General features: G+C 34.3%; 5 protein-coding genes and 1 pseudogene across 6 annotated transcripts in view; 1 reads left to right on the top strand and 5 right to left on the bottom strand.

The window, feature by feature from the left end:
- Nucleotides 1–287, bottom strand: part of LOC111214010 (probable disease resistance protein At5g66900) — a 3,934-nt gene extending 3,647 nt beyond the window's left edge. For both annotated transcript variants that reach the window (XM_048762114.1, XM_048762115.1), the window contains exon 1: nucleotides 1–287. This exon is cut by the window's left edge and continues 615 nt beyond it. In XM_048762114.1, the coding sequence (XP_048618071.1) occupies nucleotides 1–127 (127 nt within the window). In that variant the 5' untranslated portion in view covers nucleotides 128–287.
- Nucleotides 288–6,474: 6,187 nt separating this feature from the next.
- Nucleotides 6,475–16,490, bottom strand: LOC125589750 (probable disease resistance protein At5g66910). Its single transcript, XM_048762113.1, has 3 exons — nucleotides 15,248–16,490; nucleotides 14,767–15,164; nucleotides 6,475–10,262 (listed from the first exon to the last, which is right to left on the bottom strand). Exons 1-3 carry the CDS (start codon nucleotides 15,972–15,974, stop codon nucleotides 9,387–9,389), a joined length of 2,001 nt encoding a protein of 666 aa, XP_048618070.1. The 5' UTR covers nucleotides 15,975–16,490; the 3' UTR covers nucleotides 6,475–9,386.
- Nucleotides 7,116–7,670, bottom strand: LOC125590616 (probable disease resistance protein At5g66910). The gene has a single exon (XM_048764245.1). It carries the CDS (start codon nucleotides 7,668–7,670, stop codon nucleotides 7,116–7,118), a length of 555 nt encoding a protein of 184 aa, XP_048620202.1.
- Nucleotides 16,491–22,334: 5,844 nt separating the features above from the next.
- On the top strand, nucleotides 22,335–23,155 carry LOC111211681. Its single transcript, XM_048764244.1, has 3 exons — nucleotides 22,335–22,824; nucleotides 22,936–23,049; nucleotides 23,133–23,155. Exons 1-3 carry the CDS (start codon nucleotides 22,335–22,337, stop codon nucleotides 23,153–23,155), a joined length of 627 nt encoding a protein of 208 aa, XP_048620201.1.
- An 18,434-nt stretch (nucleotides 23,156–41,589) lies between these two features.
- Nucleotides 41,590–43,718, bottom strand: LOC106410974 (probable disease resistance protein At5g66900). The gene is made up of 3 exons (XM_013851618.3): nucleotides 42,891–43,718; nucleotides 42,322–42,719; nucleotides 41,590–42,192 (listed from the first exon to the last, which is right to left on the bottom strand). Exons 1-3 carry the CDS (start codon nucleotides 43,606–43,608, stop codon nucleotides 42,025–42,027), a joined length of 1,284 nt encoding a protein of 427 aa, XP_013707072.2. The 5' UTR covers nucleotides 43,609–43,718; the 3' UTR covers nucleotides 41,590–42,024.
- A 4,452-nt stretch (nucleotides 43,719–48,170) lies between these two features.
- LOC125589749 lies at nucleotides 48,171–50,195 on the bottom strand (annotated as a pseudogene).
- Nucleotides 50,196–55,250: the final 5,055 nt, after the last annotated feature.

Raw genomic sequence — 55,250 nt, 5'->3', positions numbered from 1 at the left:
ATGCAAGCTCCATATACACAGATTTGAAAGTCAACACCATCTTAGCCTCTTCAATAACGACTTTCAGGAGCTCAGAGACCACAGCTCCTGCAACAGAACCTACCCCCAAACTAACCACATCGTTCATTTCTTCTCTCACAAGCCCCAAAAGCTTATAACTCTCAGATTTTGTCTGTAGAATCTGAATCTAGCTGAAAATTTATGATGTTAAGAGGGGATGATATGATGTTTTTGATAGAAACTTCAATCTACCAACCAAACGACTTCCATTTGCCCCCACCATTTGCCGGGCAGTTAAGATTATATTGATTGACTTTGATAATATAGAAAAAGGTAATAATGACAGGTTTTGTAAGGCAAATAATTATCAGCACAATTGCGAATGGTATATATAATAATATATAATTCTATTATTATTTATTTGTATTCATTACGTATTATATTATGTATATAATTAAATTAGCGTAAAGACATAAATCAAAAGAATACATCTTGTTTATTTACTATACTTTTTGGTAAATAAATAAAAAAAAATATGTTATTTATTTTATAAAGAAATTAGGTCTCATGTACCTAGAAAAAACGATAATTAAATAAATGCCCCAAGCACTATTGATAATTTTATAATCCGAAAGTATCCCTGCCCAAGATATCATCTTCTTTCTCTCCTGCTTCAAAGTCTCTTGCCCAGAAAACAATTTTCCTTCTCTATCTCTCGTATCTCCTTATCTAAACACATTTTTTTCTATTTCTTCTAATTGATTCTTCTTGTCCTTTTTTAAATTTTATTCTTGAGAATTTATTTTCATTTAAGTATTATTTCATTCAATACTATGTCTAGATCTAGTGAGTACTATCTATATATCAACGAGTTCTTATACCTGTCTTCTCCGTCAGTTTGTTCAATGTCAACCTCAATATATGAGAGAAATCTTCGATGCACGTGCTGATAAAAGTGCATGGCCGTGTGAATCAGCCGTATAGTTAAGAAAGAGTGATTTTTTTTCCAAGATTGACGGTAACGACTCGTGTTAGTATTTGTAGTTGCTATGTAACTAAGTTTCTGATAAATGTATGATTCAATGCTATAAATTAAGTCTTGTAAGCAGATATAAGTTTCGTTAGTTGTTATCAGTGAAAATGTGCCGCTAGTTGACATAGGTAGCAATAGCTGATACGTGGTTCTTTAGATGCTACCAAATAGGTTACAAGACCAAATAACTCATTATGTATTTAGATTATATAATCTTAACAGTTAATCATTATTATATCATATAAACTAATAAATCACATCTAATTTAATGTTTTACATAAAATATCATATTTGATCGAGGTCCTTACCTTTGTTACTTTATAAGTGTATTTTCTAATAAATCAATTATCTATTAAAATTTCATAACATTTTACGTTAAAACTTAGCTTTACACTCCTCTTGTTAGAAAAAAAATAGATGTGTTAGGTGTTAAACGGTTTCTTAGATGCTACAAAAAAAGTTATCAGGTTAATTAAATCATTATCTATTTAACTTTTAATTTTTTTAACGGTTAACAACTATTGTATCATATATAAACCGAAAATTTACATCTAATACTATATTTTCTATGGTAAATAACATATTAGATTGTTTTCGTTTCATGATAAAGTATATTTTCTACTAAACTAGTTATCCATTAATAATTCACGTAACAGTTAACATTAAAATTTAGCGTAGTACTGTAACCAATCACAATTCCTAATTTATCAATTTGAGATCCATAAATTAGGAAAAAAAAAATTTTCATTTTGTTTGAGATTGTTAGATGGTATGTTGTGGCAGATTTAGCTTTTGGAATTTATGATTCATTGACATATGGCTGGCGTATTCAACAACGAAGTGATGTGAAGGTAATGAAGACGAGTTGAAAAAGAGGAGTTTAATGTAAGATTTGTACAGGAAATGGAGTTGGAAAAAAATGGAAAATTTGATGAGAAAATTGACTATGTATTTGAGAAACAAAAAGATTTTACTAAGATTGAGAAGAGATCAATATCTTGTGAGAAAAAGTTGTTAAATTTTTTGAAAAGAAATGATCGGCAGTGATAGAGAAATCGGGAAAGAAAAAAGAAAGAAAGAGAAAGAAAATGGATGTTCTGGGCAGAGTTAGATGCAAGGGCAGAGACAAGAGCAGGGACAAAACCGTCAGTTTATGTACATTTGCTACAGATTTTGCTGGTTTATATGCTATTCAGGGTAGTTTCTTAATATTAGTCATCATGATGTATATACAGCAAATTATCTCTATTTTATATGGTATATAACTAAATTTCAATGACATGTACATAGATATATAGTATATTTTAATATAAATATTTATTATTGAGAATTCATACTCATATGATAAACACAAATCTAATGTGCGATTTTTTTAGTGCAAATTTAAAAATTAAAATATTAAGGTCTCAATATTTTTTTAATAGAAATTTAGAAATTATCATATTTAAATATTTTTCTATGTTGTATAGTTTAATTTTAAAGTATATTAATATATAATATGAATGTCTAGTAAATGAGACTTCATATTCATATTCATACGATTTATGATTATTTTTATCTTGTTATTACCAAAAAAAAGTTAAACCATTGATCATAAAATGTTAGTGTGAGACATTTAACGTTTTTAGTAATTTATAGTCGTTTTTAAAATTCAAAATGTAACATATAAGAATTTTTTTTATTATATGGTTAATGTGGTTGTTTAATATCTTTTAATAATATAAAATTAAACAAAAAGAGCTAAGATACAAGAATTATTATCAAATATTTTTTTTGATGACTCTGGTGTCCGGATGCCTCGTAAGGATCCGACTAGCACCTAATGACCGTCCACCGGAGCAAGCCGGGGAGCCCGCCGAAGGCATCCAGAGGAGCTGGGCAGCCTCATTTAATAGACCCAGTGGCCGCGCGCGTGTGAAGTGTCTGTATTGGGCCCGAAGACCCTCAAGAGCAACATCTGCCAGCGGTGGCCCTCGAACCCTTGACCTCCCGAGGAAGGGGTAGAGAGCGAGATTGTTCAACCACCACTGGTATTATCAAATATTTATTATTCATAATCATTAATTTTCATATCTACGTTAATCATATTAGGCAATTCCGTAGCTTTTATTTAAGGAAAGTGCGTAAATATTATTTTGTACACTATTTATCAATTTGATAGTTAGTTTAAAAAAATTATAATATAAGTTAAGAAGGATCAACATATTTTTCTAAGAATTATTAATTTCATTCTCATGGTGACACGTGACTACAAAACAATGTTATAATGTTTCTCAATTAATATATAAAGGATTACGAATATGTGAAATATTATAGAGGATTCTACCACCAACATTTCTATCTATTTTATAAGGATTCACGATTGATTGCACCAACTTCACATCTGATTGCATTACCAGAGCCATCATGTGTGATCCACATTTGATGGTTCCCACTGGCCCATAAACATTTTCTCTATTAATTTGTATAATTTCAATTTCTTCAGGATTTAAAACATAGACCTTCTGATGTAAAAACATTAATAAACACTTAGTTAGACAAGTTTAGAATGCACATTTTTAAAACAAATAATATAAATAGTATTTGACTGATAAAAATAATATTTTAAAATATTAAATAAATATTTGATTGCTAAAAACAGGTAACTATAAAAGTTTTTTGGGGAAAAATAATTATAAAAGTTAGGTCAATTTAAAATTAAGAATTTTCTTTTTAGTTTAATTTGAGTGGTAAACTGAAATAATCTAATATAAAAAAATGGTCTGTGAAAAATTTATTTACAGAAACATGCTTAAAAATATAAACCACTGTTGAAAATAATTGAATTTTCAATTAAATAACGTATTCGATGTAGAAATAGAATTGATGCATTTTTATTGTTTCTACTATTTTCCTACGTTGATTTCACCAAATATTCTTTTTACTTTTACATATGATGTTTTGTAGTTTTTAAATTGGTTTTTGTTTTCTATTTTCAAAAAAAAATTATTGTGTAGTCAGTATTTGTATAAAAATAACTCCCTAATAATTAGGAAAACTATTTTAAAACTTAGGTCAATTTAAATTTCAATTTTAGTTTGATTTAAGTGGTAAAAATGAAATAACCTAATACTTAAAAAGAATTGGTTTGTGAGAGAAGTTATTTTACAAAAGTTTCTTAAAATATAAATTACTAATAAGAATAATTGAATTTTCAATTAAAGAACATATTCAGCATAGAGTTTTTGACTTTTACACATGATTTTCCTATGTTGATTTTTGTCAAATATTCTAAGTTCAATTAAAGATCATTCTCATTATTCCAACTTTTCCAATGTTGAATTCGTCAAAAAATTTTTTTTTTACTTTTACACATTATTTTGTTTGCAGTTTTTAAATTGGTTTTTGTTTTCTCTTTCAAGAAAAGAAATTATTGTGTAATCAGTATTTGTATAAAAATAATTCCCTAATACTGAGGAAAACTATCTTAAAACTTAGGTAAATTTAAATTTAATTTTTAATTTTATTTTAAGTGGTAAAAATGAAATAATCTAATACTTAAAAAATAATTAGTTTGTGAAAAAGTTATTTTACTAAAAGTTTCTTAAAATAAAAATTACTAATAAGAATACTTGAATTTTCAGTCAAAGAACATGTTCAGCATAAAGTTTTTGACTTTTACTCATGATTATCCAATGTTGATCGAGTCGAATATTTTTAATTCAATTAAATAACATTTTCTCTATTGAAGGAAAAGTACTTTTTGAATTTAATTACTATCATGTCAGTACACACGAATGTGACTTCATTTTGCATGAAGTTTGTGATAATCTTCATACAAAGAAAACTTCATCCCTCAAACCCTCACCGATTCAACTATCTACTACGCAAGACGTTATCTGTTGTCTGTGTTGCCGACAAACCTTCAATGGTTTCGCATACTTGCATGAAGGTTTTATATTGATGTACAATGTGCTTTGATTCTTGAAGGATAATGAAAGATTTCTGGTATACGATATAAATGTTTAATATAATTGATTTGGTTACACATATCGTTAAAGTGCACTTATTTTTCAGGCACATATCCAAAAAAAAAAAATTCCGAGTTAAGCGAGTTAAAGAATGATTGACCTATTAGAAAATATTCGCGATACCGTACTAAAAGTCATGTGATGATCGTAAGGTCAGTGAAATTTAACGCACAAGCGACAAATTGATACCCACGGGCCGAGTGAGCATACATGGGAAACTGCTACAGAACATCGTACGGCTTTGGGCTTTATACTACAAGCACGTCCAATGGATTTTACAAGTTTGTGAAACAAGTAACTATTTAAATATTATCGTTAGGATTACCAAATACCAGCAATATCTAGTTAGCGTTGTATAAATATGAGGCTGTACAACTTTGTAAAGATAATTTTTGATTATTGAATATAAACCTTAGAACTTTTTAGTTCATCTTCCTTGTCTTAGGTATTCTTTGGAATCAACGTTTAGTAAGAATCTTTTTTTGAACAGCTATTCTTCGGAATCAACTGTCATCGAGTTCTCGTCGAGCAGCTAATCAAATAGTTCGAAGCTACGCCAGTTTGGTATTAGAGCAACTACATTCCTGCCGGATTTTTTTTTTCTTTTTCTTTTCTCAAGGAATTTAACAGCTTTCTCATCTCAATGGATCAAAGCAACAGCAAATCACTACAAGATCTGTTTTCTCGAAGTGTTGAAAATCTGTACATATCAGTTTCTCAGAGAGCTTCGCTTCTTTTGCCGTGGGTGTGATGCAGTACTCTTCGCTGCCACTGTAATGTTCTTCTTCAGCTTCCGTGTCTCTCTCGGTCCTTTTCAGTTTGGTCTTCACTGGCTTTAGTGAAGCCCGAATAGAGATTTCGGCGATGTCCCATTTTTTACCGTCGGTGTCTAATCCTCTACAGACTAGTGATTTCTTCGAAGTTTCCATAGTATGCGGAGGAAAAGAGACACGAAGATGAGGGGGAAATTAAATTGGAAGAAGATGTTTTGCTCGATTCGAGGAAGAAGAGGGAGTAAGTGGAAGGAAAGTAAGCGAAAATATTATTTCTTTTAGAGACACGGTTGGAATTTTACAAGTTGATTGCTAATAAGGTGTGTACGTCTATTTTTTTGGCGCTGAATCTTATATCATAGCGGTTCTTTTTCCAGCTGAATCTTATATCGTAACGGCGCTGAATCTTATATCATTGTAAGATCATCTTCATTAATTGAAATAATATTTTAAGTTACCCACTTCAAAAAAAATAATATTGTTCAAAAAAATTGAACGAATTACCAAAAGTTTGTAACGCAAAGTGCAAAAAGAAAACAGAACTAAATGCGTAAAACCTTCTATTGATTTGTGAAACACTTGAACAGTGAGACTTGGACAAAAGATTTTAAAACAGAGAGTAGAAGTGTGAAACATATTATTTTACAAAGATAACACAGACTTAAATAAACATCTTACATAACTGAACGTAACCGTCTGTAAGTTCTGGAGACTGAACAATGAAACATAACTACATTTTTACCAAAAAAAAACATAACCAAACTTAACCAACAAGTCATGTTTATAACAAACATCCCCGTGCACTTTTACATATGCACTTTTTTTTTTTTGATAACTCTGGTATCTGGGCAGCCACATTCCCAACTATCCCCCGTAGGGGGTCCAGCGCCCCAACGGAAGGGATGTTAAATCCGCTGTGGCCGGGGCTCGAAGTCGTGATGGCGGGCACCTCAGCCGAAGTTCCTTTACCACCAGACCACGAGGCCCGGTTTACATATGCACTTATTTATATAACTATATAGGATACTCGACTGGTTGAGTCTTTCAGTGGTTCAGCTTCTGAGTATTTCAGGTTATGTGGCTATTTTTCCATCATGATTCTCAAATTCCTCATTTCTGGCTCCAACCTTTCCCACAACAGTCCAGTTTCTTCATCACATTTTACCACCAAATTCTTTAAATTCCTCACTGAATCGGGTAATTCGCATACCGAACATCTCCTCATCGAGATTTGATCTAGCTTCCGCAACTTCCCAATCTCTAAAGGCAACTTTTTGAATGCTAAGCAATCAGTAATATCTAGAAACCGTAAATCGCTGAGCTCCTCAGTCGATATTCAGGCAACTCACAAAGATTAATGCAAGAACATAACCTCAGCACTTCAAGATTACTCAAGTTACCTATAGCCTTTGGAAGTACGGAGAGCTTGCCACAATTTGTGATGCTAAGTTTCTTCAGTGAAACAACTTCAGAGACCCAATCCGGTAACTGCTCAAGATCATAGCAACAATTTATGTCAATCTCCTGTAAACTTGGTAGAGCTTCAGGGATAGCAATCTCTTCTATGTTGTAGGAAACTTCACTGAAACTGCACATGAACAGAGATAGCTTCTCGAGACTGCCGAGCCGTGATAGGAGAATGTCCACCAAAGTGATTGAAATTTTCTCAAGTCTGATCCGTTTTAGGTTGGGTAACGAGCTGAGGCACGACAGGTTGGTCAACTTTGCTGGACCAATACCGTGATTTATGATAATCACAACCTTCAGTTCCTTCATTGTAGCAATGAAGTTCGGTAATGCATAGCTTGTTGAGGAGAGATTAAGAACTAAAGCCTCAACATTGGGGCAATCCATTGCAACCCAAGTCGATGAGAACAAATCATCTGTAACAAAGAAAAAACTGAGCAACGTTATGGGAAAGTCATATTTTTAGAAGCAGTATATATAAAAGGAATTACTAACTGATTCTATTCGAGTAAGCAGAGAAGTATAATATATACAGTTTAGCTATTGTAATTTATTTATTCACACAATCAATAAAAACTATACAAAATGAATCATGTTTTGTTTGGGTTTAGGTATAGTGTTTAGGTTTATAGTCTAGTTTTTGGGGTTTAGGGTATATAATTTGGGTTTAGGGTCTAGGATTAAGGTTTAGGGTATATGGTTTGGGTTTAGAATTTAGGGTGTAGGGTTTAGAATTTAAGATTTAGGGTTTAGGGTTTACCTGGAAGCGTTAGCGTCGTTAAAATTAGTGTTTTTATTTTTTGTAGCTATTTTTTATTTAATTTAATGTTTTTTAATTAATAATGTATATGTCACTTTGATTGGTTCTAAAGGGTGTGGTGAATTTAAAGGTTCACCCTAGTGGGTGAACCTAAGTTCTGTCCTCAAAATATCTACGTTCAGTTCTCATAAAAGAATTACCCGTCTGACTACCAAAAAAAAAGAATTACCCGTAGAGATAGACAAAAGACGAGCACTTAGACCATGTTTATCCCATAAAACCTTTACTGGGTTTCTTAATTTTTTTTTTTTGATTAAAAAAAAAGTGCACCAATCGCGGATCGCCACGTGTCAGTGGGGCCCGCAAACAGTGCAAAACCCCAACAATAGTCGATCCTTAACCTGGAATTTTTGTTACCGACTTTTGTGTTTTGTGGGACCCCTTCTCCTAAAAAACTCCCTAATCACCCCCGATAAACTTGCCCTTATGGACTGCGTTAGATCTAAACACCAATCTGGAAATTTATCCTCTCTTATCTCCAGGTTGAGCCTTTTTCTTTCATGGTGTTCCTCTGATTTGCTTTGGCAGATAGCCAAGTCCCTCAGAATACTATGTTGAGTGACTAAGAGTCTGTTGTAGAGACTGTCTTCGTCCTCATCATTTCTCTTGTTTTAAAGCAAATAAATAAGTTGCTCTGATGGTAGATGGCAACAAGGTGCGCAAAGAAGCAATATGTTGACATCATACCCGAGAAAAATACGTCTCATAAGCAGATAGTCAGGGTATCCTTAGGGGATAAGAACTCAGGGTATTTTCATGCGATCGCCAAGGGACGTCGAGCTCGAAACAGAATGACAGTTATCGAGGATGCAGCGGGTACAGCGTACTATGAAGAGGAACATATTGCGGGACAGATAAAAGAATATTTTTCGGGCATCTACTCCTCGGACTTCACGACCACCGGCTTAGCATCTACTGTCGAGATAGTAGGATCAGCCATCTCACCCTCTATCGCACCTGATACGAACGAAAGTATTTGTTCCATCCCTACATGAAGGACCCTAAGATCGGCTCACTCGAATGGATCAGATTTGGATATGAACTCCGGATGGAGAACTGAATGGATTGAAGGGTCGCACGAAGGTTGCGGAAAGGCCTTCGATATTCCCGACTCCAAATGGTGCTTGATATGACTCACAAGACCACCAAGTGAAGGATCTCTCGTTGTTGCTTGATATGACTCACAAGACCAACGATTTGAGGAAGTGTTTACTTGGATATGACTCACCAAGAAACTAAGAACAAGTTCTAAACGAAGAACAAAGAGTTTTAACTCAAAAGCTTTAGACAAAATTGATTTCTTCACCACCCAAGTCAAGTCTGGCATGATCCACGTCAAGTCTGGCATGATCCAAGTCAAGTCTGGCATGATCTTTCTCAAGTCTGGCATGATCTTTCTCAAGTCTGGCATGATCCAAGTCAAGTCTGGTACGGTGAAAAACATGAACCTCGGTTGAAATGTTCAGAACGTCCTGAACTCCATGCTGAGCTGGTTCCATGTAATGATCTGTGGACTGCGGCACATCATTCCCTTCCTCCTCAAAAAGATTTGTCCTCAAATCTGAAACATTAAAAGGAAAAGGATTATAAGCAAAAGAACCATAATCAGAACGTTGCTCACCTTGAGTTCGGTCCGGTTTGTGAATGGAAGAAGATCCTTCTTTATGACCACAATTTTGCTCTCCACCTGATCCTTCCTTCGGTTCATGTGCATAGTCATCGAAAATTGGTAAAGGGTCTTCCTTTTCTGGCTCGGTTTCAATTTTCTCCAAAGTCACCAACGATTTCTGTTTTTGGCACTTGTTGGCATAATGATCGATCCTATGGCATTTGAAGCACCTGGTAGAAAGAGCTTTGCTTGTGGTTTTCACAGCCTTGCTTTTATCAGAAGACAACACATTAGTTTTCAAATCAGAATTTGAAGGAGAAGAAGAATTACTTTGTTGTTTTGGTGCAGAAGAAGTGTTGGTGTTTCCCTTCTTTTTGAGTTGTCGGACAACATGAATCGCCTTATGCAACATCTTTTCCAAGCTGGCATAAGTCTGAAGCTCGTTCTGATCAGACACATCACGGTTGCTTCTCTTGGCTTTGGTGAAGGGACAATCACCACTCCTGATCCACTTCTCGTCATTGGACCTGTTTTGTCTCTTTCTTTGTTTCTGCACAAAATCAAATTCATTAGAAGCAAACTGTCTCTTGTCAAAAATCAATTGCTTCTTTTCAACAACAGTTTTAAAAGGAAAGTAGACATCATCTTGTAGTGGTTTTGATTTCTTGAGAAGTCCAAACATCCTGAAACACTTAACAAAGTTAGCAAATAAAAATCCTCACACTCTCAAAGTGTTTAGCTCATGATTTTTAGATGGTCACCCAGAGTTCTTTCACTGGTTCAAAGGATGATAGGCAGTCAAAATTCAACAATCAAAACCCAAAACAAACTTTTGTGAGAAAAAGAAAAGAAAAGGTAAGATGAAGAGATTTTTTTTTAATATGGATCCGCCTTAACTGTCCTAAGGCTGGATTTCTCTTCAGCCAGCAGGGTTTCTCTTCCACCACTCCCCCCGGATTTCTCTTCAGAAGTGATTCAAGCCAATTTTTTTTTTTTTTTTCGAATTTTTTTTTTTTTTTTATAATAGGCGATCACAAGGGAGTAAAGGAACAGCCCGGATCCAAAAATAAATAAGAAAATGATGAAGAGATGAGAAGATGAAAAGAATAATGAAAACAAACCAGCCAAAGTTGCTCTGATACCAACTGAAGAACCCTAAGATCGGCTCACTCGAATGGATCAGATTTGGATATGAACTCCGGATGGAGAACTGAATGGATTGAAGGGTCGCACGAAGGTTGCGGAAAGGCCTTCGATATTCCCGACTCCAAATGGTGCTTGATATGACTCACAAGACCACCAAGTGAAGGATCTCTCGTCGTTGCTTGATATGACTCACAAGACCAACGATTTGAGGAAGTGTTTACTTGGATATGACTCACCAAGAAACTAAGAACAAGTTCTAAACGAAGAACAAAGAGTTTTAACTCAAAAGCTTTAGACAAAATCGATTTCTTCACCACCCAAGTCAAGTCTGGCATGATCCACGTCAAGTCTGGCATGATCCAAGTCAAGTCTGGCATGATCTTTCTCAAGTCTGGCATGATCTTTCTCAAGTCTGGCATGATCCAAGTCAAGTCTAGTACGGTGAAAAACATGAACCTCGGTTGAAATGTTCAGAACGTCCTGAACTCCATGCTGAGCTGGTTCCATGTAATGATCTGTGGACTGCGGCACATCACTACAGCTGCAGAAATAAAAAATGCTCTCTTTCTCATCCATCCAGACAAGGCGCCAGGGCCGGATCTTCTTCCATTCTAATTGGAGCACTATTGGACCAGCTTTGATCTCAGAAGTACAAGCAGTCTTCCGGACAGGAAGCTTACCACCGGTTACCAACATCACGTACGTTCGTCTCATTCCGAAGATAACAGGAGCGAAGCAGGTATCCGACTATCGACCGATTGCGCTGTGCAACGTGTCCTAAAAAGTCATCACGAAGATACTCTCCCTGCGCCTAAAGCCTATACTACAGGACATCATCTCTGAAACGCAGTCAGCCTTTGTGCCCGGAAGAGCCATCTCGGACAACGTTCTCATCACACATGAGATTCTCCACACACTTAAGACGTCGGAAGCAGAAATTCATTGCTCGATGGCCGTCAAGACAGACACGAGTAAGGCCTATGATAGGCTAGAATGGCACTTCATTGAGACAGTCCTGAACCGGTTCGGATTTGCAGTACCGTTCGTCAACCTGATCATGCAATGTGTGCGATCCGTCTCATACTCCTTTCTCGTCAACGACTCGGTACACGGCAGGATTATCCCATCTAGAGGAATCCGACAAGGCGACCCCTTATCACCATACATCTTCATCCTATGTGGAGAAGTACTCTCGGGGCTTTGTCGAAGAGCACAACGGAGTGGGCATATGTCAGGCCTTAGAGTGGCAATGCCGGCGCCTCGACTAAATCATTTGTTATTCGCAGATGACACAATGTTCTTTTTAGACACTGATGAGAGGAGCTTCTCTGCCTTGTTAGACATCTTGCATCAGTATAGAATGTCGTCTGGTCAGCTGATAAATGCGGCCAAGTCCTCTATCTCCTTCTCGGCTAAGACCCCGCAGGCAATTCGACAACGTGTTAACAACACCTTGGGATTGAGCAGAAAGGAGGAGTAGGAAAGTACTTAGGACTACCATAACATTTCGGACGACGCAAGAAAGACCTCTTTACAAACATCGTAGATCGCATCAGACAAAAGGCGGTTAGCTGGGCCTCAAAGCACCTCTCAAGCGCAGGAAAACTTGTCATGCTGAAGGGCGTACTCACACTGATCCCATCCTATGCGATGACCTGTTTTGAGTTACCAGTGAGCTTATGTAACCGGATACAATCTGTGCTCACGAAGTTCTGGTGGGATGCTTCGCCAGACAAGAAGAAAATGTGTTGGGTGGCATGGGAAGTAATCACAACACCAAAAGCGGCAGGGGGGCTCGGCGTACGTGACATTCAAGCTTTTAACACTGCCCTACTAACGAAACAGGCGTGGCGGATTGTATCTAAACCGGACTGCCTACTCTCCAAAATCCTTCGCGCCAAATACTGCAGCAAAGCGTCGTTTCTTCAAGTGGAACCACCGAAAACAGCCTCTCCCGGGTGGCGAGGAATTCTAAAAGGAAGAAACTTGTTACTGACTAATCTGAGTAAAGTCATAGGCGATGGGGAGAGTACGAGAATCTGGAAAGACCTTTGGCTCAGTATGTCGACCCCGATGAGACCTCTAGGACCGGTATGTGAAGAGAACCAGGATCTTGTGGTCGCGGACCTTCTCTGCCGAGGCAGCTTAGAGTGGAATGTAACTAGAATAGAAAGCCTCCTGCCTCAGTATCTGCCTAACATCATGCGCATTAAACCAAGTGTGCTGGGAGCTCCAGATTCCTTTGGTTGGCTAGCATCAAAGTCGGGTACCTACACAGCTAAGTCGGGGTACTATGTTGCAATCACAATGGATCAAACAGAACCGATCCCTAACCAAAGCCTCTACCAAGCTATATGGAAAGCTAAAATATCCCCAAAACTTCAATTATTTCTCTGGAAAATAGCTAAAGGAGCTCTGGCCTTGGGGGAGAATTTAGCAAAGCGAGGACTTCTTTCCAACGTAACATGTAGACACTGTGGGGAATTTGAAACCATTGACCACATCTTCCTACACTGTAGCTTCACCAGGCAGATATGGACAGCACACTGTTGGAAACTGAATTTCAATCCATCAGACTGTGCATCCTTCAGCGAAGCCTTCATGGCCTCGACGAGTCAGATCAACCTCCCACCGTTGGGAGTGACAGGAAACTTATTCCCGTGGCTATGCTGGGGAATTTGGACGGCGCGAAACTACCATATTTTCGAGAGCAGAGCTTCTCTACCTGCGGACATCATCTCGAGATCAATCAAAAACGCAAGGGAATGGACGGAAGCCCAACCGAGCTTGCCTTCACCTCCACTTGGACAGACCCAAATGAATACTATACCAGCAGGAACGACATGTATGATTATTTGCTGTTCTGATGCTGCATGGCAGGCAACGACAAACAGGGCAGGCTGTGGTTGGATATTCACGGATCATCGCGGCGAACGTTTACTACAGGGGACTGCAACCTTTGATCACACAGCCTCTCCAATAATGGCGGAAGCCTTAGCTGTAAGATCAGCCCTCCTCCATGCCCTCGAAGCGGGGTTCTCAAGAATCTGCATAAAATCAGATTGTTAAGCCCTCGTGGCTATTATCACCTCGACACATCACCCGACGAACTCTACGGAATCACTCGGGACATCGAGCATCTATCCCTCTCCTTTGACTGCATCGCTTTTACTTTTATTCCTAGAAACCTTAATGTTATGGATGATTCACTTGCTAAATCAGTCTTGTATTTGGCCACAGCCAACTAAACTTTCTGCTGTTGGACTGCTTCTTTCGCATTTTTAATATTGGTGTTCAAAAGAAAAAAGCAGATAGTCAGAGACTGTCAAATCATTTAAACTAACACTGCTTTTTTCGTGCTCATTTCTCCTGTCAAGTAAATAAACAAGGTTATCAAATGGTGGATACCAAGAAGGCGCAAAGAAACAGTGTTGCCGCAGAAACAACATACCCGAGATTAACAAGCTTAAGAAGATTATGGTAAGCCAGGTCGTTGAGGTACTCGGCGTACACAGTACTACTTTCACTACCTTTACCGTATAATTCCATCCATATGTCAATTATACTGGAAACACGTATCTTTCCTTGTGTAATAAATGAGCCAATGTCCAAGAAACAGTCTTTAAGATGGGGTTTCAAGACATTGAAGCTAGGCTGCAGACATTCTAACACAGTAGGTTGAGGATTATGAAGAATTGTTTCCTCTTCGGACCAGCTTTCCTCTTCGGCCTTTCTTATAAGTTGAACGCCGATTACTTCAATCAAGAGTGGAAATCCAAAGCAACGTTTCAATGTTTGCAACCCCCATCAAGTGCAAAACAAATGAAGACCAAACTTCCCCAAACATGATAACTGAAGCTTTAAAAGGTGAAGGTAAATCTAGAATAAGAGAATTGTTGTTATTATACCTTTTGTAGATAATCTTCATGCTCATATGCAATCCTACCCAGATATTTCCGCTCCATGAGAAGGGACTTGGCATCTTCATCTCCCAACGGTTTCAAATGATAAGTGGGACCAAAACTCGGAAACTCAAACTGAGAAGTCACCAGAACATTGAAATCCTGTATGTTAATCTGAAATTTCTGAAGCAAGGATTCTGCTCCTTGCCACACGTCATCCAGCACCAATAATATAGGACCTTCTTCTTTAAGTTCCTCAAGCAGTTTTCTTAAGCCATCAACCGCTTGAGAATCGTTATCAAATGTTGGTGCTTCGTAACCGTTGTGCTGTAGTAAAGTCTGTACGATGGTCCTGAAGGTAGAAACCCTTGACACATCGCAAAAGAAGATATGCTCGAACTTTTCTGCCAATTGTTGGAAACTACATGAGAAACTAGAAACAGAAATTCAAGAGAGAAAATAATTAAAAAAAAAAAGACTCTAATACCTATGATCTCGTCATCATGGCAAAGCTGAGTAACCAATGTGGTTTTCCCACACCCAGGAGGAGCAGAAACTACGAGACTAACCACATCATCATCATCATCATCATCATCAAGGAGCTTCTTCTTTACCTCCATCAATGGCAAATCCAAGCCAACGACAACCTTATCAAGCTTGGGCACCGAACAAAGATCCATGTAAACAGGCCGAGAAACACTCCAGCCGTCGAGCTTCTTTTTGATGCTTTTGAGATGACTCTCAATGGCTTCCCTCGTATCCTCAGGCAGAATATAAGACAGCCCCGGCGGCACAGGAGACGGCATGGCAGAAAAATAGTGGATTCCCAGTTGATGCATAATCAGCCGTTGGTTCCGAAGCATAATAAGCTGAAGTTGAATCTGACAAAACTTGAGCATCTTCTTGTTGATTTCCTCTATTTTTCTTGTATATTTAACTTTCGAGGGTAGGTTCCACCGCTTGACTTGTGAACACTTCCGAACCAGTACACGAGCTTCATTGATTATATTATCGAGATCCTGTAATTCTTCAGCACGTTGCAACATTTCGATCTCCATGATTATCGGAAGCATTTTCTCCATCGTCGATGCGAGCTCCATATACACAGATTTCAACGACACCACCAACTTAGCCTCTTCAATCACGGCTTTCAGGAGCTCAGAGACCACAGCTCCTGCAACAGAACCTACTCCCACACTAACCACATCGCTCATTTCTTCTCTCTCACAAACCCCTTAGAATCTTATTAGTTATTATTACTCTCAGATTTTTGTCTAGCTACGATGTTAAGAAGGGGATCTCCATCAAGGTGGATGACTTGCCGATACTGATAAACAATAGTGCATATTGGATTGAAAAAAGTGAAATAGAAGAAAAAAAAGATCCATATTGCTGCTACAGTGGGGTTGTGGTAGGAGGAAAGAGAGAATAAAAAAAAGAAAAAGTAACATTTGAAAAAGTAAATTAGACGAGGTGAGAATAAATAAAGGGCAAGGAGAATGATTTATTTGCCAAAAAGACATACATTATTGAACAACTACGGTTGCTTTATTTTTTTTATCTTTGAATTGTATTGTTGCTTTTAGAATCTATACTATTAACAGAAAATAATTCCTTAAAAAATCTATCTTTTAAAGGTTGTTGCACATATTCATTAACTATTTATTATATTTTGGTCTTACATTTATTTTCTCTAACAATCGAAACAACAAATACATGTTATACTTTTTGAAAATATCGTCGGTTTGTTTTCAATATTATATTTTCTGCCATTATCATTTATTTATTCATCTAAAATTTATTAAATGTATTTTTGTTATAGTAATATCACACTACAAGAAAACAGCAAGGATACTGAGGGAAAAAATCGTCGGAATTTCGTCGGAATAACGTTATTCCGACGACATACCGACGAAACAAGTCCTCGGAAATAATTCATCGGAATTTCTTCTTTCCTCGGAAATCCCTCGGAATTTTCCGACGGCATTCCGAGGAAACAAATTTCCGAGAAAATTCCGAGGATCACTAGTTTGTCGGAAATCTCCTCAGAATATACCGAGGGAGAACTTCGTCGGGATATTTCCTCGGAAGTTCATCGATCGATGCGTTTTTGGACATATATCCATCGATCGATCCGTTTATAAAAACACGTTCGGAATATACCGAGTGACATCTTCCTCGGAATATTCCGAGGAAAGGTGTCCCTCGGTATATTCCGAGGAAAGGTGTCCCTCGGTATATTCCGAGGAAGGTGTCCCGCGGTATATTCCGAACGTTTTTTATAAACAGATCGATCGATGGATATATGTCCAAAAACGCATCGATCGATCGAGTAAAAAATATAATTAATTTCCTCGGAATGTAAAAAATATTAATTTTTTTAAAAAAATAAAATTTTTGAAATTTAAATTCGAAAATATAAAATTTAAATTAAAATTGAAATCATATTAATTAATATTCAAAGTTTCACAAATAAAAATAAAACATTCCGAGTTTTTGGAAAAAAAAAAACTACGGGTCTGGCACGTCTGGGAACACCTCGTTCGGGTACATCCTCTGCATCATCTCCATCATTTGCTGGTTCAACCTCCTCTGTGCCTCATAGCCCGCCTGTTGAGCCGCCATCTGGGTCTCCAACAAAGATATGCGATCATTCTTGTCCTTCAACTGAGCCGTAAGTACTTCTGGATCAACAAAGGGCGGTGGTGCAGAAGAAGGAGGAACCGACCGGGTGCGACGACCCAAACCGACCAAACGTCCCTTCTTCTTTGGAACCGACTGAATAGAAAATAGCCAAATTTACAAATTTAAACCAAGAAATAAATGAATTGAACTTTAAAAAAAAAGAACTTACGGATTCAACGATTTCGTTGATTCGAAACCGAGACAAGTTGGTCGAAGCCGTCGAAGCATCATCCTCGGTTTGAAGCTGAGACACTTCGTCTACCACCTGAGCTTGGACCAGGTCGACCACGTCCCTCACAAGACCGTCATCAATCTGGCCGATCTTCTTGTAAAATCAAAAAAATCGAATTTATATACAAAAAAGATTTTGTAAAATCCAAAAAATTGAATTTATATAGAAAAATCGTTTTGTAAAATACAAAAATCGATTTTTGTATATCGATTTTATAAATACAAAAAAATAAAAAAATTATAAAAAAATTCTAAATCAATTCAACAAAACAAATTATTCAACCAAATCACAATTCTAAACCTATTATACAACCAAATCACAATCCTAACCAATCACCCTAACAAATATCTATCAAAATTACACAAAAACCTAACAAATAGAACCTAAGAGAGTGGGATAGGGTCCTTACATGATTTGTGTAAGAGAAAGGGGAGATCGCCGGAGATATCGTCGGATTTCAGGGGGAAATCGCCGGAGAGAAGAGAGGAGTCGCGCAGAGGAAGAAGAGAGAAATGGGGGAAGAAGAAGGGGCTCGTGGTTATAAAACCTAGGGTCTGACTGACATTATCCGTTGGAATTCCGTCGGAATTCTAATTTCAATTTTCGCGAAATATTTGTCCGGTAAAATGAAAATATTCCGAGGAAATACCGAGGAACTAGTGTTTGGGGTTTCAAAACATCAATTTTTTTTGCCGTATTTCATTTCTTATACAATTGTAATGCATACCATTGAGGATTCTTTGTATAGATGAGCATAAACCATGAAATAACAAATTTCAAAACTAATTGAAAGTATTCCCTTTACCGTTCATTAAAAGGTATAAGTGTTTCTCTTATGTTGTGGGATTTCGTTCATACAATCGGAAAAGTGTTAATTATACGGTAAGGAACAAATTTTTAACTTCATAATGAACGTAAGACACTTAATAAGGGTTATATATGTGTTATTCAAACCGCAAAACGTTGTTTTCGGTTTAAAAACCCTATTTCCTCGGATTATTCCGAGGGAATTCCGAGGAAACCCTTTTCTTCCTCAAAATTCCGTCGGAATATTCCGAGGAAATTCAGAGGAACTAGTGTTTGGGGTTTCAATACATCATTTTTTTTAAACGGATCGATCGATGGATATATGTACCAAAACGTATCGATCGATAGAGTATATCAGGCGTTCCTCGGAATTTCCTCGGAATATTCCGAGGCTTTTCCGAGGAAACAGGGTTTGGGGTAACAATGTGATCGATCGAGAACAAAATCTCGTACGTTTTTTATAAACGGATCGATCGATGTATATATATATCCAAAAACGCATCGATCGATCACTAAGATGGACCAAAGCGTAACAATGTGATCGATCGATTAGATTATCTCATCGATCGATCGAGAATCTCAAGCGTTCCTCGGAATGTCCTCGGAAAATCTTGTAAGTTTTTTTATAAACGGATCGATCGATGGATATATGTCCGAAAACGCATCGATCGATCACTAAGATGGACCAAAGCGTAACAATGTGATCGATCGATTAGATTATCCCATCGATGGATCGAACAAAATCTCGGGAGCCTTTTTTTAAACGCATCGTACAAAAACGCATCGATCGATGCGTGTGCGGGAAACAGAATTATAAGGCAAAACCCGAACTTTTTGGATCAAAACCTCAGAACTCTCATCCCCTCCGATTTCCCCTATAATTCGACCCCCCCCCTTTTTCTCTCTCTATAATCATCCGATTTGAACAATTAGAGCAAGGACATCTTAACATACCTGTTTTTGCTTCCGGTTGTCGGTGAACTAACCCCATGAATTCGGTTATACCTCGTTGGTATTCTTCCGTAAGCAATCTCGTGTTCGGATCCAAATGAGGTCGATCGATCCAAGAACGAAAATAATTTGAAGAAGACATATTTTTTATGAATCAAATTCGTGTGTAAATAGAGTAAGAGGGAGGATGAAGATATGGAGTGAATGAAGAGGAAGAGAACTGCTTGAATTTATAGTTTAAATCCTGCCGATATACCGAGGAAATTCCGACGGAATTCCGACGCCAACGGCTAGTTCGTCGGAATTTCCTCGGAATTTTGTAAAATCCCCCAACGGCTCTCCAACGGCTATAATATTTCCTCGGAATTCATCGGTTTTTTCCGAGGAACACATTTTTCCTCGGAATTTCCCCGGAATTTCCTCGGATTGATATTTCCTCGGAATTCCGTCTGTATATTTCGACGAAATTCCGAGGAAACCAAATTTTGTGTTTCCTCGGAAATTCCTCGGGATATTCCGAGGATTTCATTTTCCGTCGGAATGTCCGTCAGAATACCGCTGTTTTCTTGTAGTGTCAGTGAAAAATATGTATCTCATTAATAACACGTAAATGCATAATATTCAAAGCATATTATTCAATTAATGTTCCTTATATATGTAACATAATTTATTGACCGATTGAGCATATATTCATATTTTAATGTTAATCACTTTTCGATCATGTTATTAAACTGTAAAATATTAGAATTTACATTTTATACATTTATACAATTATAAAATTCTTGGCCTTCTTATGTGCATTTATACTAAATTTTATACAATTATAATTTTTTAGGTTTTATCAGATTTTTAATTAATCAATTTTTATTAAATCTGAATTTTGTAAAAACATATCAGTTGGTAAAACTTCTGATAGAATGCTATATGAAGAACATATTGCTATTACAGTGGAGCGGTCGTAGGAGGAAAGAGAGAATAAAAAAAAGAAAAAGAAAAAGAAAAAGTAAGGAGCAGTCGTAGGAGGAAAGAGGGAATAAAAAAAGAAAAAGAAAAAGAAAAAGTAACATTTGGAAAAGTAAATTATACCAGGTGAGAATAAATAAAGGGCAAGGAGAATGATTTATTTGCCCAAAAGACATACATTATTGAACAACTGTTATAAATCATTATGTGGATGGCCCATAACCAATGACCATGTCTAGGCCCACTCGTGGCCGTGACCAAAAGGAGAGAGAGTCGGCATCAAGAGGAGAGAGAGTCGGCGTCCGAGGAGAGAGAGTCGAGTCGGCCCATCTCTTGGCCGACCTTAGATCTAGGATGTTTTCCATTTATCTGTTTTAGATCTTTTTCTATTTCATGTTGTATTAGGTTTTGGATAATTTCTTTTTTCCTATACTTTGTAATCCTTATATAAGGAACCTCTATTACTCATTAATAATACACAGTCAATTTCCCATTCTTTTACAACACGTTATCAGCACGATCGTCTCTAGATCCCTGAGACAAATCAAAACCTCCAAACCCTAAAAGCCAAAACCGGCGACCACAACCCAAAACCCTAATCTCGTTCTTAGTTCAATCAAGAACTCAGAAGATCTCTCTTGAATCCTAGACGTTCTCAGATCACGTTCCAGCTCAGAAGAACCGTCCAGCTCGCGATCAAACCCGAGACGCGATCGCACCCGACACGACCCGCGTCCGAGAGACTCGCACCCGAGACAGCCGGCGATCGTCCTCAGCTCGCGTCTGCTCCCATCCGCGACCCGATTGCATCCGATCGGTTCTCTCTCTCTCTCTAAAGGTGGTCCGGTTCTAAACCCCTACAAAGCAAAGATATAACTTAATCTGAGAACCTAAATTGATCAGAAACCCTAATCCATAATTATGGAAACTTTGATCTTGATCAAAACCCTAAAACCTACAAGATTAAAATCGACAATCTCTTAACCAGAAAGATAGAAATCGATTCCTTAGAACTTGAATTGATTGTTCTTGATTTGATTTTGAGAAACCCTAAGTTTTGGAATCGAAACCCTAAACCCTATAGAGCTGAATTCGATTTTTATTGATTGAATTGATTGATTTGAGGTTTTAGGATTGTTAGATTGATTGAAGTAATCTGATCTATAACTTAAATCCTAAAGGCCTTGAAACCTTTAATTAAAACCGGCAGCCTTAGTTTTAAAGTTGAAACCCTAAATTCATAAATTGCTAAGGTTGTTTGCATACATATGAATCTGAAATTGAAATTGCATTCGTATTGTTTAATGAAATCGACCAGCATATAGAAACACACGAATTCGAATCTGATTGCATTGAAATTCATATGGTCGTGTGGCCTTAATCTCTCTTGTACGTATAGGATCAAATATTAGAATTGTTCGCACCATGGTCAATTAGTTTTACACGTCCGATCCTATTGCTTGTCCACTTAGCCGTGTGGCTTGTTTGTTCGCACCATGGTCGATTAGATTGATTGTTTTCTCATAGATGCGTAAGACAAGTTTGTGGCCGAGCTTGTTATACCATGCGGCCACATGATCACATTGTGAACCTAAATTGAAATGATGATGTGATTCAGATGTCGAAAATCTCAAATAGAGACTACGCAGCCCTTAATCTCTCCGGAGATAACTACTTGCAGTGGGCGCTAGATACAAAGATCAGCTTAAGGTCAAAAGGTCTTGGTGATACAATCATCAAGGACAACAATGAGACCGACAAGAATCGGTACAGGGCTATAAGTACTATACGCCATCACCTCATTGAAGGTCTAAAAGATCAGTCCATTACGATGGAAAATCCACTAGAGCTTTGGGATGCTTTACAGCATAGATATGATCACCAGAAAACGGTGTTGCTCCCAAAAGCTAGAAATGACTGGAAGAATCTAAGATTCATGGATTATAAGTCAGTGGATGAGTACAATTCGGTCTTATTCAAGACGGTCTCGATGCTGAGACTTTGTGGTGAAGTAGTAACCGAAGAAGAGTTGCTCGAGAAAACATTCTCTACGTTTCATTCCTCAAACATAATCCTGCAGCAGCAGTACCGAATGAAAGGCTTCGCCACATACACTGATCTGATCTCGTGCCTGCTACTGGCCGAGGCAAATAATGAGCTCCTGATGAAGAACAGTGAAGCTAGACCTGTCGGATCTGCCCCATTACCAGAGGCCAATGAAGTTGAAAAGAAAAATCCCAACGAGTGCAATTACATCCAGAATGATAAGAGATCACACGGCAAAGACCGTGGTGGATACAGGAACCGTGACAATTATTCGAACGGTCGAGATAAGTACTTGGCCGGCCGGAAAGGAAACCACAATAACTGTGGTCGTGGTTCCAATCCCGGCCGTGGCCGAGGCGGCTATGGACGAGGTCGAGGCGGTATATCCAAACCGTCTTACTCGACCAAATCCGTTTGTCACAGATGTGGGATGAGCAACCATTGGGCCAAGAACTGTAGAACTCCTAAGCACTTATGTGAGCTCTACCAAGAAAGTATTAAGGACAAGAACCCGGAGGCTCATATGGTCCATGATTCTGGTTATGAGGCTGATAAAGAATCTGATGTTGCAAATGACGACCTGATGGACTTTGAGACTTCTGATTGTCTCAAAGACTAAAATTTTCGATACGACTTGTTTTATTGCTTTATGATTGTTTTATGATTGATTTGGTGTTTTTAATTTCAGTGTTCTGCAACTTTAATAAATGAAAGTTTTATAAAGTCTCTGAGAAATGAAATCTTATTTATAGAAATGAATGGCGAAATGAGCATACTCATGGTGGATAGTGGCACAAGTCATACAATTCTTAGAGATAAAAGATATTTCTTAAATCTCACAATGCAAAGTGCAAACGTACACACCATTGCAGGTGTAGCCGGCCTGATTGAAGGTCACGGCCAGGCTTATGTATTGATGCCTAAGGGTACATACCTAGAGATCAAAAATGCCTTGTATTCCCCAAGCTCTAAAAGGAGCCTATTGAGTTTCAAAGAAATAAGATTGAATGGTTTCCATCTTGAAACATGGGAAGAAGGAAATAAAGAATTCTTTAACATAATTTCGATCACCAAAGGCTATAAAAGGATCCTAGAAACCTTACATGCAATGTCTACTGGCCTATGCTATGCAAAGGTCAGTATGATCGAGGCTAATGCCTGCGACAATTTCACCTTATGGCATAACCGGCTTGGCCATCTCGGTACTAACATGATGCGAAAGTTGATGATGAACTCACAAGGGCACACATTCAAAGGAGTTGTCCCATACAATATCACATGTGCAGCATGTGCACAAGGAAAACTCATAACCAGGCCATCACCAGCCAAAGTTAATAAAGAGATCATAAATTTTCTGGAAAGGATTCAGGGAGACATATGTGGACCAATACACCCACCTAGTGGGACGTTTCGGTATTTCATGGTCCTGATTGATGCATCGACCAGATGGTCGCATGTCTGCCTACTGTCCACTCGGAACTTGGCATTTGCACGCCTGCTTGCTCAGATAATAAGACTGAGAGCACACTTTCCAGACTTTCCTTTAAAGACTATACGTCTAGAAAATGCTGGTGAGTTTACGTCCCAGACGTTTAATGACTATTGTATGTCCATGGGGGTAAGTGTAGAACACTCCGTGGCACATGTACATACGCATAACGGCTTGGCCGAATCATTCATTAAACGTATCCAGCTGATAGCCAGACCATTGCTCATGCGGTCACAGCTCCCGGTATCAGCGTGGGGACATGCCGTATTACATGCAGCAGAACTGATTCGCATCAGGCCATCTAGTGAGCATAGATATTCGCCATCCCAGTTCCTCACGGGTCATGAGCCAGACGTGTCCCACATCAAAACATTTGGATGTGCCGTTTATGTTCCAATTGCTCCACCACAGAGAACGAAAATGGGACCACAAAGAAGGATGGGAATATACGTAGAATATGACTCCCCGAGCATTATAAAGTATCTTGAGCCAACAACCGGTGATTTGTTTAAGGCCAGATACGCAGACTCACAGTTTGATGAGTCCACATATCCGACCTTAGGGGGAGATAACGGCCGGTTGAACAAAGAAATCGAATGGTATCGACCATCAATATCTTGGCAAGATCCTCGGACTAAAGAATGTGATATGGAAGTCCAAAAGATTATACATCTTCAAAAGCTAGCTAATCAACTGCCAGATTCATTTGTTGACCCAAATAGAGTGACAAAATCGTATATCCCGGCTTGTAATGCACCAATACGAATAGATGTCCAGAAGGGACAAGGTCAAGTGGCTACAGAGTCTCAAACGTGGTAGACCTATTGGTTCCAAAGATAAACAGCCTCGGAAGTCCAAGAGAGGTGCTGGATCCGAGAGCATCAAGGAAACCGTCCAGAACATTAATGGACCGGCCGAGCCGACCCAGACGGTCGAGCCAAGTGAGCCGGCCATGCCAAATGATCCGACCGTTCCAAATGATGGGGTTCGGGACGCCGAACTTCATGGGACACAAGGGCCGGACAATCAAGAGATCTCTATAAATCATATAATGTCTGGAATGAAATGGAACAGAAATGATATCGAAGTCGATGATATTTTTGCTTATAAAGTAGCACTTGAGATCATGGAAAAAGATGAGGATCTAGAACCCACGTCCATATATGAATGCATGCAAAGATCAGATTGGATCAAATGGAAAGAAGCTTTAAACATGGAGTTAGAATCATTAAAGAAAAGAGGCGTTTTTGGCCCTATAACCGTGACACCTAGAGATGTCAAACCAGTGGGATACAAATGGGTCTTCGTGAGAAAGAGAAATGAGAAAGGAGAAGTAGTGAGATACAAAGCACGGCTTGTAGCACAAGGATTCTCACAGAGACCAGGAATAGATTATGAGGAAACTTATTCCCCTGTGGTGGACGCAACTACATTACGATACTTGATCAGTCTGGCCGTGAAAGAGAAACTAGATCTGCGCCTAATGGATGTAGTAACTGCGTATCTGTACGGTCCACTGGATAATAAAATTCATATGAGAGTTCCGGAGGGTATTGAGCTCAAAGATAAGAAAGGTTCTCGAGAACAGCATTGCATTAAGCTGAATAAAGCCTTGTACGGTTTTTGAAACAATCAGGTCGAATGTGGTACAACCGATTATCAGAGTACCTAATGAAAGAGGGTTATAAGAACGATCCAATAAGTCCATGTATTTTTATAAAAAGATTTGACAGCAAGGGCTTCGTGATTATGTCTGTCTATGTGGACGACCTGAATGTCTAAAGAAAGAGTTCGAAATGAAAGACTTAGGAAAAACTAAGTTCTGTTTGGGACTGCAATTTGAGTATGTGGATAATGGAATCCTTGTGCATCAAAAGACATATACAGAAAAGATACTCAAGCAATTCAATATGGACAAGGCTCATTCCTTGTCGATTCCTATGGTCGTGAGATCCTTAGACCTTGAGAAGGATCCATTCGGACCAAGGAAGCCGGACGAGGATATGCTCGGGCCGGAAATACCTTATCTAAGTGCCATTGGAGCCTTAATGTATTTGGCTAGTCATACAAGACCGGACATTAGTTTTGCCGTGAGTTTACTATCTAGATTCAGTTCATGTCCGACACTTAGGCACTGGAACGGAATAAAACATCTGTTCAGATATCTGCAAGGAACAACCGATCTCGGATTGTTCTATACCGAACGGCCAAGAGAGAACATGGCCGGATATGCAGATGCTGGGTACTTATCTGACTCACACAATGCTAGATTTCAGACAGGTTATGTGTTTATACACAGTGGGGCTGCAGTAAGTTGGCGGTCCACAAAACAAACCTTAGTGGCAACATCATCTAATCATGCCGAGATCATAGCCATGTATGAAGCAAGCCGAGAGCTTGTGTGGTTGAGGAACATGACCGGCCATATCCTAAGGGAGAGTGGTCTGGCCGTGGAAAAGGAAAAGGAAGAACCAACGATCATCTATGAGGACAATGCAGCTTGTATAGCTCAGCTCAAAGATGGATACGTTAAGGGAGATAGAACAAAACACATCTTGTCTAAGTTCTTCTTCACCCACGACCTGCAGAAGGCTAAAGAAGTTCAAGTGGTTCAAGTTCGGTCCAGTGACAATTCGGCCGATCTGTTCACTAAGTCTCTGCCAACCTCAACGTTCAGGAACCTGGTTCATCAGATAGGAATGCGCCAGTTGAAGGATATTCAGTGATGCCTTTATTAGGGGGAGTGTCATGTGTTGTACTCTTTTTCCTGTCTACGGTTTCCATTTTTTCCCACCTTGGGTTTTTGGTTTTCCTAGAGAGGTTTTAATGAGGCAACGTCGTGCATGATACAAACCCATATGGTTATGGCATCCAAGGGGGAGTGTTATAAATCATTATGTGGATGGCCCATAACCAATGACCATGTCTAGGCCCAGCCGTGGCCGTGACCAAGAGGAGAGAGAGTCGGCGTCCAGAGGAGAGAGAGTCGGCGTCCGAGGAGAGAGAGTCGGCCCATCTCTTGGCCGACCTTAGATCTAGGATGTTTTCCATTTATCTGTTTTAGATCTTTTCCTATTTCATGGTGTATTAGGTTTTGGATAATTTTCTTTTTTCTATACTTTGTAATCCTTATATAAGGAACCTCTATTACTCATTAATAATACACAGACAATTTCTCATTCTTTTACAACAACAACTACCGGTTGCTTTATTTTATTATCTTTTTCTTGGCATTGATGCTTCTAGAATTAACTCTTTAATAGAGCAGTACTCTGAAATAAACTGTTTAGAGTTAAGTTTTTGGCGAACATCAATATGTAAGATACTATCCCCAAAGTTCTCCCATGGAAGAGAACCACAGATTATGTAAATTAGATCAGTCACACAAACCATGAAGAATAGGCAAAGAAAAAACTTAAAAATTTATAAGCATACTAGTAGTATGTCCGAGCTACGTGCGGGGTAGTTACCATTATTCACATAAGTTGTTTCTATAAAAACTGATCAGTCCTTGGGTGGAATAAGATATTTTATACAAAAAATATTATTTTAAAACTATTTTTGTATTTAGTAAATAAAATATTAACAAACATATGAAGATATTTTAATTTATTTCAATCTATCTTTCATTTTCCAAGTTATTTTAAAAATAAGCAAAATTTGAATATATATGTATAAAAGTATTTTAGTTATTTTTACATAAATGTATCTTCTACCTTTTTTATTAAACTTCTTTGTTTTTGACAGAATTCACAGTATTTAGATATTTTTTCTAAATTTTGAAAGGGTATACACATAGATATTAAATAGTTTCATCTTATTTAATTCAAGATTATCCTTTTCAAAATTTAAAAGTAAATTTGTTTTATTACAATGGACTCGAATGCAGTGAAAACAAATAAACATTACTATCACAAGTATAAGTGATCTAAAATACTATAATATTGGCAAGGAAAAATCCTTTCGAATTGAGATTAAAATATAAAAATTATTTTATTTATTCCATTTGGCTGAACATAGTTTTCAGCAGCATACATGTGATTTTAATGTATTCTAATTTCAGCAAAATAAATAACTTAGAATCGAGACTAAAAACAAAATGGAGAGAGAACTCCTACACACTATGGATTATTTAATTTGTGTAATATTTAAAATCTTGAGAGGTTGAAATACGATTTCTATGCATAGTATTTTATATGATTTATATTGTTTTGCTTTATTTTTAAATCATTTTATAACAAAGTGAGTTAAACGATTTATTGTAGCTATTGGTGTTTGTTTGTTGGGTTATCATTTGGACATGATGAGTGAGCGAATGTTTTTAGCTGTCTAATATTTTTGGTTGTCTAAAGAATTTTGTCCGCGAAAAATGATTAGCGAAAGACTATTATATTAAGAATGTGATTGTCGTCACTTGTCAGTAAGATTATATGATCGCGTAGGTGATTTATTTTGTGCATATTAGAAAAATCGTTTTCGTTGAGATATGAAACAGTTGGCGATAGAGATGCAGTGGTTGAATTTTTTTTTTTATTGAAACATCAACAGCCCAGGCCACTGTTAATGAAACAATCTCACAGAACTTAACAAAAAAACTTCACTCACACACCTTCCAATCGAAGGAACTGTTAGAGATAACGACTTTTATTAACAAAAAAAATCAAAAAGCCATGAAGGATGCCCATTAGCCACATATGATTGGAGCAAACCTTATATTGTCACACTATGAGCAATGAAAAACGCTCCTTTATTCTCCTCGCAATTGACCACCATGAGTTGATACTCCTCCATCAAGTTGTTTAGCTTCAGCTTAATCTCCTCGCCCTGATGTCGAAACGCAGGCCACTCATGAGGTTTATCTACTGCACAGAACATTTCTTTAAAATCACCAGCAAAGATAATCTTATTGAACTGCAAACTGGTCATACTCTCCACTGCCCATAGATAGGTTGTCAGCTTAGCCTCATCCTTTCTGAGCACATTAGAGAAGCTCGTCTACTGTGAATAGGAACAACGCGTCTATAATTCCTAACCACCCAATCGAAACCCATCAGTCCCTTCTTCTTGTCCCACACCACACTTTGTGGCCTTTTAAAGATGTTTTTATTATTAGGTACTAGGATGCTGGCTCCGCGCAAGCGCGGGGATTTAGTTGTAATTTGTAATTGATGTTTTAGTATGTGATAGTGACACAATAGACAAAGTTACAGTATCTCAAATTATACCTTAAACAAAAGTTACGTAAAGAATACATCATAACATTTGAAATCAATAAAACTTTGATTATTGTTTATTTTCATAACTTTTTCCAAAGTGGAATTGGAACATCGAGTTTTTCATACATCAAATGAGAAGCCAAAATCTATAATATAACAACAACATGAAGCATTTTATGATAAAAAAAAAACATCTATGTAAGCCAAACTTAAGATCTCATTAACTTTATCCATTTTGTTCCCAGAACGCTGCTTGTAAGCAACAAAAGTTGCTTTGGACTGGTAACTACTGATGGCTCCTAATATGTACAGAACATGATCATGATCTGAGTGTTTTTGTTATAGCTTCACGTAGCATTAACCAATTATATTGTAGCTTCTATGTTAATCCTTTGTGAAATCTGAATGAAGTTGCCAATGATACCAGCAACTGTGAGTTTTTGTATCAGACTTGACCTTTTAATGAGACAGCTAGAAAACAAAAAAAATCAAATTTGATGATTGAAAATGTGTGAAAAAACCTTTGCAAGACCAAAAAGGCACAGATGGAGGGATGAGCCAAAGAGAGAACACTAAGCTTTCTTCACAGCAATCAAACATGATCACATTTAGACTTAACCACTTACCAAGCAAATCAGATAAAACTGTAGCCTTGTATGCCGCATTCCCCATCTCTATCTCCTTTAACGGTTTCTCTTTCCTCTCCTTACTCTCTTTTTCTTCTCCAAACTCTGACACATGTTCATGCTCTGGTTTTTTTTTCTTCTCTACCTCAGGCTCTTTCCTTGGAGGCACAACTATCTTATCCTCTTGATCCACCGCTGCTTCACCTGACTAAGTCCTAAAATTAACATTTAAAAAAAATCCAATTAAAGTTTTGAGATTTTGACGGTGTCTATGGATCTCCTACCAAATATTTACGAAATCAGGCCTTACCTTGAAGAATATGTCGTTAGTTTCTCCTACATCTCCAGCCATTGGAAAGCATCACCAAATGGATCCGAGACGAAATGGATCCGAGACCAAGTGTGGACTCCATCCAAAACCTTCATTGTATGCCAAACATGATTGTACTGATTTGATCGATGTCAAGCCCACTCGTATAAACGTTGACGACGTCCTAGGGCTGATTCAAACAAAGGCAAATATGTTTTTGCCATGATAAGGGTATGGATTATACGATCTGAGGGAAGAGTGATAAGGGTATAAATAAGGATCTAGATATCATCGAGCCGGAGGGGGGATGTGGAGGGTCCGTGGGGATCTTGAATGGAGGATTTATGGGAGAACATTGAAGTACCAGCACTCTCATCGGAGGCGTTATGCGGGAGGAGTTGGGGGAGAGGAAGAGAATCGATACGGCGATTAGGGTTAGGGAGGATGAGTGATTTTTTTTAAGAGAAACGGGATCGAGACGACGACATAACACGACCCGTATCAAGACCGGCTCTGGATTGGGCTGCGAAATGGTTTAAATGGGCTGGGAAGGTAACTTAACTTTTTTTATTTCAAGCCCATTCCGCAATGACCTGACAGATTGATTGGTGGAGAATATTTATGCACGTGTGGCACCCCTTAGAAGCTCCAAAATTAGCCCCTTTTATATAGGAGTGGTTTTAAAATATGAAGCCTAAATCCAGGAGTGACTACCTGTATTTTTTTTATGTTATATGGACTTTCCTGAACATTTTGTTTGGTTATTGGTGATTGGGTTTATGAATTATTTGTGGACATATGGTGGAAAGAAAATAGAATAATGGCTATGTGCTTATTACTAATATTATGGTGTCTTGTTAATATTAACCCAAGCTAACATGAATTTTTAAACTTTATTTGACAAAGAGATTTGTCTTCAACTATCTTAAGGCGTGTGTACCTTTTGCCAATCCGCACAACAAACCATAAGAAGGGTTGTAGACTTAATCTCAAAAATTGAGATTGCTGGATATACATGATTATGCCGGAGAATAAACACTTAAGAAGGGATCAGAGAATCAGAGTTCACTTCCGCAGTCATGTTTTCATGTCTGTCCATCACCACCTTAAAAACAGATCGATGAACGTCGTCACAACGTTAACGATTAATTATTGGATTTTGAAGTGTTTGAGATAAAAATCTGAAAATGAAAATCTGACCGCCGTGTTTAAAAGTCACAACTCATTTAATAAAGAAAGTAAATTTTTATTTTCGTTTGAAACCATTTTTGTATAGTTACATGCTCCTTTGACGCAAACCAAATAGCTAGATTAGATGTAAGAACATGTAAAGCATTTCAGGTGTGAAAATGAGGATCGAAAGTAAGAAGCTATCGTCAACTTTATATCACAACATGTATTAGAAGTAAAAATGTACATTCGTTGTCTTGGACTAAAATATAATATATATTTATATTTAATACAAGACTACGATAAGACCTGCGCCCTGCGTTAGCTTCATCGGACGTCCGCTTCCCGCTTCGGAACCGGAATCAGAATTGGAACTTTGTGGAAGCTTGCGGAATTTCGCTTCCAAAATGTTTCTAAAATATTCTCTTTAAAAACCTGTTGGAAGCTTACGATTCCGTTTTGGAATCATGCTTCTGTTTTTAAAAACAATGCAATGTATATCAATAAAATATAAAACCATAGTTTTAATCTATATAAAATAAAAAAAATTAATAGTAATGAATATTGAGTTATAAATATACAAATATTAAAAATAATACTATAAATTATCTTTCTGCATTGAGATTTTTTTATTAAAGATTTAGCACATATTGAAATATATTGTGTTAATTATTTATGAAGTATTAAAAATAATTAATATAATATTTTTTGCAAACTTAATTTATGTGTATTTTTACAGTTTTAATATAAAATCATTTCAAAATTATTATAAATGAATAAATGCTTTATTTCAAATTTAATTCATATAATTTTTAGTCCTAATTTTTTTTTAAAAAATTATATATATATTTATATATATGGATATACGCTTCCAACACGTACCCGCTTCCTAATATTTTAAAAAATCTCGCTTCTGCGCTTCCTTACGCTTCCGCTTCCACGTACCCGCTTCCGTTTCCATGTAACATAGCCTGCGCCTTGCGCAGGGTGAGTTTATTTCTATATATTATCGATAATTTTTTTATATATTTGATAATTTTATTAATATATATACAATATTTTTCTTGTTATTATATAATTTCTTTCCGATAGATCAGATCAATTTTTATTAAAAATGATGAAACAAAACTATAATTAATACATCATAGGTTGATCGGATTGAACATCAAACAAATTATGACATAAAAAAACTTATTTTTTCCATTGAATACATTCTTGAAAAAAATGAACAGTATTGTTTTCACAGTTGAATTATTTTAACTTTTATCTTCCATATGGTTTTGAAAGCTTTCAAATCAACCATCGAATTGATACATGTCATTTTAATGTTTTTAGTCGTATACTTAAGAAAAACTTACATTTTTGTAATTTAAAGTCGTTTAAAAAAATTCAAAATATAACATATAAGAAAAAAATTTAACATATAAGAAAAATATAACATGTAAGGTGTCCTCATTTTTGTATTTTAAAGTCGTTTTTTTATAACAATATAACATATAAGGTTTTCTCATTTTTGTAATTTAATGTCATTTTAAAAAATTCCAAATATAACATATAAGAAAAAATCTAATTTTTTATTATATGGTTAATGTGATTGTTTATTTTTTTAATAATATAAAATTAAACAAAATGAAGAAGGATGGAAAAACTGTTATCAAATCTTTATTATTCATAATCATTAATTGTCATATATATGTAAATCATATTAGTTAATTTCGTAGCTTTTATTTAGGGAAAGAATACACACTTCTTATATTTTAGGTTAATATAATGTTCTCTAGTGGACATTAAACAAATTATGACATAAAAACCTTATTTTTTCCCTCGAACACATTCTTGAAAAAGTGAGCAGTATTGTTTTCACAGTTGAATTATTTTGACTTTTATCTTCCATATGGTTTTGAAAGCTTTCAAATCAACCATCAAACTGATACATGTCATTTTAATATTTTTAGTCGTATACTTAAGGAAAACATACATTTTTGTAATTTAAAGTCGTTTTAAAAAATTCAAAATATAACATATAACAAAAAATATAACATATAAGAAATATATAACATATAAGGTGTCCTCATTTTTGTATTTTAAAGTCGTTTTAAAAAAATATATAACATATAAGGTTTCTTCATTTTTGTAATTTAATGTCATTTTAAAAAATTCCAAATATAACATATAAGAAAAAATCTAATTTTTTTTATTATATGGTTCATGTGATTGTTTATTATTTTAATAATATAAAATTAAACAAAATGAAGAAGGATGCAAAAATTGTTATCAAATCTTTATTATTCATAATCATTAATTGTCATATATATGTAAATCATATTAGGTAATTTCGTAGTTTTTATTTAGGGAAAGAATACACACTTCTTATATTTTAGGTTAATATAATGTTTTCTAGTGCACATTAAACAAATTATGATATAAAAACCTTATTTTTTCCCTTGAACACATTCTTGAAAAAGTGAACAGTACTGTTTTCACAGTTGAATTATTTTGACTTTTATCTTTCATATGATTTTGAAAGCTTTCAAATCAACCATCGAACTGATACATGTCATTTTAATGTTTTTAGTCGTATACTTAAGGAAAACTTACATTTTTTTAATTTAAAGTCATTTAAAAAAATTCAAAATATAACATATAAGAAAAAATATAACATATAAGAAAAATATAACATATAAGGTGTCCTCATTTATGTATTTTAAAGTCGTTTTAAAAAAATAATATAACATATTAGGTTTTCTCATTTTTGTAATTTAATGTCATTTTAAAAAATTCCAAATATAAAATAAAAGAAAAAAATCTAATTTTTTTATTATATGGTTAATGTGATTGTTTATTTTTTTTAATAATATAAAATTAAACAAAATGAAGAAGGATGCAAAAATTGTTATCAAATCTTTATTATTCATAATCATTAATTGCCATATATATGTAAATCATATTAGGTAATTTCGTAGCTTTTATTTAGGGAAAGAATACACACTTTTTATATTTTAGATTAATATTATGTTTTCTAGTAGACATTAAACAAATTATGACATAAAAACCTTATTTTTTTCCTCGAACACATTATTGAAAAAGTGAACAGTATTGTTTTCACAGTTGAATTATTTTGACTTTTATCTTCCATATGGATTTGAAAGCTCTCAAATCAACCATCGAACTGATACATGTCCTTTTAATGTTTTTAGTCGTATACTTAAGGAAAACTTACATTTTTGTAATTTAAAGTCATTTAAAAAAATTCAAAATATAACATATAAGAAAAATATAACTTATAAGAAAAATATAACATATAAGGTGTCCTCATTTTGTATTTTAAAATCGTTTTAAAAAAAAATATAACATATAAGGTTTCCTCATTTTTGTAATTTAATATCATTTTAAAAATTCTAAATATAACATATAAGAAAAAATCTAATTTTTTTGTTATATGGTTAATATGATTGTTTATTTTTTTTAATAAAACAAAATTAAACAAAATGAAGAAGGATGCAAAAATTGTTATCAAATCTTTATTATTCATAATCATTAATTGCCATATATATGTAAATAATATTAGGTAATTTCTTAGCTTTTATTTAGGGAAATAATACACACTTCTTATATTTTAGATTAATATAATGTTCTCTAGTGGACATTAAACAAATTATGACATAAAAATCTTATTTTTTCCCTCGAATACATTCTTGAAAAAGTGAACAGTATTGTTTTCACAGTTGAATTATTTTCACTTTTATCTTACATATGGTTTTGAAAACTTTCAAATAAACCATCGAACTGATACATGTCATTTTAATATTTTTAGTCGTATACTTAAGGAAAACTTACATTTTTTGTAATTTAAAGTCGTTTTAAAAAATTCAAAATATAACATATAAGAAAAAAACTAACATATAAGAAAAATATAACATATAAGGTGTTCTCATTTTTGTTTTTTAAAGTCGTTTTAAAAAAAATATAACATATAAGATTTCCTCATTTTTGTAATTTAAATGTATTTTAAAAAATTCAAAATATAACATAGAAGAAAAAATCTATTTTTTTATTATATGGTTAATGTGATTGTTTATTTTTTTAATAATATAAAATTAAACAAAAATGAAGAAGGATGCAAAAAATGTTATCAAATCTTTATTATTAATAATCATTAATTGTCATATATATGTAAATCATATTAGGTAATTCTGTAGTTTTTATTTAAGAAAAAAATACACACTTCTTATATTTTAGGTTAATATAATGTTCTCTTGTGGACCTTAAACAAATTATGACATAAAAACCTTATTTTTTCCCTCGATCACATTCTTGAAAAAAGTGAACAGTATTGTTTCCACAGTTAAATTATTTTAACTTTTATCTTCCATATGGTTTTGAAAGCTTTCAAATCAACCATCGAATTGATACATGTCATTTTAATGTTTTTAGTCGTATACTTAAGGAAAACTTACATTTTTGTAATTTAAGTCGTTTTAAAAAATTTCAAAATATAACATATAAGAAAATTCTAATATATACGAAAAATATAACATATAAGATGTCTTCATTTTTGTATTTTAAAGTTTTTTAAAAAATATATATAACATATAAGGTTTTCTCATTTTTGTAATTTAAAGTCATTTTAAAAAATTCAAAATATAACATATAAGAAAAAATCTAATTTTTTTTTATATGGTTAATGTGATTGTTCAATTTTTTTTAATAATATAAATTTAAGCAAAAATGAAGAAGGATGCAAATATTGTTACCAAATCTTTGTTATTCATAATCATTAATTGTCATATATATATAAATCATATTAGGTAATTCCGTAGCTTTTATTTAAGGAAATAATACAAACTTCTTATATTTTAGGTTAATATAATGTTCTCTAGTGTTATATAATTATGAAATAATGTGACATCATTAGATTAAACTATACTTTATATTAGATGCTCTAGAATTCTTTGAAATGGAATTTAGAATGCATTTAGAGTGCCACCTAGGATTTGAGATTTTTTTTAATTAATACAAAATTAAGGTTCTAATTTTTCAAATGCTTCCCAATTAATATATAGGGGATTTAGCAAATTGTTAATAAAAACACAATCAATCTATCTATAACACTAAAATAGAATTTGGTCTCTTCTTAGAGAGCCAGTTCAGCATTACCTATCCCTCATGTTAACACGTAAACTTTTAAACATTAATCATCTAGCGTTATTTTCGGTTTTTACTAGGATTTAATGATTTTTTGTTGTATGGATTTGATAGATAAACTGAAATAAAGTACTAAACCATTTGTTATTATTTTAGCTTCCACTCTGATTAATTGATGTCATATTAGATTTTGTTCGGTTTGGTATTGGCTTTGGATTCAAACCGGATTTAGCTTTAAAATAATATTACAATTCAAATTCTCTTTGTATATAAACAGATGAGTTAATATTGCATTTGTATCTTGAGTTTTCTAAATATATGAATATAAAATAAAATAAAAAAATATTTTTAAAGAAAAAATCTGGTTTAGTATGTTACACTACACTAGCAATAATTAAAAAAAAATTGTTAGTTAAATTCGGTTAAGCATTGTTACACTACACCAGCAAATGTTGTAATAGAAACAAAGTCTACAATAACATCAATATACACAGTACACACATTTATAATCAACTAATACATGACCTACACGATGTCTTTCTAGATGCAATCTAGAGGCTCATTACATTCAAGAAATACAAAATTATTTTACATAACAACATGAAATATGGAATGACACATATCTACAGAGCAACCAACTGTTTGTATGACAATGCTACTTAAATGATGAGGTCTTCTCCTATGTAAGGGTTGTTCAAGGGCTCAGCGCACCAATAACTTATCTGGGGAGTCAATGAAAGCTCACAGATGAGAGGTTAGGGTCGGTGCTCTGCATGATCAGCCTGGAGTTCACGGGACGGGTGGGATCCACGGGACAGGTTTTTACAATATTTCTAAACTATATTTGGTTTCACTATATCTAACTATATTTCTAAACTAATTACTTCACTTGGTAAATCTATAATAATAAAACAGAGTTTTCTCTCACCTTAGCCCTCCACGTCATTCTTCAGGGGTGGGCGTTTTGCGCCACGTGGCATCTAAACCTTCGACTCCTAAAATTTTCGTCTCTCGGTGAATGGGCTTTTATTTTATTTTCGTCTTTATAAGTATCAGATGTGTGGGCCCGTATTTGACTAAGTTTTTATGATTCTCGACTGAGACGCCCTAATCCTTTCGCTTCCCTTCAATCCGATGAAAATTCTGGGTAACGGATTCGTTTTTTAAGTCCACCATTAAAATGAGCATTTAACACCATCACACCTCTCCTCTCACTCCGCCTCATTTATTTATTCTAATTGGCGACGAAGGTAAGCGATGCATGTCTGAGTTCGGTACGACTTCAGACTATAAATGTCTCCGTTAGATGCCATGAACAGCTCCACCGCTAAGATTTCTTAAAGATTATACTCTGCCAAGCATCACCGCCCACTATGTCGACTTCCTACGTTCTTCTCGCAAATCTGAAAGCAGGCCGTTGCTCAAACACCGCCGAGGTCCGTTCTTGACGTTCTACAGAAGAAGAAACTTCGTGATGACTGGAAGAGCGTGAGAAGATAAACTTTTCTTCCAAAGAAAAATCTCACTGTGGTGAATGAGACGATAAATTTCAAGCCTTTTTTCAATATGATTTTGTAAAGATTCTTCCTTCGTTTCACTAATGTGTTTTTTTTTTGTCATTAGATGAAAGCTACTACAGGAGAGGGAATCAGCTATTACTCGAAGGTTAGAGAAATTCACTTTTTAATTTGATTATGTCACAGAATACATGTAGTTTGATTATATGTTTTCTAAATTCTAACATTGATATCCTGCTTTTAGGCTCTAAAAAGGACTCTGAAGATGATTCTGATGAGGATGATAGGTACCTATTTTCCATTCTTTCCTTCCTATTGCAGTTCATCTTTTGTGCTTTAGACTTCTAAAGATTCTTTACTTGAGATTTAATGCTTTTCTTCAGAGCCCTGGTTTGGGAATATGCAATTGCTTCGGTGTTATCCTTTTCGAGAGTTTTTGATGACTTATATCAACTGAGACTCGCAATTTCCTTTGAGTTATCTTACGATCTGGTTGTCTTTCTTAGATATAAAGAAAGTGACGATGATGAGGATGAGATTGGATCTCTTATGGCTGAACTAAACCAGATAAATAAATAAAGAGGCTCAGGAAGGTATGTGTTCTTGTCTGTGAGATGATTTCAGATTAGAATTATAACAAAATGACTACGTTAGTTTTTTCTAAACACATTGACATAATGAAAGTTGTATCTTAATATTTATTATTTACATTTTTCCAGGAAAAGCAGCAGCAAATGAAGAGCTAAACGCCAAAGAAGAGGAACTTCCCAAAGGAAACCCACTGCTTGACAACACTCCAACTGTGTTTAGTGTCAAAAGAAGGCTAGCATCTTTTGAAGTCTTGTTTCTTCATGAGTCTCTGAATTATATGATTTTTTGGAGGCACATATTAATCTTTTAAGTTTCCTCTTTTTTTCAGGTGGGATGATGATGTGGTATCGAGAATCAGGCACGTGTGGAAATGAAATTAAGCACCTAAGCGCTTCATCAGTAATACAATCAAGAATTACTTCCACAAAAAGTTTCACTTTTGCATTAACGAATGACTCAATGTGTTAAAAATTAATTGAATCGAACTGTTCTCTGTTTTTGAGTGCAGGAGGTCCTTGAGATAAAAGGCAAACGAGGAAAGTAGGCTTTTTTAATTAAAATGTCTACCACCAGAAGCAATCAATCTGATTGGACCGTAAGAATCTTCAACCACAGACGGTAATGTTTTTTTCAAATACATATACTAACCAGCTATAGCTTTACATCAATAAATTCAGGACAGTGATCGAAATGTTGTCCCAGTTCATACACATGCATTTGGTTTCTTTAATCGGGCATTGCAGTGAGAACAATAAAAGGACCATTGTGCATGACTTGGATCGCCCAAGGTTGAGCTGGAGACAGAAGCTTGAGATATGTCTTGGTGCAGCTAGAGGCCTGCACTATATCCATACAGATTCCGCAAGAGGTATCATCCACCGCGATATGAAGTCTGATAACATTCTCTTCGATGAGAATTTCATGGACAAAGTTTCAGAATTTGGATTGTTTAAGACGTCCAGATCTTGACCAGACTCGTGTGAGTACGACGGTATAGAAGATTCATTATCTTGATCCAGACCAGTACAAGATAACAATTGACTGAGAAGTCTGATGTTTACTCTTTTGGGTAATGCTTGAAGTACTTGAGGGGGACCAGATCCATCTATTCCAAAAGAAGAGTCTTTAAGTTACTGTAGTATTGTTAGTTCATGAGGGAGGAAAGCCCGCATTTCTTTTTTATACCCATTGCATACAGATTATTGTTATACTTTCTAGATATTTATTTTCAAATAGTCTCTTTTGTGTGTTTGTGTAAAAGCTTAAAGCAACTAGGTCTAGGTATATAAACGAGAATCGAAAAACAAACCAAACCAGAACCAAAGTGGACCCAAAATTTATTACTCAATTTCTACTATTGTTATCCAAACTGGAACAAAAACCAAAATAGCGAAAGTGAAATTCATAAATAACCGAACGGTAACCTATATCTTTAGAACCGGAAAACCAACAAAAACCAGAATCGAACCGAAAACCAAATGGTATAGAGGCAACCAAAGTGTTTCATGTTGCGTTTAGACAATGAACAATGAAACTGACTATTTATGAATTTCAGTTTGTCTGTTAATGTTTTTGTTCCGGTTGGACAACAATAGTAGAAACTGACTAATAAATTTTGGGTCCACTTTGGTTCTGGTTTGGTTTGTTTTAAAACATCATTTTGTTGTTAAATAATATAGATTAATTGTTATTTGTGAAATTATTGAAACTATTTATATATTACATTAAAATATAACTTTTTATAATTTTATTACATTACATTATATTTTCAATTGATTTAGCTTGGAAGTGGATTAATTTATAATCGGGAGACAATAATTAATTGTAATAGTATTATAATTATACTCTTAGAATTTTTTTTTTTTAAATGTTATTCTTACTTTAGATTTTCTTCAACTATATCAAAGTGAAATAGAAATAAAATAAGAAATATAAATCATTACATTTTCTTAATTTTTTAATTTCATAATTTTTTTTTTCTATTATCAAAATATGGTAGAGGTCTTTTCAACTCAAACGAAAAAATATTAATAAATACAATTTGATATTTTTTTAAAATATTATATTTATTATTTTATTTTAAAGTAAACTTTCAAATTTTTTTATAAAATTAATATATATTTTCATATATAAACTTCCCCGCCCGTAGGGCAGGCCAACCACTAGTAAGTAAATAAATCCAAATATAATCGGGTATTTGGTTTAGTGTTATCTACAAAATTACATAAGTACTATGTTATCTATTTACTGTTACTTTAATTTCAATTACAATTCTACAAACATACTAAAGAATATGATGTAGGAATTCACATGGGACCAATATTATTGACAAAAATTAGCTAAACAGAGACCACATTCAAATAAACAAATGCTTTCGAGAAAGAAATTAACAACATATAGTGTGATGTAACAATATAACTATTTTGCAAAAGAAAGAAAGAATTACATGTAAAATTAATGCAGAAGACAGAAAAGAATTATGAAATAGTTAATTACAATTTTTCTCAATGGAAGAAAAAAACATTTAAAATAATATCACATTAATAAAACATAAAAATTATATTATTCATTTATATAAAACTACAAAAATATTAGATTAAACTGTAAAGTTTAAGAAACTAATAGACATTTTTTTTTAAACAAACTATTTACATAATAGTAAACAAATATAACTGAGCTTCAAAAGTTGTAGATTACTTATGCACCGAAGGTATTTTTTACAGCTAGCAGCGACCTTAAACGAATTAAAATATTTGAAATGGAATTTTACAACTATACACTTAAGTATTAATTTATAATATAAACAGTTAGATTTACACTTCCACTGTTTTATTCAGCTCTTGAATATCTTATTCAGCTTAACATAAATCGTAACGAAAGACAATCATGTTGAACCCAATCCATTTATACAAATGATAATCTTAAGAACAGCAAGTCCATTCTTAAGAGCCCAAAATATAGCACACCACAATTAACCAACTAATTATGGATTCAAAATTATCAAAAACATACAACGAGCTAGAACACCACCAACACGTAAACCGCCCGATATAATATATTATACGCTGCAATCTATTAATATAGACACAAACATCGAAATCAAATATAATTAATTTTAACATACATAATTCTTTCACACCCTAACATTTTTTAAAACATGAACTTTATTATACTTAGTTATATACATCACACATAAATTATATCCCGCGCGTAACGCGGACCGATCCTAGTATAGTATATAAGAAATAAAAATATTACGTTAAATATATATATTGTAATATTACCATTGATACCAAAGCAAGAAGTATTTGTTAGATAAAGTGATTTCGTAAGTTGTTGAATCGCTTGAACAATCACCAACTATTTCTACTGTCCAAGTATCCGTTACAGGATTTGACTGCACATCGGGCTTGATGGGCTCTTGTTCTAACTGAGCCATTGAGTGTTTCTTCGTTTGGGCTGATTTTTTATTCTTCATTTTGATTGGTCTCGCAACGGACAAACCTTTTTGATAGGTCAGAAGCTTGTGTTGACGTTGCTTACATGTGGAGAATTGTTAAAAGTTGTTTCCTCTTCAGACTTGCTCTCCACTCGGAGTAGTACTCCCTCTCTTACAGCTTCTTTTACAAGTCGAACGCCAACTTCTTCAATTAAGAATGGAAATCCATAGCAACGTTTCAAAATCTGCAAACCCCACCATGTGAAAAGCAAAAAAAAAGAAGATGAAACTGGTGTTCCCACAAACATGACAAAATATAAGCTTTAAAACTTGAAGGTAGAGTCTAGAATAAGAGAAGTGTATATATATTATACTTCCTGTAAAATATCTTCATTCTTAAATGATAAGTGGCGAAGTGATGCCTTCTCAATGAGAAGGGACTTAGCATCTTCATCTCCCAAAGGGTTCATATGACAAGTGGGACCAAAACTCGGAAACTCAAACCGAGAAGTCACCAGAATCTTGAAATTTAGTATGTTAATCTGAAATTTCTGAAGAAAAGAGTCTGCTCCTTGGCATACATCATCCAGCACCAACAATATAGGACCCTCTTCTTGAAGTTCCTCAAGCAGATTTCTTAAGCCATCAGCTGCTTGAGAATCGTTCTCAAATGTAGGTGCTTCATAACCGTTGTGCTGGAGTAAATTCTGTACTATGGTCCTGAAGGTAGGAGCACTTGACAGGACACAAAAGAAGATATACTCGAACTTTTCTGCAAATTAATGGAAACTAGAATATAACCTCACACATCGAAGCTTAACTGAGACATGAATAATATATAAAGATCAATTGGTTTTAAGTTGCAAGTTCATAATAAGTCTGGATTTAACAAAACCAGAGATAGAAATTCAAGAGTAACGAAATAAAAAAAGACTTTCAAAACCTTTGATCTCGTCATCATGACAAAGCTGAGTGACCAATGTGGTTTTCCCGCACCCGGGAGGAGCAGAGACCACAAGACTAACCACTGGATCATCATCCTTAAAGAGCTTCGTCTTTATCTCCAACAATGGCAAATCCAAACCAACGAGAACCTTATCAAGCATGGGGACCGAACAAAGATCCCTATAAACAGGCGGATAAACACTCAAACCATCGATCTTCATATTGATGCTTTTGAGATGACTCTCAATGGCTTCCCTCGTATCCTCAGGCAGAATGTCAGACATCATGGTAGACCCCTCCACAGGCATACTCATGTAAGAAAAGATTCCGGATTGATGCATAATCAGCCGTTGGTTCCGAAGCATAATAAGCTGAAGTTGAATCTGACAGAACTTGAGCATCTTCTTGTTGATATCCTCTATTTTTCTTGTATATTTAGCTTTTGAGGGTAGATTCCACCGCTTAACTTGTGAACACTTCCGAACCAGTAGAAGAGCTTCATCGATTATATCCTTGAGTTTCTTTAGTTCTCCAGCACCTTGCAACATCTCGATCTCTATGATTGCTGGAAGCACATCCTCCATCGTGGATGCAAGCTCCATATACACAGATTTGAACGACACCACCATCTTAGCCTCTTCAATCACGATTTTGAGGAGCTCGGAGGCCACAGCTCCTGCAACAGAACCTACCCCCAAACTAACCACATCGTTCATTTCTTCTCTCACAAGCCCCAAAATCTTATAACTCTCAGATTTTGTCTGTAGAATCTGAACCTAGCTGAAAATTTATGATGTTAAGAGTGGGATGATTTGATAAACAATAATGCATATAGATAGAAACTTCAATCTACCAACCAAACGACTTCCATTTGCCCCCACCACTTGCCGGTAGGCCTGAGACTTTTATCCGAGATCCGGATTTGATCCGAGATTCGATCCGGATCCGATCCGAACATCCGGATCCAGACAGTAAAATGTTGGATCCGTCAAAGCCGGATCCGAATCCGGATATCTTGATATTTTAGTCCGGATATACGGATCCGTAAGTTTTATTAATAGCTATTTCAGAAATAGTAATATCTATATATAAAAACCAACTTTATTTAATATATTTATATTTATATAATAGTATATGTAAATTTTATGTAAATTTTGTAATATTATTGCATAGAAATAATTAAAAACATTATATATTTTTTTTTATTTTTAAATTATTTTTAATATTTTTATATATATTAATATTATTATTTTATTTATTTTAAGGATCCAAATCCGGATCCGGATATCCGCCGGATATTACAATTTTTAGAAGAATATCCGACACTCGGATATCTGAGAACCCCGGATCCGGATAAGGATAGTAAAATTATGGATCCGCCAGATAAAGATCCGGATCCGGATACCTTAAACTTGCCCGGATACCCGATCCGGCCCAGACCTACTTGTCGGGCAGTTAAGATTATATTGACTGACTTTGATAATATAGAAAAAGGTAATAATGACAGTTTTTTTAAGGCAAATAATTATGTTATTACCAATATGTGAAATATTAAAGAAGATTCTACCACCAACATCTCCTATATATTATTTGTGAAACATTACAACTTCTTTTTGTAGCCACATGTCATCATTAGGATGATTCTTAGAATTACTAGAGAAATAGGTTGGTCCATCTAATTATATAATAATTTTTTTATTAAACTAACCATAAATTCATTATTAATGTCATTTATTATTTCCTTAAATAAAAATTACGGAATTGCCTAATGTGGATAAAGTATATATGACAATTAATGATTTTGAATAATAAAGATCTGATAAAAAAATGTATCTTCTATCAAATTTGTTTAATTTAAAACTATTAAAATAACTTTTAAAAAAACACAATAACCATATTATAAAAATTTAGATTTTTCTGTATATTTTATATTTTGAATTTTAAAAAATGACTATAAATTACTAAAACTGTTAAAAGTCTCACATTCAAATTTTGCGATCCATGGTTTAAAATTTTTGTTATGACAAAATACAAATAATTACAAAATCATATAAGTAAAAGTCTAATTTAATTAATCATTAAGATTTAAAATATATATGTATATATATCATTCTAAATTAAACTATAAACCATATTGAATAAATAAATATTTTAGTTTCAAAATTTACTTTGAATAATTTTTTTTGATAAAAGTTTTGAACTAACATTGATAAATTTTTTTAAATTATCAATTACTAAAATTATTAATCCCACAATAAAAATTTTGTTATGAGTAATTTAAAGTTTTTGCTATTAAAGATACACATGATCAAAAAAACATATGAGTAGAAAGCATCATTTAAAAAAAAATAGACATTAATATTAAAAATATACTATGTATGTTAATATCATTTAAATTTAATTACATATCCTATAAAAAAAATTTATAAAATTGTTTGGATTAATAAAATTGATTTATACGTTCGCACCAATTTAATTATATATGTAATAGTTACTGATTTTTAATTATTCAATATATATTTATTATTTCATAATATGTAAGAACATATAATACATAAAATAATTTTTATATATAATTTTTATCCCCCGCAAAGTGTGGATCTTAATCTAGTTTCTATCTATTTTACGAGCGTTTGATTGCACCAACTTCACATCTGATTACATTACTAGAGCCATCATGTCTGATCCACATTTGATGGTACCCACTGGCCTATAAACATTTTTTCAGTTAATTTGTATAATTTCACTTTTTTCATGAATTCGAAAAGGTAGACCTTCTGATGTAAAACATTAATCATTATTGAACACTTAGTTAGACAAGTTTAGAATGCACATTTTTAAAACAAATAATATAAATAGTATTTGACTGATAAAAATAATATTATAAAATATTAAATAAATATTTGATTGCTAAAAACATGTAACTATAAACCTCTCAGATTTTGTCTCAAAGGTTTTTCCAATATGGATAAACGATAGTGTATATAGTGAAAGCTCCATATATCAACCGAGCTACGTCCAACTCTGCCATCAATGGGGTTGCCTACCCCCCTCCCCCACACACGTTCCAGGAAAGTTACATTTTCTTTCCTTATAACTAGGCCTGGGACGGATCGAGTATCCGGACAATTTTAAGATATCCGGATCCGGATCTTTATCCGGCGGATTCATAATTTTACTATCTTTATCCAGATTCGGGGTTCGCGGATATCCGGGTGTCGGATATCCTTCTAAAAATCATAATATCCGGCGGATATCCGGATCCGGATTTAGATCCTAAAATAAATAAAAAATAATATTAATATATATAAAATATTAACAATAATTTAAAAATAAACAAAATATAATGTTTTTAATTATTTCTATGTATAATATTACAAAATTTACATAAAATTTATATATACTATTATAAAAATGAAAATATATTAAATAAAATTAGTTTTTATATATAAATATTATTATTTTTGAAATAATTATTAATAAAATTTACGGATCCGGATATCCGGACTAATAAATCAAGATATCCGGATCCGGATTCGACCTTGACGGATCCAACATTTTACTATCCGGATCCGGATTCGGCCTCTCCGGATATCCTGATTTTCGGATCGGATACGGATCGGATCTCGGATCGAATCCGGATCTCGGATAAAAGTCTCAGGCCTACTTATAACAAGGACGCATTAAATTCCCCGTGAATGATTGCAGTAGACCATTTAATGCGTTCTCGTTTTTTTCCACGTTTCTATATTTGCCAAAGATTTTTTTGCCTAGCTTTTACAACGTGATTGATCCTACTTCTAGATTCAAACTCCATAGTGTTGACTTTACTCCATCCGAAATTTCGCCGTTTGGCGTTTCTACCGTAAACCTCTGAATAAACAAGAGAAGGCCTATTCAAAAGACGATGCTATTAGGTATATATTGATGTGATTTCGTTTCATACTTGGTTTACTTCGGTTAATAGTTGGTTGGATAAACTTGCTACGAGGTTGTTTATCCTTTATAAGCCTACGTGAATCTGTATATAAATGGCTTCCGTTTGAATTTCTTTAAGAAATTTCAAAACTCTCTTACTCGTAATATATTATGCTATCAGGGTTGTGAAAGTTCAACTTTCAGTTTCTTCTTCATTTCATTCTCGAGTAGAGTACTCATCAATTCATCATTGGATATCCTGGAGACTACAAATCTTATCCTACGCAATCCAATATATACTTATGCTAATTTGTTTGGAGCTCTACAATAAACTTGAGATAATACATCTCAACTTATAAATATTACTTTGAAAGAAAACACGACATAACATATGTCAACATAAACCACATATTTAAACTTGAAATCTTTCTCTCTTTTATAAAGAAAACTTGAAGACCAAGTGTTTACTGTTTTATTTAGTCGATTTCATTATTTTATAAATGTAAAAATTTATTCGATCAAAGCTGTGATACTTGTGCTACTTGTCTAAAACATTGAAAGTAGGCATGGGCATAAAATCCATAATCCGAAATCCGAACTGAATCCGAACCGAAAAATCCGGTCCGTACCCGGTCCGAAATGTAAAAAATACTCGAATGGATCTTGTAAGGTGGTACAAAACATATCCGAACCCAAAGTGTTATTAACCGGACCCGAACGGGTAACCCGAAAAACCAAGAAAACCAAAAAATCCAAAAAGATATCCGAAAAAACTGGTCTGAATGTCTGAACTGATATACAATGTAATTATATGAAACATGAATATATACTTCAAATATTCAATTTTATATTTATTTTGATACGGTATCTAGCAATAAGTATTTAAAATTTAAGTAACTACTTTAAATACTTAATTATATATAAATAAGTATATATTTTTTATGTTTTGCTTTTAAATTTTAGATTTTATTTCGGGTGTATCTGAACCGATCCAATATAACATGAATCCGAATGATATATGGTTACTTTATGGGTTCTATGATGTGATACAAAACCGACCCGAATCCAATGTGTTATATCCGAACCCGACCCGCACTTGCAAATTTACTAGAATGGGATCTAGGAGGTGTTATAAAAAAGAACCGAAATCCGAAAAACCCGACCCGAATTGAAAGAAACGAGCCTTACAAAAGATGAAATATATTAATGCAAAATGGATGCTAGGGCCGCAACCCAAGCCAAATGAGTAGCCAAGCATCGAAATTCAACTATAGTAAAAATTTGATTAACATAAAGCTCACATACACTCTATTATAAGCTGACATGTTCCATTCATCTATCAATACATTTTCACGAATAAAGATTATCAGGTAGAGGTTCATCATCTCATGCATCATAAAATACATATAAGGTAACATAGGCAATCTTCGTAGACTATATATGCTTCTTAATCTTTTTTCAGCTTCATATAGTATGATTTAATTTACTATAGAATGCAATAAAGCTGAATCTCGCTTAGTAATTGTGACACTAAGCACATGCTTCATGAGAAGCATGAGACCAGGAAGTGGCTCGATCTTCTGGACTTTGATGGCATGAATGACATAGTTTTGTAATATCTCGACAATAGCTGTCTTCATCATATTCATAGCTAACTGCTTACCAAGGCAACTTCTCGGGCCAGCATTAAAGGCTAAGAATTTGAAGGAAGGTTCACGCCTCAAACTACCTGTATTGGAAACCCATCTCTCTGGCTTGAATTCGGACGCATCTTCTCCCCATACAGCTTTCATCCTCCCTAGCGCGTAAGAGGGATTATTATCTTGGAGTTTGCATCGACTTTATGCCTGCTTGGAAGCACATCTTTGTTTACAGCACACGCGTGTTCGAAGGGAGCTGGTGGGTATAACCTCATTGATTCATACAACGCGCCATATAAGTACACCATCTTGTTGAGCTCATTGGGATCAAGAGATGACTTCTCCTGGCCAGTTTTGGATTTTGGCATATTCTTGTTGATTTCTTGGCGAATCTTGGCCGTCCCGTTAGGGTTTTCGGAGAGAATCCAGAAGAACCAGGTGAGTGCAGAGGCAATGGTATCTCTGCCAGCTACAATGTAACTCAATATGAAATCTTTGAGGAATCGATCATCACAAGGGTTCAAGGTCTTGTACTAGGTTGTGTCGTCTAGCTTTATGTAGGACGTCAACAAATCTTAACCTTCTCCACTAGGGGACTGGTGATTAATGCCTTGTAGTCTTACCTCCTCTCTCTTAGCTGATATATATTTGGCACACACACAATAGAAAATGTCATCAGCTTCTAACATTTTCTTCTCTATTCCCAGTCCCATCCATCTTTGTAGCTTCCACAAGAATCTTGGTTTTACATGTCTATACAAAATCCCTTCTATAGAGCCTTGTCGACCTCATTCTCTGGCATGTCGATGGAAAGACTTGTAGGATCAGAACCAGTTATCAGAACCATGGATGTGTCGAAAGTGAATCTCCGAAACACATCTTGGAAGTTCAGGACCATCCCTTCCTTTGCAAAATGATCGAAAACAGGCACAAGCCCATTCTTGAGTTTACTTCTCGTAGCACTAACTGAAAGTCTGGCAAACCCCTGATGTCTAAGAATGCCCTCCGCTGCCTTCCTGGAATTATACCAAAGCTCCGCGTCCACGTTGAATATCACATCTTTGAAAACATCAAAGATCTCTTTGAACTCAGGGCCTTTGTTGTAATTCAAGAAGTTTGAGCTTAACATATAGTGAATATTAGCCGGATCAACGGTGACCAACATATCCATACCAGACAACAATGGACCCTTGAATTGAAATGTCAAGTTGGAGTTCTCGAGAAGTTCCACGGTGAAATCATAGATCCGGTGGAGCACCATCAACAGGCCCGGAAGCATCCCGATAAGAGGCCAGTTAGTCGTAATGAAGCTCTTTTTTTTTTTTTTTTTTTTTGAAACACAAATCGTAATGAAGCTCATATTTGGTTTCTTGATGAAAAAGTGAAGTAAGATGGTAAAGGAAACAATAGGTATGCATATAATTAAAAGCCATTAGAGATATTTTTTTGTGTAATTGATCTTGAGCTAACCTTCATTTATATATACATACACACGCACGCTATGAATATTAAACTAATAATCATACTGTATTTCAAATTATTAGTATGTGTGCCAATAATTCCCGAATTGATCCTGCAAGAAGGGACCAACATAAATCAGGAAGCAATGATATGACGGTCGTATTTAAGATCCCCATATTATGTCGTGTATCAGTTAAAATAAAACTTAGGGGTGGGCGTTCGGGTTCGGATCGGATATTTCGGATTTTCGGTATAGAGGTATAGAATCCGTTCGGATATTTATGTACTTCGGGTCGGGTTCGGGTATTTTTAGTTCGGATTCGGATATTTAGATTTTGAAAAAAAATTAAAATTTTCATTTCTCAAATTTCTTGTATTTAAAAATATAACTTTCACTTAACTAATTTTTTTATTTTTAATAGATTGAATAATTAATAGATTTAGACATAACTTTTTGAAACTAAAAAAAACATTAATTTGGTTATTGTTTTTAAATTTTGGATGCAATTTTTTGTTAATTCTTAAAATAAAAAGTTTGACATGCATTTTAAGTGAGTAGCAAATCATTTTCTCTGTAATTCTATGTACATCATATGAACTTAAAGTACGTGTAGTATCAATATAAATATTTTATATAAAATGAGAGATGTAAACTAGAAATATATGGTTAATTATACATATGTTCGGTTATCTTCGGATATCCATTCGGGTTCGGATATTACCCGTTCGGGTTCGGATATCCAATCTCTGCTAATTCAATACCCATTCGGATATCCTGCTACTTCGGTTCGGATTTCGGTTCGGGTTTTTTGGATAGGGTTCGGGTGCGGCTTCGGATATCGGGTAAAGTGCCCACCCCTACTTCGCATCACTTCATAGTCATCAATGTATATTTTCAGTAAAAACAAAAATCAATGTATATTTTCTGTATGTTTGGAGACTTTATGTTTTGATGTTGTTGGATTTCATAAAAAAAACTCTTGTCATTTCATTCTTACCAGTCGTCTAAGTTATGATAATAGAGATTTTTTTTTACTGAAGATAATGGAGTTTTCAATAACTAGATATTGTAAGTTAGCCTAAACTTGCCTAAACCATGACAAAACTACCAAAACCTAGGTAAACTATGATAAAAGTGTCATTTTCTCTAAAATTCTGGTTCTACGTTTTTAACAAAAACAATATGGACAGTTCTATACAAAAAGTTATAAAAGAATTTAAAAGCAAATAAATAAAAAAATTGACATTTATAATATTAGATATTTATTTGCATCGTTATATATATAAATCGAAGATATATATATATATATATATATATATATATATATATATATATATATATATATATCATCATCATACTAGGTGATTTTCCCGTGTTCATGCACAGATATAAATGTTAGAAATAAATACATTATATATATAATTATTAATGTATTAATTTTACTTATTTTATAATTTGTATGTATGATTTAATTAAATAATATTATATTATTTTAATTAAACTTGTAGTTTGGATATATAATATCTAAGTCGATTTGTTATTACTTGGATATAATAAATTGTATTTACTTCTCCAAGTATTATTATATTATTTTTCTGCTGAATCAGATTAAAATTTTGATAATTTTGTTTTTTGCATTTAAATTACTCATTTTTGGTTATATTAAGTTACACAATTACTTTAATTCTAGTTAAACTAAATTTAATTATTTTCATTTATTTCATTATTTCAGTTCTTGCATATGTACTTTCGTAAATTCTTTTGTATAATTTGTAGTTTTTTTACAATAGTATAAAAACTGAAACTATGATAAGTATGAAGTTTTATAAACGAAAATTATCGATAAAATTATAAAAGTATGAAAACATTACCAGCTAATAAAAACCAACACAATTATTACCCAGACCTCACGGTGAATTTTCTCATTGATTCTAATTCGCGAACTTGGAACTCGCAGGCACTCCGGGCTTTAGTGGACCTACATGATGTGAAAATTATAGAAAGCATACCACTGAGTAGAAATTAGATGGTGGATAGGGATGAATGGCATTTCACAAACAAAGGGAAATATACGGTTAAATCAGGATATCAGGTAGAACGGATTTACCCAGACAAAGAAAGATCACCATTAATGTTTGGACCCACAGTTGATGTATTGAAGGTGTTCTGTTGCAAAATACGGTGCCCACCAAAGATAAAACATTTTCTATGGCAACTACTGACAGGGTGTATAGCAGTCAAAAAGAATCTACGAGCGCGAGGGATACGTGGAGATATATGATGTGCAAGATGCGGAGCCGATGAGGAATCGATAAACCATGTGTTTTTTGAATGTGCTCCAACACTTCAGGTTTGGGCTCTCTCAAATATACCATCAAATCCAACTATTTTCCCAACAAGCTCTATTTTCACAAATATGGATCATCTCTTCTGAAGAGTTTTCCCGCAGATGGATGATCATCAGTTTGCATGGATACTATGGTACATTTGGAAATGAAGGAATAATAAGGTTTTTAGTAATCTGGACATTGATCCTAGGGACACGCTTAAATTGGCAGAAACAAAATCAACACTCTGGGCAGAGGCACATATATTGAACGAACAGAGGACAGTACCACACGTAGAGGTTACGACTCTACCGTCAATTCCAGGAAAATTGTGTTTCACAGATGGTTCCTGGAAAGAGAATGATATTTTTTCCAGACAGGGTTGGTTTAGCACTTTAGGAGGATTTGATGGGCTGATGGGGGCGAGGAATGTTCGGGCTAGTCTCTCTCCTCTTCATGCGGAGATGGAAGCACTACTCTGGACAATGAAATGTACGAGAAACTTACGTCAATTTCAGGTTACGTTTGCAACGAATTGTTCTCAATTGGTGAAGATGGTTTCGGAACCAGAAGAATGTCCAGCTTTTTTAAGTTATTTGGAAGATATTAAGGTCCTGAAAGAAAATTTTCTCCAATCAGAGATCATCTATGTACCCAAAACGCAAAATTCAAAGGCGGAAAGCCTAGCACGCAGTGTCAGGAAGCAACCGTCTTTCGTCGTTCACGTGGATCAAGATCTTCCGGCTTGGTTTACAGAGTCAATATGAGTCTGTACAAGTTGATGACAAAAAAAAAATGAAAACTCATGAACAGATATCAAAATTTACAAATGTTTGTTTTTGTAAAATTAAAAGTAACTTCATAAGTAAAATGTATAAAATATAAATTAAAATATTATAATCTTAATTATAAAATTTCATATTGGTTTATGCATTCTTGTTATATGTATATTATGTTGTATACATATATAAAAATTAAAATTAAAATTAAAATATTAAGCCTTAAAGAAATTTTAGTGGTATATTAGGTTTGACTAAAGTTTGTAGATTTTCTATTTATGTTATTTTATTAAATAATTTGAAAAATTAAAAATATAACAAAAAGAAATTATGCAAAAATTAATAAACATCTCAATAGTAGCAATTATCAAAACAATTTAGTTCATCAATGATATTTTAGTATATATACTTTTTATATTAATTTTTGTAATAATATGAGAAAATAGATTGATATAAATAAAATATTTTTACTAATTTTAAAATATAGTATCATGTTTAATATTTTGTTTTAAAGAGATGATTATTTTTAACATTAACTGTTTTTTGTGAACTTTCCTTTTTATGAAATCAAATTATCTATAAAATATATTTTCATAAAACTAAATATTATTTCCGTTTTTTTATTATCTGAATATTTCCTTTTCAAATATGTTATTTGCAAAATATAGAAAAAGGAAATTAAAATTAAAAATTCAATTGACATGATTTATTAGATATTTTTAATAGTAATGGCAATTATCTATAATACTTTATTCATTAAAGATACCATTGTAGTTAACCATCTTATGAATTAACGTGAGTGCGACACGTAGGAAACTGACTTCTCAAATAATATTATAAAGATTTGAATAGGTTTTGACCAATTTCTCCTAAGGAAATATGATAAGATTAAATCTCATCTCGTGGAATCAAAGGTCTTTGAATATCAATTTTAAGAGTAACTAGAGCTTGACCCGCACGTCCGTACAGATACTTATTTCCACTTTTATATACATGAATATTATTTAAGTATTTATTAGTTAATATATTAAATATTATCATATCTTAAAATGTTTATAAACACAATGATTAAATAGTATACATGCTGTGAAAAATATTGATATGTACGCGATACTAAACCTTACACAAATACTGACTCATTAATATGTTTGGGTAATATTTCTTTTAACACGAAATCGTTTCTCAAATGTAATAATATTTTAAATATTTTGATTAGATATAGGCCATATTGCGCGATTTAAAAACTGTTTTTAAACTTGAATTTTCCTAAAATTTAGCTAAATCATTTTAGAAAATATGCTAAACACAAAAATTTAGGTAAACTTGATTTAGGAAATGATTTATAAATAGGAAAAGACAATGGTTTTATTTAATATTTTAATGGTATTGACTTGTAAATAAGTTCTAAATTTTAGGGTAAATTTATATTCGTACTTCTCTTTTAATAATATATATATATAGATTTTCAATGAAATTTATCCTTTTAATATATTTGAAGAACTTCCGTGACCTGTAAAATGTTCACAGACAACACAAGAAGTATTTTATAAAAGAACTGTCTGATTAGGAAACTACCAGATTTGGTAAAAGAATTTGTCGGTCCAATAAAAGCCTCAATGCTAAGTTTGAAAGTCGTGTTAAACATGAAACTGGCTTTTAGTCTTTAAGACTGAATCATATAACAAGAGCGATATAGATAATTTTTTGTCGATTTCTATGTGAAGAGTATGTGTCGTTAGTATATTTATACGGGGGTAGGTGGTCACGCTTCTACGATAATATTTTTAACAGCAATTTCACAGTATACAAAGTTTTAATAATCGAAGAGTCGGTCCACACTGGATGACATATTATAAGTATGATACTTTCATCAGTGCGCAAATGGTGAACTCTGGAACGTAAAACTCAATCCTATTATTTCTAAATTCATTATCGACAAGAGCTGCAATGATGTGAATGTATCTCTTTCGCGGAAGGCTTTTCAGAAATTTCTTTACGAGTTTTGATTCGTCAATGGTTTCACCAAAATATGCTGATTTGAATGAAATTTCTGAAAGTCTACCCATAAACGCATCAATTGTGTCAGCAGAGCCGTGCCTCAGTGTTAGATTTTGAAACATTGGCTTATGGCATCAAATTTTTTAGAAACAATTAAAGGCATATTTTTCTAGCTAGTTTCATCTATTTAAGCTCAAGTTACAAAAATATAAACGAAATGCTTAAAGGTTAAAA

Source organism: Brassica napus, chromosome C7 (genome assembly GCF_020379485.1).
Source record: "Brassica napus cultivar Da-Ae chromosome C7, Da-Ae, whole genome shotgun sequence".
Lineage (NCBI taxonomy): Eukaryota > Viridiplantae > Streptophyta > Magnoliopsida > Brassicales > Brassicaceae > Brassica > Brassica napus.
The sequence above is the reverse complement of the archived record's forward strand: the minus strand, read 5'-3'. Positions and strand labels throughout refer to the sequence as shown.

What these genes read in the sequence shown, in the direction of transcription:
- LOC125590616 (XM_048764245.1), bottom strand. Translation starts at nt 7,670, where the DNA reads ATGGATTGCCCCAATGTTGAGGCTTTAGTTCTTAATCTCTCCTCAACA.
- LOC125589750 (XM_048762113.1), bottom strand. Translation starts at nt 15,974, where the DNA reads ATGAGCGATGTGGTTAGTGTGGGAGTAGGTTCTGTTGCAGGAGCTGTG. An exon ending in CCATGATGACGAGATCATAG is followed by an intron (nt 15,165 to 15,247) that starts GTATTAGAGTCT and finishes AACAATTGGCAG; the next exon opens with AAAAGTTCGAGCATATCTTC. An exon ending in ATGAAGATTATCTACAAAAG is followed by an intron (nt 10,263 to 14,766) that starts GTATAATAACAA and finishes GATTTTGTGCAG; the next exon opens with AAACAAAGAAAGAGACAAAA.
- LOC111211681 (XM_048764244.1), top strand. Translation starts at nt 22,335, where the DNA reads ATGGATTATAAGTCAGTGGATGAGTACAATTCGGTCTTATTCAAGACG. An exon ending in CTATGGACGAGGTCGAGGCG is followed by an intron (nt 22,825 to 22,935) that starts GTATATCCAAAC and finishes AGCTCTACCAAG; the next exon opens with AAAGTATTAAGGACAAGAAC. An exon ending in GGACTTTGAGACTTCTGATT is followed by an intron (nt 23,050 to 23,132) that starts GTCTCAAAGACT and finishes TTTTAATTTCAG; the next exon opens with TGTTCTGCAACTTTAATAAA.
- LOC106410974 (XM_013851618.3), bottom strand. Translation starts at nt 43,608, where the DNA reads ATGAACGATGTGGTTAGTTTGGGGGTAGGTTCTGTTGCAGGAGCTGTG. An exon ending in TCATGATGACGAGATCAAAG is followed by an intron (nt 42,720 to 42,890) that starts GTTTTGAAAGTC and finishes ATTAATTTGCAG; the next exon opens with AAAAGTTCGAGTATATCTTC. An exon ending in ATGAAGATATTTTACAGGAA is followed by an intron (nt 42,193 to 42,321) that starts GTATAATATATA and finishes TGGGGTTTGCAG; the next exon opens with ATTTTGAAACGTTGCTATGG.